The sequence below is a fragment of the Pteropus medius genome, unplaced genomic scaffold (assembly GCF_902729225.1).
Source record: "Pteropus medius unplaced genomic scaffold, Ma_sr-lr_union100, whole genome shotgun sequence".
Lineage (NCBI taxonomy): Eukaryota > Metazoa > Chordata > Mammalia > Chiroptera > Pteropodidae > Pteropus > Pteropus medius.
In genome coordinates this window covers 7960477-8032565 of record NW_024352786.1, presented here as the reverse complement: position 1 = coordinate 8032565, position 72089 = coordinate 7960477, and the positions used below count along the sequence as shown (strand labels likewise).

Below are 72089 nucleotides of genomic sequence, written 5' to 3'. Positions count from 1 at the left end.
TGAACAAGCTGTTTTGCAGTGGCTGACCACCCTGGATCAGAATTCACTTTAGTGGCGCTCTGGTGCCTGCCAAGTCCACCCTTTGGGTATGTCATTTGTGAGTTAATTAGGTGGTGCTCTGATGTGGTCTGAAGCTGGCCACTGGGTGTGTTGGTTCTGCGGCCTCTTGGGAAGTCAAGTTCATCTGCTGCTTGTGCCCAGCCTGGGACCACCTGGTTGGAGCTACAGGTGATTCACAGTTGGTAGCTGCCTGTGCTGGACTTGGAGGTACCTGAGAACAGCTTGATGCAATTGGACGCCAGCTGCCACTAGTGCCAGGCTTGGGGGGCCATTTATCAAGAATTATAGGGCACACTAGAACCAGCTGCTATTTGGGGTTTGTGAATCTTTGAGAGATTTTAAGAAGCTGTGCAGCATGTAGGCTCAAGTTTGATACTTGTAAGGAGCAGCAGCTGAAAGAAGTTTGATCCAGTGTGTGAGCTGGGTGGGGCAAGGTCTTAGGGAATCACCAGGATAAGGTGAGAAGTGTTAGCCAGATTGATGGAGACTGAGACTTGCTGCCCACCTGCACTGAAGTCTGGGTGGGGTTAGGGCTCAGTGAAGGACCAATGTCACCTGCCAGCACTTCTGCCTGCACCTCTCAGCTATGTTGGGGGAGGGTTCAACAAAGAAACAATGGTGCCTGCCACCACTCTATCTGTGAGAGATCTACTTCTCCAGCCCATGCCCTAAAATCAGATAATTCAATTCCTCTCTGTATATTTCTGGCACTTTTGGGGATGCTGTCCCTTTGCTGGAGCTTAGCATGAGTGTTTGTGAGTGGTGAGTCTGTGTGTAGGCCCTTTAAGTGGACATCCAGCTCTACATCAGCCCTCTGCTTTACCTGGATAAAACCCCCACTGACTTTCATAGCCGGTGACACTTTCACAGCTTCCAGACACTGGTGCGCGGAGCTGGAGAGCCCAGTGTGGATCTGGGGCCCCTCGCTCCTCAGGGGAGAACTTCTGCAATCAAGATATCCCTCCTGATTCTTAACCATCACAGTTGGGTGTGTGACCAGCCTGTTTTTCATCACCATCCCTCTTACCAGTCTCAAGGTAGCTTCTCCTTTATATCCTTAGTTATGAATTTCATTCAGCTAGTCTTCAGGTGATTCTTAAGGGTTGTTGCTTTATAATTTAGCTATAATTTTGATGTGGCTATGGGAGGAAATTAGCACAACATTTATCTACTCCACCATTGTGATCAAATTCTCAAAATGTTTTCTTGAATTTAGGAGGTTAGGGAAGGAATTACAGAGATTTTTTTAATGTTTTTTTTTTTTCCTGTTTAGAATTACAGCTCACCTTCATATGTTACAGAGGTTAAAAGATGTTTGTTATTTATTACGTCTAAATTTAATTCCAAAATTATGGCCCTTCAAAATTTACATTAAAATGTAAAATAAGATAAAGAAAGCATTCTAAGACAGTGATGTTGGGAGAACTTAATAGTCATTTGGGGGGAAATGTTAGATCATCCTTAAAACAACAAAAGAAACTCTAAGTGATTAAAAATTTAAGTATTTAAGTATTATTAAAATACATAATACAAGTACTATAATATAATATTTATTAGGTACGTTAATAAATTAAAGTTTTCTCAACATTAAAGAAAAATAAAAGAGTACAAAGGAAAAGATGGTCAGCTATGAATATTTAAATCATGAAAGCTTTCTGTGTGCTTTTCATTTCCTCATTTTAAATAATACAATATATTCATTCGAGGGCCAAGATTTAATAAAATATATAATTGTTACTATTCCAACAAGGACATTTTTAAGTACACCTGGCATTTCTTTTTTATTGTTAGTCACCATTGGGTTTGCAACTGTCAATACAGTGAAAAAAAAGACAAATAACATCTTAGCATTACTATGAAAATATTGTTGACCTCACTGCCCCTCTGGAAGGGTCTTGAGGTCAAAAACCAAGATGATAAGGTATTGTCTCAAGAAAAAGCAAGTTATTCAATGTATGAGCTGAAATAACCATCTTATTCAGGGAACACCATTTTTATTTAAAGAACAACTAACAAGTTACAGTTATTACGATTTGAATATTAAGTAGTCACTGTCTTGCGGGGAAATGAACACTTCGACCCTAATACTCCCAGGAAAACAATTCTTGGCTTTCGTTGCCAATAACAAAATTCAAGCTTTAAAGTAGAAATTAGAATTTTTAAAAACTTGTATTCACGATTCTGAGTTTGGCAGCTTCCTAATGTTTAATCACTGTTTTGAGGAGATGAGTGGTGACATTAATGAATATAATTATTTTTGCAATCGTATAATAAAATTTTAACATTTAAGGTCTTTTTCACATTACACATCCTTCCAAATGATGGGCTGATTCCCAAAACTTTATCTCGTGAATTACATCCCCATATCACCTACCAGGCATTTGCATGTGATGTCTCATAAGCATGCTAAACTCAAAATCGAACTCATCTTCCCCTCAGAATCCAAACCTCCTCCTTTTCCTCTCCTTCGTCTTCTTCTTCCCTTCTTTCTCTCCCTTTCCAACTGTCCACATGATTTGAAGCTTGTGAAATTCCAGCTGATTTATAAACAACAAAACAAAAATTTTTATCACCACCTTCCTTTTTCAACCTAAGTTGAAATTCCCTTTATGTTACTGCATTGAATCAGACTTAACTCACACTTTTAGGTACAAACATATTTATTGAATGCCTACTAGATAGTAAAGACTTGACTCATTATTTCCATAAGCTCAAAATCAAGTGAGATTTATAAAATAGCAATTCATTAGATGGACTTACCAATCTAGTAATTTGAATTAGTAAAAGTATTCTTATCCCCATTTGAAAGTTGATGAATCTGAATCCTAGAAAAGTTCAATGATTACCCAAAATGCAACAGCTGTTAATTTGTAGATTCAATTCAGAAAATATTGCCTTTCTGATCTACCCTCCTCTTAACCCTTGATCTCATATTTTTAAGAAAAAACAATTATTACAAAATTGTACTTCTGGTACCCATGAGAGATGACCAGGTGCTGGACTTTTCTCATGACAACATTAACATAGTTGCAAATTTATATGAAGTAACATGTTCAGGAGATATCAAAGACTTCAAGAGCTGGGGTCCAGGACAGCGGGTGATTTTTAATGGAAAAGACAAAAGCAGCACTGGCCATGCCAGGGAGAATCAGACTTTAAGTCTCAGGAAAGCCCTCTGTGCAGCTCTGAGGCAAGCTGAGCATACTGGAAATCTGAGAATGAGCAGATGAAATAAAAACAAGTGTATCAGGAGTTTAAGGAGTAGAGCATGCCTCAGACAAACTGAAACATTTCACCCTTCCAAGGGATAGCCCCCTAGGGCATTACTTGATGTGGCTTCATACTCCCGACATACATCACAGGAACAATTCCAAAATCTCTGTCACAAGGAATGAATTTATTAAGTAATCTTTAGAATCCTCTGTGTCCTGGGAAATCTCAAAATTCCATAAAAGCGAAGCTCTAAATAGCATATATTTAATTCATTTCCTATTTTGTCAATTTCCTCAAAGCAAAATTCTATATATCGAATGGCCTCTAGATGATATGTGTGCTAGTAAAAAAGAAGTCTATGATTTTGCAAGTATGGTAATCATCCTAAACCATATTTGTGTCGAAGATCTTGTTTTCAAGAATTGGCAAAGCATCTAGTGTTCTCTAAATCAAATAGTGGTCCGGTTCATGAATCTTAAAACTGCCTCTTTACTGCCCGCCATCCATATCTTCTTGTTTAAAACTGACCATATTTCCACACATGATTTGTACTGTTTGCCACATCAGCTAAACAAAACTATTCACTGATCACTACCCATTTTCTTCCAGTTCAGTGTGTCTTTGTAAACTTTTCCTAAGTGATATCCATACATGAATACATGCTAATTTAAAAAAGAAAAAAAAGCTTTTCCAAAATAGTTTTTCATGACTCCTATAACCTCAATTATTCTGAAAGTTTACACATATTTTTGCCATTTTTTCTTCCAAGATTCTTAATGCCTAGGCAAACATCTTTATTATAGTTGTAAATTTTATTCTAAGAATTACGATTAAGAAACTTGAGCTCTGGGGAGACACAGTTTAGGTTCAGGGCCTGGCCCCATCATCTGCCAGCTCTATGAACTTAGCTCCTTAGCCATCCTGCATCTAAATGTCTGTCTGTAAATCAGGGATAATAAATAATACTACCAACCATAGAGCTATTATGACAACGTGCATAAAGCGTTTAGAATATAATTGCACACAATAAACAATGATTAGAGGTGATATTCAGCAGTAGTAGTAGCAGCTATAGTGACTGTCATAGAAAAAAAGGACTTTGGAGCAAGACCTCTAATTAGCTTTATGACCTTCAACAGGTTACTTATTGTATCTGAATCTGGTTTTATTATCTTAAAATTGAGATAATAATACCATAATAAAGTCAACTGAGAGATTAAAATAGCTAATATGTGTCTTAATACAGTGCTTAACACAATGCTTGACGAACTATAAATGTTTTACAAATAATAATAATTATTATTATGGAGTATTTCCAAGGAAAGCTTAAGAGAACTCACTTTAATGAAAAGTAATTCAATTTAACACACACTTACTCTACTATGTGATAGTCTGTTCTCTAAGAATGTGGTCTAATTCCAACGCTTGTGACCCTTCGTACATGCTATTTCATTTCCTAGAAGCTTCTCTCCTTCCTCTTTCTGCCATCTAGTCCATTCGTCCAGCTAACTCTTACTCATTTTTCAAGTATTAGCCTAAAAGTCACTTCTTAAAGTGACTTAGAAGCTTGGAAGAGGTCCTCAAGTTCCAAAAAGGAGAACAGTCTGGCTGAGACCTTGACCGTGCCCCAATCCAGATTAGGCATCTTTACTATACGCCTCCCCACTATGGTACACTGTTTCCATTCACCATTCATTCCATTTGTCATTACTTTCCAATCCATGCCTACTCTGCTAAGCTAAGGGGAGGTAAGGACCTCACCTGAACTGTGGACTGCTATAACCCCAGCTATAACAACAATGCATGGAGTACGACTTCATACTTTTAAGTGAATAAATAAGGGTTAAAGATAAGGGTTAACATAATCTTATTTGAAAAGGTAACAACCAATTACTAAAGAGCTTTGAAAGAAGGAAAGATTATCTACATGGGGCTGTCATGTAGGGAAATTTACAGGAGAAAAGGCATTTAAGAACATTAAATGGGATTTTGACATGTGGATATTGAAGGAGGTGATCTAGGTAGAGGGAAGAGCATTCTTGGAATCGCAGAATCCTAAAAAAACAGCATCCCTCTTCTCCACCAGGTACTGACCAAGTTGAGCAATCAAGCAAAGAATAAGCTAAAATACGGACTTTACTGTTGATAGATGCCATGTTAAAGGATGCAGCTTAGTTCAAGAGCCAAATGCGTCCGCTAATGGAATCCTGGAGTTAAGCATTCTGACCAGCCAGTGGCAGCAGCAATCCCAAACCGGTGCCATAGCACAGCAAGGTCCCAAGTTAGGAATGGCAGAGGTAGGCCAAGCATTCTCAATCATTTTTCCCAAATGTATCCGTCAGAAAAGTGACTTTGTCTTCCCAAAAATAAAGAAATATGGGACTAATATTAGAGATAATAATAATAATAGAGAAAAAAAGACTGATATTGTGCTGAGGGTAAATCTCTCCTCAGGGAAACCAGGAGTAAAGGAATTTTTCTATAATAAGAACAATCAAAAGGTGTGTTGGTGGACATGGTTCCATAGTGTAACAGTTAGTACATCTGCTTTACACACAGAAGGTCCTGGGTTCAAGCCCCAGTGGAGCCACAGACCATGGTCTACGACCATGCCACCCTGAACAAGCCCGATGTCTGATCTTGGAAGCTAAACAGGGTCGGGCCTGGTTAGACTTGGATGAGAGACCACCTAGGAAGACCAGGTGTTGTTGTAGGCATAAATAATAATAAATAATTTTTTTAAAAAATGAGTGTGTTGGGAACTATCATGAAGTCCAAGTTGTTGGAGTGCCAGACATTTGAAAGGACATAGTAGGGGATGAGGCTGAAAGCTACAGGGAGTACAGCAATTGATTCAATGAAATATTTCTACATAATTTCTTAGGCAAGATGAAGCCATTTAAAAATTTCTAGGAAGAGTATTACATGATGCAAGCTCCTCAGAATGACGGTGACAGCATTTTGCAGCATTGAAAAACATGGAACTAGACTGGAGCTAGATTGCCTGGGTGTGTCTGTCTGTCTGTCTGTCTTTCTTTCTCTCTCTCTCTCTCTCTCTCTTTCCCCACCTCCCTTTCACTTATTCATTCTAAAATCTTGGGAAAACTACTTAATCATCTAAGGCTTCGTTTTTTCATCATATCTACACTGCTAGGTTGAGATAAAATGAGATAATGTATGTAAAATGCCTAGCAGTTAGCAGATGCACAGTTATAGGTTACTATTATTTTGTTTTGTTATTGTATAATCTTGTAGACGATATAGCCCCTAAAAATATGTAGTAAATATTTTCATCCTGTGTATAATTGCTTTAAGGCATAGAATAACACCACCCCATAGAAGTGACACAATGAAAACAAATTTGAGATTACAAATGTGAGTCAGTATCTGTTTCTTTAACAGGCTATTGGTTGCTTAGTAGTGTTAATAGCTTCAGAATCTTATATATATTGTTATTTTATCTAGTTACTTTTAAAGTTATTTGTAAACATTTTTTAAAATGTAATACAGGTCAGAGGTCTGAGAACTGATAGTTCTACTGCATTTATGTCTTAAAGATATCAGGTAATCCCACACATCCTGCTGATACATAAATCATTGTTTGCTAAATACAATATTTTTCCTCTCTTTTTAAAAATGTATGTAGACTAGTTAAAGTTTTTAGCAAATGGTATTAAACGGCACATCGAGATGCTTTAAATTGAGTCCATATCATTTCATAATTTGGTATTAAAGCAAGAAGACATTGTGCAAGGGAAGAACATTAGTAAATTGATTCCTCTTTAAACAAAGCTGAAAAACATTGTTTTAGTTGCAGTGAGAAGCACAACAGAACCTGCTATAATTGTATACAGATGATGGGAATTTGTCTAATGTTTTATGGTGAATCATTGATGAGGCCAGCAGAAGGAAAATTTGTAGAAATAAAATCACCTTGACAGTAGAGTACCAGGGTCAAAAAGCAAAGTGAAGTCAATGTTCTAAGCTTTAATAAAAACAGTATGATCTGTCATCAACACAGCATTTTTACACTCTTGGACAATGCACTTTGAGATCGCCTGCTGGGTTTCATTTGATTTTTACCAAAACCAACAAAGGACAACTTATAGCTGGTGATTCATTGTGACAGGAGAAAGCCATAAAGATACGGATGTTTAGACCCTTGTAAATAAACAGTCTCCAGCGAGATTTTTCCAATACGAAGCACATTATCCCAGGCTGTCGAGGAACAACTACTAGATTTTTCTTACCTATGAACTCATGTCTAATGATTAAGAAAAAGTAACTATTTTGCATGTCATTGCCATGCATCTCAGGCTGTTCTCCAACTGGACTAAACGTGGTCTTTAGGTGAGAAATAAAAATGCAAGCTCCCTGATGAAACGGAATAGTGCCATGTAGTCTCCATAACAATACCGCCAGAGAGGAAAGCCAAACAAACAGAATAATTAATTATTAAACACAAAGATTAAAAGAGATTGTCACTGGGGTTCTACCTAGGAAACGATGCAAACTCAATAACAAAAGCTCCCATTCTTCATCTCTACAGAGTTTTCTTTCCTAGTCAAAGGAGGTAAGATGCAAAACTATAAAAAACAGATTTTTTAAAATAATTTTTAATTACCATCTTTGCTATAATTTTTCAAAAAGCAGTTCCAATTAAACCAAATGAATAAAAATATTATTTCTTGGCAACTATTACCTTATTACCTCATCGATTTTGTGTCATCTTGAAATGTTTTTTCTCTTATTTTTGAACTTAGATACTAATTTCTAAATATAATAAATGATTTATAAGATATACAGTTTATAAAATGATACTTGATATCCACTAAATATCCAGAATCTGAGAGATCATATAAGTAAAAATAAATGACCACGAAATATATTTATTGGGGAAATAATATTAAGAAAACATCTCACCTATGATAATTCTGCTTTTTGGTATGCATGTAAAAGTAAAATAATACAAATTACTATCCATTTCAGAAATTAAATCATTATAGTTTAAAAGCTGTGGCCCTGAGTAAAATAATGAAAAGGAGAGATTTGATAAGGCAAAAAAATAAAATAAAATCGATAGTTTTAAGCTGTTCACATTGTTTTATTTCTATGACTTTCATTCCATTATTTTTTATTAGCAACTGAAGGCAGAAATGTTATTTCAACAACCATGTCTGCTGTAGAAATAACTGGACACCATGTGACAAAACAGAATATTCTAGTGCTATTGGCATTAGTAAGAGACCTACACCTTTTAAAAATGAGATGCTGGACTACACAACCACCCAATATGAATAATGTATTTACCCTCTGAGAAAGTGACTTTTTCCTGGTCATGTTTCAAGTGCATCAACTTGAGTAATGTAACACAGATCACCTCTCCTTATCTTTAAAAAGATCTCAATGTTCTATTTTGAGTTATCTTAGTTCTACCTTGGAGATGATTAAAGATATAATTATATTGTCTTAAGTTTTTTTTCTTTTTGGTTTCACTTTTCAGAAAAAAAGGAATGATGAGTTAATAAAAGGAACAATTTCAAAAGCAAACTGATGTTCCGTCATCTAGTTATTATAAAAGGATTTTTTTCTCCTAGCACATCAGAAAGTAATTTACTTAAGAGAGATATAGTTATGATAAAACTCAATTTAAACAATGTGGTTCAAGATTTGATAAGATTTAAAAGGCCTAGTTATTTATTTTACACCTTAAATTCTCAGTTCGGTTAACCTTTCACATCATCACAATTTCTTACAAGAGCTGTAAGAATGTCACTTTAGAGGAATTACTAAAATATTTTGTCATTTAAAAATGTTAGAATGCCTAAAGATTAAAGGAAAAAAACTGGAACCTTCTGGGTTCTTTGACTTTTCCATTTTGACACGTCTCCTGTATTCCACGTCATTTCTTCTTCCCTTGCAGAGTCTTTCAGATTCCTGCTGTCCTCACCTCGCATTCCAATGGCTTCCGCAGTCAGTCGGTGAGATACTCATCAAATCATCTTTAGATTATTACATAAAAGCCTCGAAGTTGGCCTTACCTAGAGCCCCTTCCAAGCCAGATCAAATCTTCCTAAAATACCACTTTCCATGGTCTCCTGTTTTTCTCTAGGAGCCATTAATTAACTCTTCATTCATGCTCCGAAAGCATCGCAAACCTGTCCCTCACGTTCCGACGTGATGGTGACCACCGTTAACACAGGCTGGCCGCCTGCCTGGCGGAGGCTCACCACCCGGGCCAACTTCTGCCGTGGCTTGGTAGAAGACAGACTTAATCCCTCCTCTCTTCCTCTGGCCACACTCTTTCTTCCCTCTCCTTTCTTCTTCACTTCATCTTTAAGCTCTATCTTCTTTTTGAAAGTTTCTTAAAGGCCCCAACCAACGTAGCTATATTATCCCCTTTTATTCCTTTCATGCTAAAGATAACAATAAAAATTACTGTGATGGCCACCACCATTTATTGAATTATTTATATGCATAAGGATCCATGTTAAGCATTTATATATTAAAATAACATGTATTATTTTCTGTAGTTCTCATGAAAACCTTATGGAGGATGAATAACCTGAAGTTCAGTTTATCTTTACCCTTGTCATTGAACAAGAAGGCAAGAGAGTTGGGTTTGAAACCACAAGTGTCTGACTCTAAAACCATTTTTCTTAACAAATATCAAGTGTTATTTTCACATATGTCTCTCATATGCATCACAAGGCTATCCTGCAGGCAAAGATTTTAGAGATCTTCAACAAAAACCTTATTATTGCTCAAAGACTTTATGTAGTGTCATTCAATTAGAATAAACAGTGCATCCGAATCTCTTTTGTTGCTTCATTCTCTTTCATAACATCTATTTATCTTTATTGTTAGCAGTTTACTGGATTAGTGTAATAGAAAATATAAAGGATCCAAAATTTGAAATAAAATTTATTACTATGACTCTGACAAAACAAGTATAAAAGAAGAAGACAAGTGATATTAAAGAGCTAGGGCACAAATATAAACCAGTTCTTTGTAGTTCTCAAAACTATCCTGAGCAGATAAGAAATTAAATGGAATAATTAGAGTTATGTGAGTTTTTTTTAAAAGATTTCATTAGAGGAAAATTTGAGTAGAACATACATATGTGTATTTATATTTCATGGGTATCGTCTAAAAATGTATGTCCAGTTAAATACAGAGTTAAGTCAGCTCAACGAGGATGTAGATGACACCATGCCTAGTGACCCAGATCATATTTAATCATCGCGTGCTTGATGTGCATGGGGCTCAGTGTTAGGTGCCTGACAGACAGCGGTGACAGAGGCAGACATGTACCCCACTCACATACAACTACAATCTAGCTATTAGGCCTCCAAGATCAACTGAAGCCCCACCCTCTGCACAAAACCTTCCTTAGTTACACTAGTTGGAAGTGATTTCTTCTCATTATGAAATCTTCTAAAATTCTCTTAAATCTTACAGCACTTAGCACTATTTAAAAACACAGGCTTTGGAGCCAGATTACAGGGTTTGAACCTACCTGTTGCACTTACTAGCTCATGAGGATAATAATAGTACCTACCTCCTATGGTTGTTACAAGGATTAAATGAATTAAGCACTATAAAGCACTGGGAGCATTCCAGGTACATGGTAAATACTCAAGAACTATTAGCTGTTATTATATAATTATTACCACCTCCCACCACCACCATCATTACTTGACATTGATCATATATATTCTTGTGCGTTTATTATTTTTACATCTGTTCAGGGAAACTCCTTCAGGGATGATACATGATCTTCTTTCTATCTTCATATTGAGACAAGGCATTAATTACAATTAATACTGTTAATTGATAGCCATTGTCTGCAGACACTTCATCTATAGAGTCAAATGCATAAAAAATCATGCCACTCATTTTGTTCGAAGATAGCAAATGGATCTCATTTTTTTCTACCAAGAGAACTCTAATTTCAGTCTCAAGAGACTATTTCTTTCCTATCAAAATCATAGTATGGTGCCCATTAACTCGGCAGGCAGTTTTGCCAATAAACTCTAAAAGATCGTACCCTAAGATGGACTCAGTTTTGAGAAACAGGCAAAGAGGCCAAGAGCTTGATAAATACAATGCTATCAGTAAAAACTCGAGGAATATTTTCTATAAACATTAAGGCAAGATGTGAGAGAAAGGATCTCAGATAAATCATTTCAAATATAGAGTCAATTGCTTTGCTTTCAATCCCCTTGAAAGGAAAAACGATTATGCTTTTTAGCTGTCAGAACAAAACTCCAGGGTAATTCATAAGGCATTATATTAACACATATAAAACAAAATGAAAAACAGCTTCACAGTATGACCTTACACTTGAACAAAATCTGGAGCAAGTGTATTGTAGGCCAGATTAATACCCAGTTTACCAGGCAAATAAATTCCACTGTGAGTCACCCTCCTGCTTCTTTATTCTGCCTATGAGGAAATCACAGCTCTAGTTTTAAATAGAGCGTGATATTTCAAAACAAAATAGAGGTGACAACTCAAAGCAGAGCCACAACTTTTTTCTTTCTTTATTAAGTTTAGTGGGGTGTTTTTTTTTAAGGCCTCAGAAAGTAAATAAATTAAGAAAGATTCACAAACTACAGACGAGGCTAGAACGGCAATTAGTAGAAAGGATATAAAATAGTGTAGTGCCATTTCTGTTACCTGTGCATATTTAAGTACAGTGCATGGAACAATATCGTACACAAAAAGGAAGTATATTTACTACAGAGGAGACAGTCGGCTGGGGCTCTTCAAAAGCAGATATTTCAAAGTTTACTTTCACATGGGTTTTCACTTTTTGACCTGCTCTTGACCTGGATAATTCTTGCAGACCAGTGAGTTTAACAAGGCCTGGGATCTATTAAAAGAGTGGTAGCCTGCCTTTTACTGAGTAGCATGCTGATGGTTTAAAGTAAATGTTATGGTTTGTCACAGGAACCAATTTGGTTACCGTTTGTTCTTCCTGCCCCTGCCTGCTGATATTTTCTCAAGTGTTTTCCATTCTTTAAATTCTATAAAGAAATCTGTGTGCTGTTATTTTAAACTTCAGCATCTCTTTTTTTCGCAATTCATATTTTTAAACTGGTCAGTACAACCCAAAGTTTCCTTTATTACTCCTTGGTAGAACTTGAACTCGTGGTGCACAAATGTGAGCCCCTTATCTTTTGAGCACTAAATAAGTCATTCTCAGATTTAACTAGGTTTTAAAATCCTGTTAATACAAACATGGCCTGTGTTTGGCCAAAAGTATGAGATACACACTGATTACAAAATAAAAGAAATCATTTTAGAATGCTTCCATTAATATGTCATATTAATGAACTAGACGGAGGTAGAGAGGGACCTCATAAGTTTCTTACTAGATAGCCCTGTAAGGCTAATTAAACATACAACTGATTTTTTACTACTTTTTCCTAACCTCAATTAATTCTGGATAAATTTGAGAGATGGAGTTAAAAAAAAATATTGTTAGTGGTAAAAAGAAAATATAAGCAAAAATCAGTTGGCTCAAATTTGCCAAAGAATATAAGCTGGTTTCAACATGAATGCAGAGGGAGATTAACCAGGAGCTGTACTGTCTTTTTGCCTTTGTACAGCATTCAGACCAAGATTCTATGTGTTGTGCAAATTCTCCGCCTTATGTCTTTTGGGATGCTTTCTTTCTATTCCTTGAAATAGTGACATACAGGGCCATATACCAGTGCTTCCAAGTGTTATTACCAGTAAGTGTTAAGAATACTTCTAGTATTAAGAATGCTTCTAAGTACTATAAACCTTAAAGTTTATCATTGCAAAACAGTCCCACTGTTGCAGTAACTAAACCAAAAAAGAGGGATGGGAGGAGAATTGAGTGGCAGTTACCTGTTGCACTATTGTTAGTCATCAAACATAAAAATTATCGACACATATTACATGTAGTTAATAACTAAGGTATATTTTATTCAAAATAAAATCTTAAGTAGTACCGAGGTCATTCTGTTGAAAAAGTGCACCTCTACTAGCATCTAAATTATAGCTAGTACTTGGTGATTTCAAGTGTTTTATATGTTTATTTCATTTACTGCTTACATCAGCCCTTTATAGTGGATATTAGTGCCTTCAATCAAAGGAATATCCTGAGGGTCAGAGAAGTTAAGAAACTTGACCAAGGTCACAGAGCTTGTTAAGTGGCCGTCCAGGATTCCGATAGCTATCTGTGCAAGTACGAGGCCTGAGGCAATTTCTCCCACACAGCACCACTCCCTGAAAGCAAGAGTGAGAGAGATGAGTGAAACAGAAAGCGCAGTTTAGAAATTCAAACTAAAACTAATGTAGGCACTTTTTTTTTTTTACCACTTTTTATCACTTATGCTGATCAGGGATCATTGAAAAAATTCTTTATTAAAGACTAATAAGGAAAATTTATTATTTTATAAAGGATTCAAATTTAAAATCTATTCAAAAGGCATTTTCTAATTAACACTAACTAGAAACTTGGACCTCTTACTGTTATTTATAATAGGAGAAAGAAAAGCATGATATTTTAGGAAAAATGTGATTGATCTGGAAATTGCTCAGCAAACATGCAACGAATAGCTACAATGGGCCAGGCTCTGATGTGCCTTTTGATAATGCAAAACTGAATGGCAGGATCCCTGCATGGAAAATAATATTACATAAACAAATAAATGCAAAATGGCATGAGAGGGAATTAAGGGAGATTTAAAGAAAATACACAAAGTAAGGGATGCTCAACTGTCCTTAAAATGTCAGGGGCATCTAAGAGGGAGAAGAGAGGAAAGGACAGGGCTGTGGTGGATGAGTGAGCTGGTCAAGGGGCAAAAAGGAACCAGCGGTAGAATTAGCACACGTAAAGAGATGGAAGCAAGAATAGCAAGACACACCAGACTATTGCAATTCTCCAAAATCTCTACACATAAGAAACACTCGGAGAATTTTCAGAAATTCTGATGTCCAGGCCTTAACCAGATAAATTAGTTAGAACCCCTGAGAGCAAGAAAGTAGAAAGAGATGCTAAGGTTCTTTGGAAACCAGTAGAGCTGAAGATCTCCTTAAAGAAACGAATCAGGGGCCCCACTCTAAAACAGAAAGGGAACAAAATGTTAACATGGTCCTATGCAAGAATTATAGAAAAATTCTTGAGCATTCTATATTTCTTTTTTAAACATAAGTATACATTCTATATACTCTTTTGTGTGTATGACATATTTTATAATAAAAAAGAACTGAATCACCTTGTTTTATTATCTGCCACTTACAAAGGTGACTCAGTATCAGCTCTTTCTCATTGTATTCATTCATACTGTATTGAATTTTCATCAAGCCAATTTCAGCAGGAGAAAATATTGTTACTATAAAAACAATTAAGATAATAATCTCTCAGAGAATCCTCCCAAAGAATACCCTGGAAAACTATAAAATTATACCCAAAATTCCATCAATGGCCATGGAAAGTAGATTGATATTACTTTTTTTTTGATGATGTCATAAGTATATGCTAACAACATCCAAAATATCTATATAGGAACAAACCCAGAGCTATGTATACCTGAAATAAATTATAGTGAAACACATCTGTTAGAAAAAAAATTAAAAGATACTAAACACTTTATCTTATGTATCACAAGAAATTGCAGTCCTAGAAGTGGTTAAAGCAGTGTGTGACTGCACTTCCTTCCAAGAGGAAGCATAGCTGGGAGATCGTGGTGGTGGGAGCATTGGGGAAATGGTGGGAGGGTGGGGGCAGTTAGGGGAGGAAGGGAAATACATTAATGACTTTGTGTAAGAAATAAAATTATAACAAAAAAACACAAAGTAAGGTTTAAAAAGCTGAGGACTAACAAGTCAACGCTTCTAGCAGCACTGAGATGACAAGTTAAATAATTCTTTAATAAACACTGAGCAGAAAGATCAGAACATCTATACTAAACAAGGGTGCAAATGACGAATGATACATTCTCTGCAGACATAACCAGAGTGATGAGGATAAAATATGTTAGAAAAACCAGCACATGAAGCATATTAATATATTTTCTAATCTGAAGAAAAAAATAATTGCGCCTAATAATTAAAGACCGAATAGAATAGTCAAGGAGTGTAAAATGAAATTCTGTCCTCTATCCACAGTTAGATTTCGAAAAATTCTTATATATATAAAAAACAAAAAAGTGGAGGAAATAATGACAAACAAGTCTATTATTTTTATCCGAAATCAAATTTTTGATGATAGAAAATTTCTACATGATGATTTTTCAAATTTTGGTTAACATGAGTCTGAAGTAAGTAAGCATGCATGTCTGTGGGCAGAGTTCAGCTTGCAGAGAGGAATACATAGTTAGAAAGGACTGAACCACCTCTGTTTGCATATGCAATGTTATAATGATGAATTATAATATAAAGCAATAATGTCTAAGCTTATTTTGAAAATAAAATATTATTCATTGGAACATGTAAAACTGATCTCACATGGTATAACTGAGACTATTAGAGAGACTTGAAATAATAGGGAAAACTTGTTGAAAGAGAAGATAATGTTTTAACCATTTGTACATGAACTGCTGGCGAGAACTAAATGATGAAATTTTATAGTATTAATCGAACATGGTTATGCATCCATAAATTCTAATGTTTTGGTGATTTATTTTATTTATCCAAGGAAAACTGAATGAAAAGATCAAACTGAGACAACTGTGAAAAAGCATTTCACTTTGGCATTTATATCTTTATATATAAAAAAGAATGCCCAGTATTTGCAGGGCCTATTTTTTTTTAAGGTGCTCAAACACATTAGAAGTGACAATCTTAACTTCTCATGAGACATCTAGATTAGAATGAATAATGCCCATTTCATGGGTAGGTTAATGAGACACAGTTGTGTTACATGACCAGTTCGGAATCACATGATAAGAGAAAACTGTATACTGTAAAGTCTTTAAAAATATAGAAATGTGGACTGGTAACCATATATCATTAATGTGGGTACAGGTTCAAACCTAGAGAGAGATTGGAATGAGTGAATATGGTCAGGCTGAGAAAAATGAGAATAAGAAAACAGACAGCATATAAACAGGGTTACAAATACTACATATTACAATCTCGTCATCTATAAAATAAAAAGGTTGAAAGCAAGAATCACCAAGATGCATTTAAAGAAAAAAGTTCTGAATGCATACAGAAGAATAATATCTTTATCAACATATTTCAGATTAAAAATACACACACACACACACACACACACACAACTTGCCTTCTCTCTTCCTAAATAAGTAAGAAATAGCTTTGTCTATTGGTCTCATTTTCTAACATTTGCTAGAGAAACATTACAAGTATCTAATCTTGTCCACTGATCTAATCTAAAACTTTTCAAAGAGTGACTTCCAAGATTCACTCATACTTCCCTGACCACAGCATTTAATAACTTTTTTAGAATACAAGGATTCTGCCAAACAATTTCCCCCAATCAGCTCCTTAACTATTGTTCTTATAAATAGTTATGGACCACAGATTTTGTTTCTCTGTTAGCTAAGATTAACTTAAATATAATGTGTGTTTGTGTGTATGTGTGTGTATTTTATAATGCTGTTATTAAAAGAATGTCTTCTGTCATATAAAAGCATGTTCTGTCAAACATAATTTTATTATATATATTTATTAAGTTTTAGAGGACATGATTTAACTCACAGTGTAGCTCTATAAATAATCTAAGCTGTGAAGTTTAGGGGTAGAGTTGCTGATGTTTTAATAAAGGGAGTTAAATTCTAATTAGAATTAAATAGGGCCACATTGCTCCATTTAATCACAACATCCCCAATTATAAATCCAGATGAAAGATGTTATTTTTATGTACTGACTACTTAGAAAATTACCTAATTGAGTTATAATTGTCATTATATTTTTTAAATGTTATTTTTACTACTACCCTGAAATGCTTTGAAGTGGATTCATATTGTAAACCCATTTTTCTGGTGAGAGAGTTGGCTTACAAAGATGTTGGATAACTCGTCAAGGACTACACATTTGAGAATTAATTTAAATTATTGAGAATAACTTCAAAGTAATAAAAAGTTATATGAGCATTATAACATTAACAGATTAGAAAGAACAGCAGGTAGGAGCATAAACGGAATACTACCTTATCTACTACAATGTTTTATTTAAAAAAAAAAACTCAAAAAACTTTTGAAAGAAATAAAATGCCAAAGTTTCTAGTAAGAAAAAACTACATATATAAATACATATTGGATGATTCTGTGGAAATATAGGACAATGGAAGAGGGAAAGTTTTGTAGAGCAGATTATTGTTGCAATGAGTCTGTTTAAATCTTGCCTGAACCGCCTTGCCCTGGAGAAAAAATAAAACTAAAGATGTTTTCAAGGGTTTATGCAACTCAGGTAAGTATCGATCCTGAAGAGCACTTTTGTATTTTCTAGGCAGAAAGTGTTCAGGATAGTGGCTTTCTCAGAAAATATCATGACAGATATTAACTTCATCAACTAGTCATAATAAGGTATTTCCTTTGGCTATTCTGATTCTTATGTGATTCTTGTCCTGGAGAATTCAATCTCTGCATGGTATACACTCAACATCATAAATATGGTCATCATAAGCACATAACAAATATCTTATAATTATGAATGTATATAAATATAGGTATTTGCAAATATAAAAGGCAGAAAGAGTGAATAAAGCAGGAACTGCCTTACACTGGTGCCCTAACTCCCCTACCCCCTAGTAATTCATGTGCTCAAGCCTCTATCTCAATGGGAAAAACATTCCCTTTAAATATGTTTTCCTTTTGTGCTCTTATTCTTTTAATATCCTTATTAGTATTAAGAAAGTTTATAACAGTACAGTTGGTTTTTCATCCTTTCATTTTCACCTGGCTGCTCTCCATTACATCAAACTTACTAAGGACAGCCTAGCTTATCATCTTTCTTCAAAATCCAGTTCTCCCTCTGTATTTTCGCTTTCCTGCTTTGGATTTTTTCTCTTTATTTTCCCAGTCATCCAGGTTCAGTACTAGGATATTGTCTTTCTTCCGCTGTCTCCTATCAAGTCGTGTGTTTCTTTACTCCCCTTTTTCATTTGTACTGTGCCATGTCTTTGCAAGTATTCATTACTTCACACCTGGACCTTGGTAAGCACTCATTTTATCTTCCTGCCCCAAACATTCTTCCTATGTACATATTACTGTCAGATTAATCTCCCTCAAATACCATTTCGTAAACTTTGATTGTTTCCCATTGTCAGTGGCAGAGCTTTTCAATTGGCGTGGGCTCTGAATGGATTACAGGTGTGCTAGTGTATCAATTTCCTAAGCCATCAGGTCATCCAGCCTGGACTGGGACAACTGAGCCTGAGACAGCTGGAGAGCCACCTCCACCACTCACCACGTTCACACTTGCCACGACCTCCAATGGTTTCAAGTCTTATCTTCTTTAACTCCAAAATACCTTTTAAATATTTTCATATTCTACATGCACCATGTAGTGAAAATTGTTGGCAACTACTGATCTTTATAAGAATGTCTAAATTCCTTGATCTAGGATTATAGGCACCAATATCTATAATAAGCTACACGTCTCAACCAAAACCATTAATACCATGTGCAGTTCCTAACTATGAAACTGCTGACTTCATTCCACAGATTAAATTTAACTCTATTTTCTGATTATAAAAATACACCCCTTCCTCCGAGTTCTAGCTCAAGATACTCTCCTTCAGTGATGTGTACCCAAAGTTGAATGATCATCTACTGCCTGCAGGCTGGGTGCTGGCAGAGAATCAAAAAAATATTGCCCACAATCCCTAACTATCTCACTCTCCTCTGTACTCTGATGACAATTATTAAGCACCTAGTTTGGTTATGTTGTAATGTTTGTCTTTTTGTCATCATACTAAAGCATTTATTAAGCATCTATCAACAGAAAAACATCTCCAATGAACAAATAATGTTGGCATTTCTGTAATGTGTCAGGCATTACACCACATGTTAAGGATAGAAACAATGTAAAAGGAAGCTTAGAATTTAGTAATTAAAGGCAGGAAAAATAGAAATGTTTAAAACAATGTGAAAAGTGCTCTGATAGGGAACTCCAGGAAAAGAATAACTCTGTGTTTCTTCTCTGCAAAATCAACGTCTAAGCAATCAGAATAATATTTGCACAGGTTTGTACACTGGAATACAGCATAGCATTTGTGTTGAACCCTAGGAAGTCATGTGTCGAGCAGAATGAGAAAGCAAATGAGAGAGACAGTGTGTGTGTGTGTGTGTGTGTGTGTGTGTATTATTTGTGTGTGTAATGTGTGTGTGTGTGTGTGTGTGTGTCTTGTAGCGTGTCTAATGTGTGTGTGTGTGTGTGTGTGTGTGTGTGTGTTTGGGTAGAGGGAAAAAGAAATAGATATTGAAGGAATAGATGTCTTATTGAGAATGTTGGGCTTTTTGTAAAGGCCTTGAGAATTTACTAAAATTTTAAGGGAGAATGACATTTAGATATGACTTTTGGAAAAAATAGCACTGTGCGTAGCATGGAAAATAAAGTAGAGGGAGAAAAACTCATAGAATTAAGATAAATTAGGCTATTGCTAAAATCCAGGTGAAAGATAGTGACGGCTTGATCCCAGTGATGACAGTAAAGATAGAGAAAAGTAAAAATATTTGAAAGATGTTAGGTAAAAGCCACAAGATGTGGTATTTGGCATTTCCATTATGTGTCAGGTATTGCATATGTATATACAGATTTGGGATGAAATAAAGGAAAAAGTTAAGGCAATACACAAAGCACGGACACAGAACTGGCCTTATTCAGGAAGATGGCCGGGTGAAAAGAAGAGTGTGGGTCAGATAGCAGTGTGGATGGGGCAACAGAAACTCAAAACTTACCTTTTCCTGTTACAATTGATCATCTGTCGAGAATGAGTGCACAGCTGATACAGGTAGGTGTGAGGATACTGGGAGAAGTTTAGATAGACTACAGCAGAGAATGAGATGGAGACTGCCAGGAAGCCCGAGTATGCGGTTGAGACCGACACTGCAGAGACGGGCTTCCTCAGCAGTGCTCCGCAGACCCGGTGGAAACAGCAGCCGAGAGCCCAGGCCAAGGGTTCCGGTTATGGAGAGGCAGAAAACACCGCCCTTCTTTATAAACTTACCAGCTAGTGCAGAAAGCTGATTATCCATCAAAGAGAACTTTTACAGTAAAGGGGAAAAAAAGTGTACCAACATTGTATGAAATGGGGAAAGATCCAGGAAAATATATTGTGAGGAAAGGTGGGACAGGAAGATTTAAACTATGTTACAAAAAAGAGGAAAATTGACTTAAAAAATAAAAATAAATAAAAAATAAAAAGCCTCCAGGGCTTGGTGAATGTGAAGTTGCTGATAGCTTTAGCAAGATTTTTTTCCGTGAGGGTGATATTGATGCATAACAGATTACATGAGGGGCTGGGAGGGTGAAATGGCCTCTGAAAGTCAAGATCCTGTGAAAGGCAGAATCATATTAGATGAAAGCACAAACTTTGAAGACTGGCTGCTTGGGTTCAAATTCTGACTTTACCCTTTTCAGCTGCTTAACCCTGGACAAGTTGCTTAACACCTCTGTGTATTATGTTAGTACCTACCCCATAACTTTATTGTGAGGATTAAATGAGTGGATATATATAAAGCACCATAGAACCATGACAACCAGGGAGTGAGAATTTACCAATAGCACCCATGTCACAGCCATATGCGAAGCAAGTCAGGAAACACTTTTGAATCACCCATTTCATTTTAGGAAAAAGAAGGAACAAATATGGCACTCTAGCAGTATTTGTAAATTTTACGTCCTTTTTACTTGAACAATATTTTCATATTTGTTTCACAAAACTTCACTGTAGAATACCAAGAAAACTATTCTTCCCAGTTTATTGATTTAAAAAAAAGTTTATTTAGTTTATTTACCCCAGAAACCAAAAGCTTAGAATCTACTTCTGGAATCTTGATGCCGTGTTTTAACTATTAAATAAGGAAAAGATGTTCATGATAATTTATTAAAATCATAATTAATCTCAAAAATAAAATAAATTCAGATTAAATTAAAATATCGGCATTATTTTAATAATGTTGTAGAACTCACAACAAGTTCAAGAAGGAAAGAAAGGGGTTTTTCCCATGTCTCTTCTATTCAGGGTAGAAATTTTTTCCTGGAAAACCTCCACAAACTTTCCCTTACATCTCATTATTGGGAAAGGGACAGCACAATCACCATTTGACCAGCCACTATGAAAAGGAAATGGGGTTATTATGATAATTTAGACCAACTGTGATCTCCCTCACGAGGCCGGGCTCATCTCTGAGTGTCCCATTACCTGACATCTCAACAAAATCAGGGTACCTGTAGCCAGGAAGAAGCTGGGAAAATGATAGTGTTCGACATAATTGATTAGGGATATAAATACTATGCGCCAGACTCCAAGGTAAGTACTGGGGTTCAATAACAAATGCCATCCTCATCCTTAATTTCCAAGATCAGAATAATCTTAGATTTTCTATTCTAATAAAAATAACTGTGACAATCAAATAATCATCAAAGTTAATTTAATAGCTTTTGCAAATAAGACATTATTTAAAAATTGTAAATGGTACATGCCATTCACATAGTTATTTGTGCCTTAACTACTCATTAACTTATTAATTAAAATTATGATGTTTCTCAAAACCTTTCAATTCAACATCCAACAATAAAAAGAAAACAAAATTCTAAACTCTTCGACATTGGATATATGATCTACACAATAAAAATAACTGTCTTTATATTCACAAAACATTTCAGATAGCTTTATAATATTTTATTGTTACTATAGTATAATTTTATCTTTGTCCTCTACAAAACTAAGAAATCCTCAGGGTCAAGGCTTATCTTTTATCATTGATCATCAGAATATAGCATAATGCTCATTCCATAAGCGATTATTGAATAAAAGTATAAATAAATCATATGCTTTCAAATTATCTTTCTATTTACATTTTATTTTATTTTCTGATTTATTTGTAGTAACTCTTTATTTTAAGTCATTTCATATGATTTCACTATTAACCGCTGGTTTCAGATCATAGAATTAGTTTCATTTGGGAGTGATAGAGGTAGAATCAGAGGACACATAGATGCACATAGATACGCATATAAAGAAGACCTGACTTGTCCCTTTTAGAAGTATTCAGTGTTTGCTTTGTTTCCTTTTGTGTTAAGCCAAGTAATAACTCTCATATTTTGATAAAATAATATATCGATAAAATTAAAACATTTGATATTTTGATACAATAAAAATTATCTCTCCTGTCTTTCTCTTCCTATGCCTCCACTCTACTGGCTACAATGTATGACAATCACGTCACTTCCCTAAACTGTATTCTTACAACAAAAAGCACACATCGTCTCAAACTGATTCCATCTGAACTGACTAATTAAGCAGGAGAAACAGCTATAATTTGCCAACAGGTTGACACAGAAAAGTATGGGCTGGGCTGACAATACAGGACCTTTCATCAGTTATAATCTACAACACATGCATATGATAGAGTGCCAGGTGTAGAACAGTGGGTGTCATAGTGAAAAACCAGAAGAGGAAATCTTCCCTGCATCTCAGTACTTGTTAGTGTAAAAAGCACAATGATGCACCACCCTCTGCTTTTTAGTGAAAAGGTTATAAAGGTCATCCCAGACTTGAAAATAAATGTGTTGTTCCCACCAAGTGAGTCACTGTAAACAGGAACATCAATTTATTTAACCACATGTCTCAATCTCAGGCTGAAAAAGTACTACTAAAAAATTTTAAGAATGCATGTCTGTGTATATACTTCATCTACCCTAACATAGTTAGAAATGCATATAATTCCATGAAAATTCCACTTGGCCAATATATTTTTAAGCGCATTTTATTTAGAGCAAATCAATTTCAAAGAAAACCAATAACTACAGGAGAAATAATGGCATATCTTTTCCTTCGGGTTTATATTAATCCCTTACTTTATCTTTTTCATATGCATCTCACAACATGTATAAAGTTTAAAGAGGTCTGGAGACTAGTTGCTTCCTGTAACTAATCTTCTCAAGAAAATGTATTAGCCTTTTTGTTCTTATGCATCAGTCTAAATTTCTAAATTTTATTATTATCATAATGTCTCTCCAGAAGGGGAATTCATTCTGTACCTATCATATGCGTCATCACCTGTCCCACTTCAAATATCCAACAGCCCTCCCTACATCTGTCTTATAGAGGCCTGCTGCTAACCAACCATTCTCTTGTTTATCAAGCTCTGTATCTTTGCCCACCAAATTTACATGCTATGCCCTCCTCTGTCTCTAGACCCTACCTATCCAAACTCTACCAGTTTTTCAAGGCTCATTTCAAAGCCTACTTAATCCACAACACTCTTCTAAATGAATAAGAGACTTGTTACAGAATAACATTCAAAGTATCTTCATTGCTTTGGTTGTTTTCTGATATTCAATTAAAATATTACCTTAACCTAGATCTACATCTGTATTCTAGAATAAGAAGGTGTCAACAAAACTACATCTTGGAATACTGACAAGAGTCATGGAGCACATGGAAAATTCTGTCAATTGGGTTCAAAGTCATTATGATATTGGAGTTAATATGGGTCACTTAAATAATCATCACGAGTCAACAATCAACTGACCTATTTAAAAAGTACATGTTTACAGTTTCTATTTCTCTACTACATAATGGCAAAATCAAAGGCATGGTTATTGGTGTGGTAATTATGCTTGCTTTTAGAGAGTTAAACAATAGTTTACATTTACTGAATATTTAATATGCGTGAGGCAATGTGAGATATTTTACATGAGTGCTTTCATTTAATCTCCAAATCAAACCAATGAGAAACACAATTATCATTTTCATTTTACAGGTGAGAAGATTCACTTCCAAGACCACTCATAAAGGAAGGAGTGAAGCCAAGATTCAGGTCCATATTCTCTGACTAAGCCCTTAACAACTGATTCTGCTCCGGGATCCTATTCCTTCTCACTCTTAATAATTTTTACTGCAATGGTTTGTTCCTGATTCATCCTTTCTAAATTGACAGTTGAGATGTGAAAATCCTAGAATGAATCAGTTTCCTATAAAATGATTATTTCCTGTCATTTTATTTTGAAATTTCAGGGACTAACAAACAAGGTCAGTATTCAAAGAGTAATTATGAAATGGGCTAAGTGCTCTTTCTTGAAACTATCCCCACTCTCTTGTCTGCCCTCAGCAGTATACTTCTGACCATTTGGAGACCCCCCTCCATGGCATACCCCTAAGCAAAGTGCTTGAGATATTTGTATTAGATTTGAATCTATCAAACACCGGGAACAAGTGGTAAATAATAGGAAAACCCTACATTCGTGAGTTGCTTCATAGGTGAGAGGATGTTTAGTCATTACTTTTATCTTTAAAGTAAGAAGTTCTTTCAGAACTTGAGAGAGAGCTGAGCCATGTCCATTTTTAAATTCCCCAGCTTATAAAAGTAAATAAATCCCAAACTAAGGTTATAAAAATTAAGATATATTCTAAACATTCAACTGCACAAATTTTTACTTTTAACATGCATACAAACAACACTAAAATATAATTGTGCTATTTATAAAATAATTCATAGGATTTAAAATATATATATACATAGTGTGATATAGATGGTATAGTTTAGAAATAGGACACATGTTTGAAAATTGTAGGATTAGTAATAGATTCTATGGTAGAGACTACCAATTATTTCCTAAAATCTGTCCTTCTTTGATATATATAACTTATGGAATTGTAGCTGAACAAGGCTTTTGTTATGGTCTGAATATTTGTATCCCTCGAATTCATATATTGAAAACCTAACCTCAGGTGATGGTATTAGGCTGTGGGACCTTTGAGAAGTGATTAGGTCACCAGGGCAGAGCCCTCATGAATAGGATTAGCACCTTTATAAAAGAAATCCCCAGAGAGATCCCTTGCCCCCTCCACCATGTGTGAACACAATAAAAAATCCTGTCTATGAACCAGGAAGCCCTCACCAAACACTCAACCTGCTGGTGCCAAGATCCTGAACTTCTCAGCCTCCAGAACTGTAAGAATGAATTTCTGTTGTTTCTAAGCTTCCCAGGCGATAGTATTTTGTTATAGCAGCCCAAACAGACTAAGACACCTTTCCGTTTCCATATTTCCCATCCTCTCTCCAAATAAATGTGATCACATGACTAAGTTCCCGCACAAGGGAAGTGAGAGGAAATGATGTTTGCCACATCTGGGAGAAGACCTTAAGACCATGCATTTTCTCTTTTCTTTCCACAATTGGAACTCATTATGATCCAGCCTCAAATGGGGAAGATGACAGGGCACTAGGAGATGACAGAGAAACATGATGTGAAAACACAGATTCCTGAATGACCCCATGGGCCAAAGCAGCACACCGCCTTGAGTATGCTCACCTCAGACTGCTGTATCAGAAGGAAAACAAATGTCTCTCTTTTTTTAACCGTAATTATTATTACCTCCCTTTACTACAGATGAAACTTATCTCAACTCATACATGTTCTCTGAATTCTTTCAGTATATCCTTGTGACTGAATGAAAATAATTATTCTAGAGATATTAAAAAGATTAAATGTGAGATATTGTAAGTGAAGTCTGAATTCAATGCGTAAAGGGGGTCAAATATGACAGAAAAAAATCTAACTATGAGAGGTGAACACACAGTGTAAACTTTAACAGTGTACAGCTGAAATTTATTGGATTTCATTAACCGATGTCACATAAAATAAATTATTTTTTTTAAAAAATGAATTCTACATTTCGTTTCAACCAAAATCAAGATTGTCTAATGATCCTCGTGTAAAGACACAATTTTATTATCTAAAGATCTTTAATCACATATTCTATTTTCAAAGGAAAATCAGCAGAAACAAATATTTGATTATTAAAGTAAGGTTTTCTCTAACCTCCATTTAATGGATAAATAACGGCTTAAACATTTAGATATGAAGGGGAGAAAAGTGAGACCAAAGACATTTAATAATTTGAAATTTTAGTCGATCTTAGAATAGATAATTGATGTATATTTTTAATGATTAGGTACATAATTTAAAATACTATTATCGTAAGCCAATTGACAGCATAAAATGACAGCTATCTAAAATAATCTTAGAAGCATTAATAAGGATAACTTTACCAAAGAAATGAAAGGAAGAAAATGCCTTCTTCAAACTTACGTATCCTCCCTCATAAATCACCTTCATGCACAATATAAGAGAAAAGCTTCTGTGTCTCTATATAACAAGAAGCAAAAATGCTGACACATGAGCTGGAAATGGACAGCACAGAGACCTCAGTGGCAGCAGAGAGGAAGTCTTACCTGTTCGCCTGAGAGCAGGGTTGGGACCACTGATAATTTGCCAGAGTGCACTCTATTTCTTTCCCCTCAAAACTGCATATGTTAGAAATTCTAAGTCTTCTTGAAGTTCTAGTAAGAAATACAGATAATATTCAGATATTATACCTTCTACTTACACAGTCAAATACTCCTGACTTTCCTTTGCTTATTTCCTCATCAAAAATATACCTGTCTAATGTCACATCTCCTTTTAGAAACTTGCCCTTTGTTAAAGCATTATAATCAAATTTCTGATAATGCATAATATTACCCCTAAATAATAATGTATTTGACTTTAACGGTAGTTTTCAGTAGACAAAGCCTAAACTTCAATAAGCGCAGAAAATTTCAGAAAATGTGGCAATCTCTTGAAGACATTTTAGCTAGTACATCTTCCAGGTATTTCCTATCATTCCACGTAGCAAATATATATCCTTTCGAATGTAGTAGTAATGCTTGCAATAATATTTCCATGCATCAGTTTAAAGAAAAAAATATTTCATTCTTCTTTACATTCATTTTTATTAGCACTTTAAAGAGTTCCAATTTTTTTCTTTATTTTGTCTTGTTTGCAAAGTCAGTTCAGAATAGTTTTAAATATAAGAAAAGTAGAATCTCTAGATTAATATCTGATTAATAAGAAATAAATGATCAGGACTAGACATTAACATTTACCGAGAGTCTATTTTGTGCCACGCTTCACACATAGAAGACATGCATTATTTCAGGTTGTTATCACAAGAAATTTTATCCCTTCATTTACTTGGTAAATAAGAGTTCAGATTCAAAAAAAGTCTTACTCAAGATTCTCAGATAACAAATGTTAAAGCTGGCTTTAAGTTTAGATCTATTCGATTCCAAAATTTATGCCTTTGACAAACTTTAGGAAAAAATGATTGTGTGTTTTTTTAACCCATAAAAACTTTTTAGTCAGATATCTATCCTATAATTTGAAAACAGGTATTTTTTTTTCTTTTTTTTTTTCTTTTTCTTTTTTTTTAAGTTCAGATAAAAAAGTAGGTAGGAGTCAGAAACAAATATTCTAGAAGGCAACGTGGCCCCAGGAATGGCCCAAGTGCAGAAGAAAATGAAAAGATATTTGGAAAAAATCAATCAAGTTACGAAAGAGTTCTCAGATTTCAAGAGAATATATGTAAAAGCTGGAAATAAGCACAAAAGAGAAGATAAAGGAGGGGAAAGGAGGAGCTTACATCTGTTGGAAGAGTGCAACAAGGTCTTAAACCTGAATGCACTTAGGCTTAGAAGGAATTCTAGTCATCAATAGGATTTTTAAAACTAATAAAAGAGAAACCTCCCAAAAGGAAGTGAAATGGCAGCTGTTTATGAAAGCTATTTTATATTTGCAGAAAACAGACAACGGACTTACGCAGTGCTTACATTTTCTCCATCTTTTTCACTAAGGGAAGGATAGTTTGAAAAACATTGTCTAGAAAAGGAGATACGTTTTATAATCAGTGGTTCTTAGTCTTCCTCCTGTTCTTGAGAAACGCCAATATCCACATGGATGTTAGATACACAATAACCTTCCCACTCCATTTGCTTTTTCATTAATGACCTTCTGTACCTCACTTCAGTAAAACCCACTCTGGGGCTAATTCAAAGTTCCTTCATCTCTGAAAGCATAAACTCCAATAGCCCATTTTGACCATAGATTTTCCTCTTCTAGTTCCTTTTGTCCCCTATCACTTGCATCTTGAACGTACCAGGACCAAAAACCTCTTAACTTTATTCATACTTAATTTATGGCCTCTTATACCAAGACGCCATAGTTCCTCATCTCAACAACTCTCACCTATCTCATAAAATTCTAACCTTGGTCCATCCAACCTATACTTTCTCTATTTCGATAATCAAGTTATTGAGTGCAGCTGGAAAAAAATAAAATCAAAACAACCTGTAGATGGATACTACTACAACTCTATGGTTTTAAATCTTAAAAACAACTTTCAATTTTTAATGGCAATCGTTTTTTTACATGTCTCTGGTCACCTCCTTCTCATTTCTCTAGCATTTTAAAAGTTTATAACTCTCCATAAATGCCCTTTCACACCTTTACTCCCATTATAACCAGGAGATGACAGAGCCCCCACTTCAAAGAGGAAAAAGAATCCATCAGCAGTAAACTCCCTTGACCCAATGCCCTCCTACCTACAAAGTTAACTACCTCAAGAACCATCCTTGCATTATGCTCTTCCTTTTCTCCAAGCCTAGGCCTCTCATGAGACCTACATCTCATCTCTGCTTTAGTAGATAGCTGTAGCAATATCCTCCAACAGTTCCCAGTAACCATACCTTGGCCCTGGGCTTGGCTATGTGACATGCTGGAGCTAAGAGCAAACGCGATGTAAACTGAGCTTTGGAAAGAGCTCACACATTAAAGTTTGTCTTTTCTTGCTGCTCTTGGGAATCCTAGGACCACCACTGTGAGAATAATCCCAGGCTAGCCTATAGGCGGATGAGAGATTCATGGCCTCGTCAGTGCCCCAGCTGACTCTGAGCCAACTGCCCAATCTAAGAGGCCATCCTAAACCTTTTAACCCAGGCAAACCACCTGCTGACCTCAGAGATCATCTCAGCCAGCCCAGACCTAAAGAACTGGTGGGCCAACCCACAGATTTGTAAAAAATAATAAACGATTTAAGCCACAAACTATGGGAGTGATTCGTGATGCAGCAAAAGTTAACTGATACTTGCTTAATCACATGTCTCTTCTGACTCCTATATATTCCTCCTTCCTCACTGCCTCCTTTTCATCAGTATACAAACACACTGACATTGCTGCCATTTTAAACCACCTCCCTCACTCCCATGTGCAGGCTACCTCATCACCAAACTTTTTCAAAGAGTTGACTCTTTTCCTTACTTGCTGTTCAAATCCAACATTGAAATCTGACTTTTGCAGCCACCACTCCAATGAAACTGTTTTTAAAGTTACCAATAAACTTATAAACTCCAAGGAACACTTTTCAGTGTTTATTTCACTTGACCCTTCTCTTTCACATATAGAGATCTGCCTCAACCCTTTGTCTTCCTGAAAACTTCCAGTCATACTTTAGGACTCAATTCAAGTATCATTATTAACTCATTTTAGAAATTTCATGGACTACTTCCTCTGGTGTTACCAGAACACACAAGTGTCCTTCTACTTGTCAAAAATGTTATTAGACCTCTTTATTTGCTTGTCAATCTTATATTACTTTTTTCTGAGTCTTACAGCACAGCATTTAGCATATAGAAGGGAATCAAAATATAGCAGACTTTTTTGTAGCATTTCTTTAACATTCAAAATCAAAATTTCCATAACAGAAATGAGAGAAAAAGAAATTTAACAAAAATAAACATGAGAGCTTCTATTTAGTTTTAAAATATCAATTTCTAAGCATATTCTGCTATATTTTCATTTGGAGATAGTTTATGTGGACAAAGACTATGAAGATCGCTTGACTCTGAGCTCAACTTTATCCAAAATTCTGATGATAGATATTTTTTAAGTAGTGAAACCTTAGACTAACGATAAAAGCATAGTATCATCCTTCAGGATCGGTTATCATACATTGTAAAATCACATCTATTCACTTTCTGAAAACAACTTTTTCAGAGAGATATTAACAGAGAGGTCTGAATGCAAAGCAATATAAGAAAAGATGAAGCAGGTGATGTTTATCTTGGTACAGAGAAGACTAAGGAAAGACATAATGCCAATTTCTAAAATGTGAAGGACTGGTACATAGAGACTGGTGTACCTGTTTCTCCAAAGAACAGAATTAAGAATCATTAAGAAAACACAGAAAGGGAAATTTTCTTCAATAGAAAGAAAAATTATTTACCAAATTAAAAATAATTCAAGAATTCAATTGGCGGCCTCACAATAAAGGGAGCCCTCACTCATCGGATATGTGTCCAGGGGAAGCTAATTAGCCATCTGTCAGCCTCTGTGATCCCTTCCGGAATTGGTTTTATCATATTTGGAAGATTTTGTTGGTTTACAATTCTGTAGTTTAGCTGTGTGATACAATAACTTATTTACCAGAGAGTTTTGTCGTTGGCATTGTCATTTGGTTCATTTTCTATTCTTTCAACTTATTTTACCTCCTGTAGAGCAGCACTAAATCTATTTGTATAGCACTTACTGGAGCTGCACTGCAATATATCTTTAGAACACTATCCTTTGAAATGTTTTGAAGTTGTGCCAGCTGAAGCTGTAGTCATCACTGTCACTTCCTTTTAGTGCTTTCATTCTATCTCTGCTCTTGGAATGATCCCAGCAGAGGCAAAGGCGACTTCTTTTACAAACAAAATCAACATCATGTTCTCTCTTGATCCAACACAACAAAACAAGAGGTAGCTATAACTCCAGAGCTACTGTTTCCAATATTAGTGTGCTGTCAGCAACATTTCCCTCCCAGTGACTGAAAAATCCTAGTTGTCCCACAACTTTAGTAAAACAGTGGTTACGTTCTTTGAACCACAACGCTTCATTTTCTGCTCTGCCTTTCAGTGGAGAAGGGAGGCATAGAAGAAAATATAGTTTGACCCAGGTGGAGTCAGTTAAACTGTAATCTCCATTTCTCCTTCTTCACATAGAAAAGGCTGATGACAAAATTCAGGTAAGGGTGAAAGCACTCATCAGACTGAGGATAAGCAAGCAACCAAATGGTGGATTAACTTTAATTTCACTTCTTTAGTGATCCTACCCACTTCCTATGCGAGGACTGATACTCCATGAAATGAAAAGACACCGTATCATTCTTACAAATGTCTGAAATAAAAGTGTGTGTGTGTGTGTGTGTGTCTGTGTGTGTGGGGGACTAAAGCATGATACATTGGAAGAAGCACTTTTAATGCACAACGAATTGTAATGATGATGTGCTAGTAAAGATGTCATTTGTTCTTCTTCTAGATTTCCTTTTGACCTTTTAGTAAACCTTAGACAAGTTAGTTCTTGAGGTTCTACTGTAAGTGTCCATAATATTTCTTTAGGTGTCCTGTCAAGTGTGCTAAGTGTTTCATGGCTTCTTAAATATCAGCTGTTGTATGACAGCAAAGAGCTACCCAGGAACATTGTGTAAATATAGCAGAAGGTACTTTTACATTTCAGGTTGAAATGTACAGATTGTAATAACCTCACGGTTAAAAATCATATCTACTCATCTTTAGATAGTCCAGAGCATAGACACAGAGCAGGTCCTCAATACTATTTTCTAGAATGTGTGTTTATTCATTTCAAAAAGTTTCGATCTCCGTGACAAAAAGAACAGGGAATTTCAAATTCCTCTAGAGGGAATTCATAGTACCCAGGGATTCTTAAGGGCTCTGCTTTTAAAATCTACAATTCTACCAAATGAGGTTATTGGTGATTCAGAGTAGAAATAAAAGTCATCAAATATGCCAGAAATAATATTTAAACCATATGCAGTTATTTAAAGGATTTTCAAATTGTGGGGCTGTAAAGTCTGGACCGTGCTCTTTAAGAACTGTGAGAGTCTGGGTATTAGAAAGCTATTTGGAGTTATCACTAAGGATAAGGTACAAGCCTTCTTTCTACAAATCACTCACAAGCAAGCATTGGTACAGAACTTGTTGAAACCGTCTTTTAGAAACAATTAAGCAAAGAAGCACATTAATAGAAGCTTCTTTCCAAAGGAAAGAAATCCCCTTCCCTGCTGCGGCTATTGATCCAAGGAATTTAGAAAATAGAGAAACATCGATTTAAGCCTCATTTCAGGTTAGATAACATGAGACATTCTATCATGATACATAATCACACCTGATGCAGCCCATAGCTTTCTGAATATAACACCCTCCTTCTGAAATGTTATACCAGAGATCATCATCACCCTTACCCATCAAGCATCTACAATGTGTGAATGCCAGATACTACTACTATCAGTTTGTTTGATCACTCACTCTTCCTTGTGTACAATAAATATTTATTGAGAGTCTGCCAGAGTAAGGCACTGTACTCAGGGTTGATGCGACAGTGTATCTGAAACAAACAAACAAAAGAATGTTTGTGTCTTTTAAAAGCTATCATTTTATCAGAAGAGATAAGCAATGAACTATATACTAGGCAATTTTGGTATTTAATTTCAGGCAGATGGGTTCTATAAAGGAAAAATGAGAGCTAAAGCCTAAAGTACTGACCAAAGTAAGGGCTTTTCTGATGAAATAATGTTTTGTCTAAGAGCTAAAGTATGACAATAATTTGAAATTTATATTTCTCCTCTTGGGTCTGAGATAAAACAATTGATAACTTGTTCAGAGTCCCTTTTTTAAGATTTGAATTTCCATGTTAGTGAGAAATATTCCTTACTTCTTCCTAATACCTCCTTCTATGATTCTAACTGCTACTTTTTCTCTCTTTTTTCGCAATGGTGAGAAGATAGGAAGGCAGTAGAAGAAATGTGGAGAAAAAATTATTTCAATTCTATTTTTTAAATCTATAAACTAATAACTATATCTTAATATAAACATAATATAACTTAATAATAACTACAGCTAAACATATAAAACACAATAGATTTAGCAAGCAGAGCAGACTATCCATTCAAAGGCTGACAAGTTTCCCTTTGGAGTTGTTATATGTACTAATATGGTGATGATTCCAGAGATAGCCTAAATTGTGATACAGACAAGTTTAGAGCTGTGTGGCCTACAGATAAATTTCCAGAGAGGACATGAGCAGATAGTTCCGGGTTGCACATGAGACCATCTCTGGGGATGACCATAAATAACCAAGTGTGATTTAAGGGAGGAGCATAAGGTCTTTGTGCAGCAGGCAAGGAACACAACAACATATTGTGAGACATTAGCAGTAAGGGCCCATGCATACCCATAGGCAGATGTGGCATAAGGCATCTTGGGTGACAATAATCGAGTGAGGAACTGGCTATAGTACACTGGTCAGGAGTTCATGCTCTGGAATCACATTGCTTGGACTCATGCCTTCAGTAGTTGTGTGACCTAGGACAAGTTCGTTAACGTCTCCAGACCTAAGTTTGCTCATCTGTAAACGGGAATAATAATAATTGTGAGTCACAGGGTTGCTGCAGGGATTAGTGACATTGTATATATTAAAAAACTAAAGCCCAAATACATACGATGTTGTATGTCAATTATATCTCAAATTAAAAAACAAAGCTAAAGCACTATCTGGCACAATAAGATTATTTTAAAAAAAAAAACACACATCTTAAAAAATGGAATTAAACTTGTTATTACTAATAGCATTATTTTTATTACTGTCAACTTAGCCAGAACATATTGAATTTCTTAAAATATAAAATAAAATAAAACCTCCAAGTTTCACACTCAGCATCTCCCACTGCCCTACTATTTTGACAAAACCACCAGTTTCCGTCTAAATTGCAAATATTATGTCACACTCCTGCTCAAAATTCATCAATGTTCCCTATCACTTCCTTCTTTGCATAGCATAGAAAGGTCCTTTTAAATGCCCATTTCAATTTTCTTGCCTATCATTTTCTTTCATACAATCTATATTCCAGCCTTGCCAACTAATTTACAATTTCCCAAATGAACTCTATAATTTCAAGCTTTCATGCTTTGGCATATGCTCTTACTCCTTCCCATAAGGCTTCCTTTTCCTCTGTTTCCCCAACACACTGCAGTTCAGTTTGGGAAATTTCTACTTCTCTGTCAATAAATGGTTTGTTCACCCACTACGCTCTGTGCGTAGCCCTCGCTGACATTTCTCAGCATAGCTAACGTCTCCTCCCTTAACGTTTAAAAATACTAGCACTTACTTACCAATGTGATCATCTTTTCTGCATATGTCCTTCACGCCTACTAGACCGCAAGATTCTGATTTTTAATATATATTTTCTAAAATAAACTAAAAATAAAAGCTCAGATTTTTTTGCATTGATCTTTGATGTCATCTTCTTTGAAATTGCCATGCAAGCCCTACAACCGTACCTACCTTTATATTGTTCAAACAATATAAAACTGTATTGTTTGAACTATTTCTATGTTCAAAGAATATAATTTTCTGTCAGGAATTCAGAGCTTTTCTCTAATTTCAAAGAGTTATAGATTGTGGCAATTTACAAAACTAGGGCAGGCAAAAGAAAACAGGGGTCTCAATTTCAAGAATCAGATCGTAGTACAAATAAAGTTTTTGCTTTATAAACCACAAAGAATTACACAAATGGGCATTGGTCTATCATCATTTCACAGCAGAAGATAAGCATCTCCAGGTAAGCAAAAGTCCAGCACCAGGGCACTTGGGGGTCTATCTCTTTTGGATCAAAAGCAAGAGGCAGAGCCTTAGGCTTTCTTATGCTGGAGGCCACTAATTTTAGGAATTTCCAAATGAAGGGAAGCTCTCCACATCTCCAGTTTGATACAATCAACCCACATTTCTTCATTCTTCAGCAGTTATTTACTGGGTAACCTCCTCTGTTCCAGTCCTTGTTTTTAGGCACTGCAGATCCTGCAGTAAACAGAACAGAATAAGTCTCTGCTTTTCTGAAGTTTATACTCAGGGTATCTTTGTGTGGGGAGGAAACATTAAGACTGGAGGCATAGTTTTCTCCCAAAACAGTGTCTTTACTCACATCAAAAGTAAGCCATTGTATTAAAATAAATGATCCTTCTTACCTTAACTATCTAGTTCCAGAACAATAAGATCATAAAGATCCAGATCCCTAAGAAATCACCACTTTACAAGATGGAAAGTGAAGTGTGCTAAAAGCCTTGGCAGAAACCCTGATTTCGGAACCACCTGGATCCTTCCATATGTTAATGAAGTTTTATACCATGCTCTTCTTTATCGCTCTCCATGATTTATATATACTTGATCTTGAAACAAAAAAACCATTGTAATGCTAGCCATGTGCTTATGTTAAAAAAGGGGTCATTATAGTAAAAAGTTAAAATTTTGACTGGCCTTTAAAAATAGTATGACTCTTTTCATAAACGTATTTTTAATGTAAATATTAGAAAATATTCTTCAGAGTGAACATGTTATAAGTAATAATTTAAGATGGTATTTGCTTTTTTATTACAACTACTTTAAACTTCCTGATTTTCAAATAATATTTTAACATTGAAGTTGTCTTTTTTTAAGGTATACCTATTTTTGAACTTTCACATTTTCCTTAGTTTGTTATCAAAATTCACCTATGACATAAAACATGAACTTTAGAGAAACCATTGACAATGGGGATTAAAGGTGACTTGATGGGGAATTCAATTATAATTGTAAGAAATATGTGAATATATTCAACTATTTTCTACTATAAAAATAAAGTACATAATATTATCAGGATATGAAAACAGTGCTAAAATTTTTTCGGGTGCTACTCATCTTTTCCTATGGAGCTTAACACAGAAATACATAAAATTCCAAGTGCTTCTATCATAGTTTTGTTTTATAATGGCAACATCCGCAAAATGATATCACAAAAATGGTAGCACCTTCAGTTCAAATAATCTTACACATTCAGGAAAACCAATAGAGCAATTTATCAGGCATGTGAAAGAAGCATTTTATTTTTTCCTTATATGAGACCTATTTGGTTTTATCCCAATTTAGATCTTACGTTACCTACAGGAAGTAAAGAAGTTCTGAAAAAATAAAAGGAAACTGAAAGAGCAGTAGAGCAATTGGGTGACATATCGCTCTAAAAAGAACTGTAAAAAACAATTGGATATTTTAGAGGATCCATTTAGAGTCTAAAACACAGAGGGAAAAAAAGGCAGAAATCCAAAATTGTTCAGCTATCTTCAGTAAGTCTCTGTAGGCTCAGTAAGTCTCTGTAGGCTCAAAGCTTTTGTTTCAAATAAGTTTAAGATGTAACCATCTGAAAATAGGATTTCTGATTTATCTGTAGCATTTTCAATGGGATATAAATCACACTAGTACTATGTTGCTTTTAGATCTGTGAAATTATAAAGCAGATTTATTTTTAAAATAAAAATTGACATATATGTTTACGTATATGTATGTTTCTTTATACATTTTTTCTACTTAAAAATATTAGTTTATAACACATTGGTTTCAAAATAACAATGACCTAAAACTCCTTAATTTAATGACGTTCCTTGCCTTGAGATCTTTGTGTTCAGGGTAAATTTCAGATACTATTTGAATAATAAAAATATTAATAGAGATTTTTAAATCATTAACATGGTAATGCTAATAATTACAAGTATCCCCCAAAAAAAATATGAATAACATTTCACAGAGAAAATAATACAAATGTGAAACCTAGAAAATTCATATTTTTCTGGGTTTCTGCTCTTAACATATCAAAACTATTAAGTACAGCAAGAATTCATATTTCTCCTAGATGCTTATTTATTCCTCATTATGTTCATCACTGACTGCTGTACTGTTACATCAGATTAGTTTATCTGAAATATGAAAGGTATTATGTAATTGAAATTTGGATTTATTTAGTTTTTCTTTTTAATTTGCATCTCAAATTCTTTTCATCTCATAAAATTTTAAATTATGTTAATATTTTATATACAATAACTTAATTGAAGTATAAGAAGATAAATTACTAATTATGAGAAAAATATCTATAAGGAAAAGTACAAAACTAAATATCACATCAGAAAAAAAGTGAATATAAAGGTTAGAATTTCCAGGTTTAGCAAATAGAAACGCAGGGCACCCAGTTAAATTTGAATTTCAGATAAAAAATTTATCATTTGTAGCATGATAAAATTTGGGACATACTTATGCTAAAAGATTGCCCATTGCTTATCTAAAATTTAAATTTAGCTGTGTCTTGTATTTATCAGGCAAGTCTAATAAAGGTGAATTTATAAGTATTAATGTATCATTTATTACAATATCATCTGTTATTCATCAAAAGATTTTAGGAAACAAAGTCAAATTTCACACACTCAAGAACTATGACTTTCTTCTAGTCTCAGGGAATATTGCCTCTTCTAAATTCACTCAATGTGTTTTTTTTTTTTTTTTTTTTTTTTTATGAAACAAACCTCTTACAAAGAGCAATTGGTAGCATCTATACTTCCAGGATAGCGGCAAGGAGCAAAAGAGTATTTATTAGCAAACATGTATTAAGGTTTATCATGTATGAGCCAGGCAGTGTACTAAATGCTGTACATTTATTATCTCCTTTAATCCTCATAACGGCCCTCTGAAGTGAGTGCTGTTATTATCATCATTTCACAGATGAGAAAACTGAGATAAGAAAGGTCAAATAATTTGATTAACAGTCAGTGGGGAGGTTGGTTCCTACAGGGCTGTCCTGCCCTTTTCCTCCCAGTTAGGAAAGGGGTAGCCATCTATGCGTCTGTTTTTCTGGAGTGCACCCTTTATACCACCTGCTCCATTCTCACTTTTTTAATGACATGACTATTTAAGGATGGTCAGATCCCCTGTTATCCCAGTTGGGCGTCCCACAACTCTAAGCCCAAAGGCCATAAGAAGGCATTCCAGGATTCCCAGGCACCCCCAAGATGGTGAACATGATATGTAGGCACAGGGAGACGCAGACTAAGGGATTTCTCAAATGGTTCCAAATCAGGCAGTTTGCTTCCAGTATTCTGATTTTGTTTGAGAATATTTATTTCTAGTTGAAATAAATTATACTGACTCATTTTTGCACTTGATACAATTAAAGACTTCATGTTTGAAATGACCTCCCTGTCGTATGTTTATAAGGTTGAGGATAATTTTTCTGAAGGTCTAAAGATCAGGCCTTGAAAGAAAGCTCGCAAAATCACCGTAGACTCCTTGTTCAGTAATCTCCACAACTCATTTTGTGCCAGAAATTCACCAGTGCACAATAAAGGGCCAATAGCCAGTGGCCAGAGTTGGCTCAAATGTCAAAAGGTTGGAGCAAGGACATACCAAGTTTCTGAAGTACTTCACACAAGGCTGCCAAAGGATTAGCTAAGTGTGTCTGTGCCAGGTTCACTTAACAGGAACATGGCAAGTTGTGGACACTAATTGGTTCTCACAAGTATTTTGGGTGATACACAAATACAACTGTAGGAAGTAGGATTTCCCCTTAGAATGTGACCTGCTCCTGTAAATACAATACGCTTTACAGATTTTAATGCATAAAAAATATCTCTTTTATTACTGACATGAAATTTTGAAATGTATATTGCTCTCTCTGTGCTACAAGGCTTCTGCACCTACAATTGAAATTAAATATAGAGTAATAGCATAGTGTTACACCCTCATTTCCTTTTCCTCATCTTATAAATTAATGGTTTTGCCCCATGATCACCTGCTTGAACAATGGTTCGTTTTCATCTCAACATCTCTTCCACATCTTGTATGTAAGTATATATGTATATATGTATATGCATATGTGTGCCAATGTGTATATATACATACATGCGTGTATGCATGTATGTCAAAGTGATTTAATTCTCATTTTCAGTCTATGCTTTAATTCCTGGATTGATTATATATCTATTCAAAATTATAAGATTTTTATAAAATCTTGTAATTTGTGTCCCTAAAACTCAGAAAAATATATCATTGGACTACTATGTAATAGCTCTCAAATGCACACAGACTCCACTACCTAGGATCTATGGGCATCAAGTCACAGGTCTGAGAGCAGTTGGGGAATTAAAAGAAGGGCAAAGAGAAATGGGAGTCTAAAAGGAAAGAAGGGTGCATATTCACCAACCCCACCCTATCTTCAAATACCTTTTCTAACCAACTGATAATAAAGGTAGCAAAAAAATTATGATAATTATGTAACTAACTCTTCGAGTGCACTTACTGTCTGCCAGGCACTATGCAAAACCTTTAGAAATACTAATATTTTATCCTCATGAACAACCTTATGACAAATTATAATTCCCCCGTTTTATCTACCTTAACCTTAATCTTTCTTTCTGACAAAGATTCTCAGTTAATCTAAAAAAAAAAAAAAGTCTTCATTTTCTTTTAATTATTTCCAAAACAAGTATTTCAGAAATACTCTTCTCCTCCCCACAACTTTGTGGACCGTGGACCACTAAGAAGATAGCTAACCTGTGTCCCTTTAATTTCTTCCATCAAAGAGGTCTTTGGGGGGCAACTGAAGTCACAGAATCTGCCTATGGGTTGTGGATTGTGGTCCTAGGTGCTGATATCACCTCGCAAATGGGAAAGTCAGGTGCCAACCTAGCATCAGGAGAGAACTAGGGGGATCTCTAGAGCAGCCAGGCAAATAATCCATGTGTATGTAGATAGCAGTATTTAGGGAGTTGAGAGTGACAAGCATTCAGAAAATGAAAATTATAAAATCTTTCAAAAAAGGAAATATTTTATCTGAAAACCAGGAATCTGTAAATTACAATAGTGCTGACCAAAGCACTAGTCTATTGGCATGTTTGATAGTGTGATTTAATATTGACAAATATCAGAGTCATTTGGAGAATAATGTTATGTATATATTATAAATAACATGCATTTAATAATTAGTTTGATTTGTGTCATAGTGTAGTAAGCACTAAGGACTGAAAGGAATTACAGTATCTGACTCACTAATACCATGTTGCCAGAATAATTGTAACTGTCAATATGTCTTTTAGATTTACCTTCACATGACCATTAACACTTTGTCTCTGTTTTCAAGCTTTCTTTGTTAACTACTAGTTAGACTTAGAGACCTTTCAACACAAGTAATTATTACGATTTGCAAGTGATGATAGAATAGGTCACTGATTTCCTCAGTTACCCAAAGCAGCTTTACTAAAGAAGGGAGGTGCATTTTTATAAACTACCCATTTTCATGGTACATAAGAGGTTAGTAAAAGCCTATGTTATATTACATTACATTATACTATATATGCTAACTTCAAGGTTTTTTTTCTTTGATACATGATTACAAAATTTTTATTTAGATCCTGCCCATTGCTCTGAATTTTATTTTTCTGTGATTACATTTCAAGAATATAAGCACCTGGTTGCAAATGGCACTAAATTTAAAAAATATTATGTTAATAGCAATCTAATGGTATAATTCCTAACCTGAAAGATTTTCTAGGAATTATGTAATCAAATAAAATAATAAGAGAATTATGGATAAGTACATTCTAAGCACTCTTCACAACGTATTACATATAGTAAATTATTTAATCTTCACAAGAACACAATGAGGTCGGTACTATTATTTTTGCTATGTTATAAATGAAGAAATCAAGGCTAAAAGATAGTAAGTAGCAAGAAGAAGATGCAAATCCCCAGGTCTATGCTTCTGATCTTTACACTACTGCTTCTTGTCTCTGAACTCATTCAATGACACTAGTGTACATCTAGGAATATGAGACTTCTGGAAAAATACTACAGTAGCCAAGAATGAGTTCTACTTTCAGATTATATGGTTAATCTAGAAAGACTTTTAAAAAGACCAGATGTGGAATATAATGAGTTATATAAATTCTTGGGTACTTGGGCAATAGAAACTTTTTTAAGAATACAGAGCTATTCTAAGGGGAAGCCAATAAAAGTTAAGTAGAACAGAAAGGTTAAACTGCTACATGTAAGCATGGATGGAACTGAGGCACAAGGTCTTTGAAGGTCGGAGCAAGAATCTTGGATTGCTCCAGGGATAATGGGAAGTTATGTGTTAAGCTGGGTCAAAACAGTAAAAAGGAGCAGCAGGGAGAGTTAACAGTAGCAGTCAGATTAAATAGGGTGCTGGCAAATTTAACAGAATGCTGGAAAATTAATAATAACAATTCTTTACCAGATTTCTTTTAATCTTTAATTGAATAAATTTTGCATGTAGCATGGTTTAAATTTAAGGTGCACAGACTGTTACTTTGATATATTTATGTACTGTCATATGACTGCCATGGTAGCGATACTTATCACATTACGTAATTATCATACAATGTTATTCTCTATGTTCATTATATTGTGCATTAGACCTCTATTTACTGGATTTCTTGTCTTCTTTTCACTGCAGTAATTGATAGAAGAATTAGAGCCATGCATTGGGTTAAAGAAAAAAAATTTAGAAGAAACATACTTTATTTAGCAAGACAACAGTAGTGTAATTATTAAACTAATTTATTTAGCAATATATGCAAGAAATAGTTTATGCAATTGTTTCTTTATAAGTGCCAAAATTTTTGAATTTTAAAAAAATACAATTTGGCAACCACTGAGTAGATCAACCAATGATCAACCAGTGATCTATAATATAATATGTATCATAATCACCTAGATGGTTTCTTAAAACAGATTACTGGGTCCCATGCCCAAAGTTTCTTAGTTGGTAGGTCTAGGGCAGGGCCTGATAATCTGCAAGTATAAAAGTTCTCTGGTGATGCCACTGATTCTGGTCTGGGGACCACACTTTGAGAACCACTGGTGTAATAACAAGGGATTAAGCATTTTAAAGTATCTTACATGGTCCACTTAAAAAATTATATTGGTGCACTATATTTATTAATAAGAATATAATACAAACAAGTGAAGTAATTTAAGGACAAAATTTTAATCTAATTAATCAGTTTATTAAAGCATGTGGAAGGAAAATAACAGTTCAAAGACACAATAGGGATGTAATCGGCAACATTCAAACTCTATAGTAAATATACATAGTTTCTTTTTTTTTTAAGGCAAGGAAACCCTTGGTTGACCTCACAGATTGCAAGGACCTGTTGGCTTACAATCCCTTATTTTTTTTTTGTTTTTTACACCTGCAGTACTTGGTCTTCCTAGGTGGTCTCCCATCCAAGTACTAACCAGGCCCAACCCTACTTAGCTTCTGAGATCAGATGGGATCGGGCTTGTTCAGGGTAGCATGGCCATAGACTATGTAGTTTCTTAAACAAACAAACTATAGAGAGGAAAAAGAATAAGATGAAAGAGAAAGACAATTAGTTAAAGAGTCTTAAAGAAAATATTAACCAATTTCAAAAATAAACTTAAAAATTATGATTTTTTAATGAAACTATTGGAAATTTAAATAATGCCTAAGTATTTAACAATATTAAGGAACTATTGCTAGTATTTTAAGTGTGACAATGATATTGTGGTTATATTTTTAAAAGATATTTATCTCTTAAGGATAATTGGTAAGATATTTACAGATAAAATATAAAGATGTCTGGAATTTGCTTCAAAGTAATATGTGGGTAAAAGAAAGGGTAATAAATGACAGAAGAAGATTAGCCATAAGCTGAAAATCCTTTGGAGCTCAGTGATGTGTACATGACAACTCATTATACTAGTCTGTCTACGTATATGTGTTTGAAATTTTTCACAATGGAAAACTTAGTGATAAACAAACCCAAAATATAAGTGTGTAGAGGGTCTACCAGACACTGGCTGACTGGACTGACAGAAGCTTACAGTTTAAAAATAACAAGTGTATACATGGAACAAACTTTTCTAAATTATTTTTGAGGCTCAATTATGGTTTATTCTTTCACTCTTTCTGCAATAGACTTAAATTGTTATCTGAAGTAACTGCATTTGGGGTTACTTTAGAGGACTCTAACTGCAAATTGTCCCTGATTTTATAGAGTTGTCTCTATTCTCACTGTTATAGGTAACTTGCTTTTCCTTTAGGACTACAAACAAAAAGCTATGTTTAAGTCATCTAAAACAAGAGTTTGGAGCATAACTAACAATTTTTAAATCTCATTCAAAACAAACATTAATTTTAAGTATTTTTATTCTAAGATGTACTGTTAGGGATCAGTCTACTATATAATAACTCTAATCATCAAACACTAGTAGATATTGTGAATGATTTAGAACATGGAATTAATACTGAATTTTGCCCACTGAAGTTTTGTTCTTTGATCTGAATTTACTCTAAAGGCCACAAATTTGTCTCCTTTTCTCAAGCATGCCAAGTACTTGTACTTTCCCAAAGATAAGCACAGACTTCTCAGAAAACATGCAGCATCTCAACATGAATACCAGTCGGATAACGATCACAGTTATAAGTTAAGATTTGAGATTAGTCTCAGAGTCTGTTAATCATAAAGTTCAAGAGTATAACATGTTACTGTGAAAAGTAGTTCTAACATGCTTTCCACAGTGGAGACGTCCAAACATTGGTTCAACTCTGAGATACTCAAAATGAGGGAAGTTACAGTTTCCCCCTTGCCCTACTGAAAACATTGTCCAAATTACACCTTGGTCTTATCTGCAATGAATAGGTTTAAAAAATTCTGAACACAACACACACAAAATAAATAAATAAATAAATAAATAAATAAATAAATAGATAGATAAATAGATAGATAGATGAATGAATGAATGAATGAATGAATGAATAAATAAAAATATTTCTTGACTACCAACTATAAGTAGAGCAGTCCCTATCTTAACACATCTGTTTGGATCTCAGAGGTCAAAAACAGACAGGGTGATACGGATGAGTATAGTCCAGTGTCTATGTCCCAGCATGCACTGCTTCGGCATGCTTAGGGCGTCCTGTACAAAATCAGTCTGTAAACACACTGCAATTATGAAAGCTGTATTTCTGGCAAATACCTTAAGTGCAAACTGTTGTTGCTTGATTGTATTGAAAAAAAATGAAATTGCTCAACAATTATAAGAGGCTATAAAATTGTCTGGGCTACTGTTTCGGAAAACATGATATAGGTCAGATATTCATTTCTTCCATGCATTCAAAGGTATAATTTATTTCAGTACTCATGTCGTGCTCAAGATTTTTCACTGCATATCACGGGCATTATCCACTATCCATCAAAAGAACAGTAGCTAGTGTTATATTAACTCCACCTCTTTAGTAGTTTTCCTCTTTTTTGCATGGCCGTTCTCCTTTTAAATATCTCTCATTTTAGCATAGTCAAATCTCATAAAAGTAAGAATATTTTTCTTGAAGACTTGATAAATCTACTCAAAGCCTTTTACTGAAGTGGGAATTCTCCATTTCTGAGAAATTGAAAGATTTAATGAATATATTCTTGTTATATTATGACATCTCATTTTCTCTCTCATAAATACTTGGGTTTATGATTTCCCACCCATTGGCCAGGAATGGCACTGCACTCTCCGCGTTCGTGGGTGCTCTGACTGAGTTTAATTTCTCTCACAAGGAGAGTTGACAAAAGATCACAGCCACTAAGCCCTGGAATTACCCTAGATATTGCCCTCTGTGCTCTGCAAATGAAATCCTACAGAAGACCCTTTGGAAAAGAAGAACATGATGGTTAACACTCAGAAATCCATTTTGCACAGGGCAGCATTCGTACACACAGAAGTGCGGGATAACAGGCAAAGCTGCCTTTCCTCGATGAGAAAAATCAGATGCTTAGCACTACACACACTCACGCACACACACGTGCGCGCACACGCACACGCACGCATGCACGCACTCTCGCAGACACAGGCATCCCAACCCCTGCAGCTTTAGCCTAACTCCCTTCTCCTACCCATCTATCTCTCCCTCATTCTCTTTCTCCCATGCCCTTGATTCACTACCAGGTCAGATAAGAAATTAAGACCAGTGAAATCAGAACCAGACGGCACCTGTCCCTTCTGCAGCCAGAAGAGAACTGAAATAAAGCACTTATGAAACTGCTGTGATCATAACCTTCAAAACACTGAACTCCTCCCAGCTGTTGGCTGTCCCAACCAAAGGTTCCACAATAGAGACGCTGGCACCAGGGCTCAAACAATCTATTTGTAACAGAATGCTGTCATTTTGGGACAGGGCTAAGTGTTGCAAACTGTAAAGATCCCTTTATAGCTACAAAGATTCCGAAAATAGATGTTGCCTTACTGATTTAGACTTGTTAATGGGAGGATCAGTTTGCTTCTATTTAAAATGATTCATTTGCTCTGAGAAAAATGATAGTAAATAATGATAAAAACTTGGAAATGTGAATAACGCTATCAGTCTTCATTCAGCAGACATTGGCACTTTTTTTATTTCTTACAACCTAACTATTGACATTTGTAAACAGCTAATGAATCTTCTGCAATAAAGTTGAGCTCTTAGAGGGAACTGTCAGTTACTCATTTCCAGCAGCAAAAGAATTAAGGAAGAGAACTAATCGTGTGTGTAATGATTCATCATATATGCCTGCATGTGTATTGCTAACTAATTTTAGCGAGAAAAAATTCAGTGATATTTTTCAGTACTTCCATAGATAACAAGATTTTATTTTTTAAACTAAGCTATTTCTACTTAGTCTAAATTATAACATAAAGTAACAAGCAACTAATTCATATAGAGAAAGATCTCTACTCTGGGAAATCCAAACTGATCGTTTTAATGACATGAAAAGATTTCTAACTGAATTATTTAGTATAAACTTTATCATTATTCTCAAAAAGCTATTTTATTTCCAAGCAATACTGAAAACATTTAATAGAAAGTAACTGAGATTTTGTATAATTAAAAGTAAGGAGCCCTGCAAATAATACATATTTCTGCATTTGTCATGCTTGCCTGTATTTTAGTTTAGAAAAAAATATTCTATGTCATCACATTGCCATAATAATTGCATATGGAAATTAGTCCTTTGTTAAAATCACACAAGAGACTAAAGGTAAAAATATTCAAAAGCTGTTTTAGCCAAATGTTAAATAATCTCAAATTTGCATGTGATGTTACAAATATACATATATGCAAGAGTGGAGCCAAGAAATAGGAAAAGTTTGTAAATATTTATACACAGATAATACACTATGTTCATATACGTACTACTTCTAATCTCCTTCTAATGATTTATTTTACACTGTCTCAATAGACGCAAATTTTCAACTGTGCTGTTTTTCTTTTGAAATAGTAGATTATTTATACTAGTGCTTCAAAGATATTTATGTAATTAGGGTTCTATTTCTACATTGGCTTTTAAATCCAAGTTCTTCTTGTTTTGGAATGTTATGTGCCCACAGATAAGCAGAACAGTGCCACACTGAGAGCTGATTCTTCCCCGCAAGGCAGAGACAGAAGTGGTTAAGCACACAAACACTTGAATCGAACTACATGGTTTTGAATTATGGTATCTTCGCCTATCAGCCTCTCCCTTCCTCAGTTTACTCATCTTGAAATAAAGAAGATAATATCACCTACTTCACAGAGTTGTTGTGAAGATAAGTTAATATTTGCAAAGTGGTTAGAATAGTGCTTGGCACATAGTAAAAGCTATATAAATGTTCATTTAAAACAAAATGAGCATCCTCAACTCTTATTATTCTGATAGATATCTAATAAGATGGCTTTCAAATATATATCTGTACGGGTCATTTATTTTTTGCTTTAATATAATTGCAAACTGATATTATAACAATAATTTAAAACATCAACAATATACATTAAATGTTTACTATAGCTAGACACAGTTCTAAGCATCATCTCATATAATCTTCCCCACCACTTTAATGAGAGAGATACTATCATTATTCCTACTTTACAGATGAAGAAACAAATTCAGCAGAAATTATGTAATTTACTCAGGTCCCAAAACTCTTAAGTAGCAAATCAGGACTTACAATGAAACCTACCTGATTCCAAGACCAGTACCAAGAACAACTGAGCTATTCTTTCTCCTTCAATACAAGCTGATTAAAAATCTACTTTTTCTTGGGCTATCGTTTCTCTGTACTTTGGTGACTGAACTAGTTATCGCAAGCCCTTTTTGTGTATAGTCATTGACTCATATTGGTTAAATCACATTATTGAAAAATAAAGTAGTTGGTGCCAGGCCTCTGGGGATGGTTTCTAAGCTTTTAGCTACACTTGAGCTTATTTCAAGCTGGGATGGAAAGAATGCCAAACTGAGGATAACAAAATTAGGATCCCAAGTCCTGATTTCAACACTATTTGTCTGACCTCAGACAAGAAACTGAATGAATCTGGCCTGAAGTTTTATTGTTTTACCACTTTGATATTATTTATTAAATAAATTTAAATGAAAATGTTTTTGTTGTTATTTAAGATCAATATTTCCTTGAACCTAAAAACATGAAACTAAAATTACTGTCTTATTTCTCCATATATTAAAATCATTTTAGAAGTTGATTTTTTAACACAAGTGTAAACCCCGTACCCTTTATAACTCAATAAAATTCGTAGCACTTGGCTTCTCATAATTTAAGAAACAACTGGTCAACATCCAAAATGTATTATTAAGAGAGTATCTTTTCCTAGTTTGTTTTCAAGGATGTAAAATAGTCTGGCATTTCTTACTTACCATTACAAGAAGTTTGGTGGCATTCAACAAGGTTAAATTGACCAAAGGAATGTCTGTGTGAGTGTGTTTGTATGTACTGCTTTATCTCCATAGCAATTTTTCAGGTCAACTTGCCCAAGAGCTTACCTGATGTTGAGAAAAATTTTAAAAAATACTGTTGGAAAATGACTTGGAAGATCATAGTAGGCTTTACATATTATTTTTATATTCAAGAAACAAAAATTTTTATTTGTTATATAGCACCTAGAGTCACTGTTATTAATATATTAAATACCCTGATTTAAAAAAATGTCATATATGCTTATCTAAATATTTATCATTCAGGAGATAAGATTGCTGTCCCCCCAAAGACTCTGGAAATATTTCTATACTACAAAATACAAATTCTTTTAAAATTTGAAAGTATTAATACTATAAATGTCATTTGTTTTTGCAAAGTCTTCAATTAGAAACCACAGTTTTAACTTAGAAACCAAGCGTCGGCAGTTGGTGTCTTGTGGTTTTGGGCCTCCAAGACTTATAAGAAATATTTGGATCACAGTCAGAATAAAATGGTATTCAATAATAATTTCACACACTTGTAAATTTATTTGTAGGTTTTGAAACTATCAAAAAAATACTTGGCTACTCTGAATGTCAGCGGACTACATAATTCCTAAATCTCTCTATTAAATGGTGACTTTAAAGTAGATGTTTTCCTTTTCTCTACAAACAAATATAACAACAAAAATTTACTGTAAAACATAGTGATAATGGGTTTATAAACCACTTCTCCATAGGGCAGCCACATCAAAAAAATGTTAAATACACTAAAGTCTATATTAACATCATTTTTCTCATAGATAATTTTTATTATAAATAATACAATTTAGGTAAAAAATATAAATTGCAATGCTTAATATAACTTTTATTTTAGTTTTTCATGTAATTCTAGAAATATTGAGGTAAAAATATCTCTGATTTCACAAGTAAGTAAACTTTACTGATATGACTACTATAATAAAATCCACTTAGAGATCTTATCCTATTCTTTCATTTATACAAATGAAGATAAATAAATCTGCTGTCCTTTATGTTAGAAAGTGTACTCGCTTTTCTTTGCTAAATATCTACTGTCTGTAGGACTTATAAACAAATAAATGTGTATTTAAACATGTAATAGGTTGTATCCTGATAAATATATTCTTTATAACAATCGATATTAGAGCCCTAAAATTGATTATATGAAAAGATAACCATTTCTATCTTTGCAGCCTAAAGTACCTCCCATCCCCTGTGAGCTGCCTCACAGGTAAGTCAATAGGAGCTTCACATGGGACCTGAGAGGAGAATTTTGCCTGGTAAGTGTAATCCATTTATTGGTTTATGGACCAAAAAACCTCTCGGGAGTGTTACAAACTCATATGCTTTCCTTGAGTGATGGGTTTTGCACTTGGATTTCTTATTTAATTGAAAGATGTGTAAAAACTTGTGTATAAATAGAGATCCCTATTGGTTACACATTTCAAGAGTATCTCAAGAGTATAAATTATTCCATCAAGGGGTTGGAATAAATTATACTCAATAATTGGAATCAATTTTCCCTAGAGTAAGCACAAAAAAAATTCCCATTAACATGGATAGAGGTTGCATATAAAGCATGAGATGAAAATATAACATCACTTACAAATTAGCTTTGTGTTTTTGTATAGACAGAGAAATAGCACAGTGAAATAAGCCCACTCATATTGAACTATATCCTTTCTGAGTAAAGTTCCCACTGCATTTTAGATATGGTATAATGTCAGTGGATCAATAGCAGAAAAAAAGATATACAAGCCTACATGCAAATCATATTTTTGAGCTATGGTCTATTAAATGGCAGTAGCATTGTCTCGTTCATAGCTACATAGCTACCTTATAGTAATTCTGTAAAGACTGAAGAGTTATATGAAAAATAGGTCCCAATCCTTTGAAGAAAGAAAAGGTTAAGCTAGCCAATTTGAGCATCAGTAACAGCAATTATGTACTGGGAACTTATATCCCAGCTGCTGTGCTGGGCATTTTACTTATACCATTCTGTTCAAGAGGTAACATAGCAAAATGGTTAGGCATGCACCCTCTGGACCCAGACTCCACAGGGCTCCAATATCAGTGGTATTATTACCTTCTGGCTGAATAACCTCGAGCAGCTTATTTAACTTCTCTATGACTCAATTGCCTCATCTGTAAAATGGTGATAATTATAGCTCCTGCCCTCTTAGGACTGTTGTGAAGCTTAAATATGTTAGTTCATGTAGAACACTTAGAACAGTGCATGGCACATAACAAACATTTGCTATTCAAATTGTTGTTATTATTAATTAAAAGGGAAACAGGACATAGTTATATACATCCCATGTAATTAAAAGTGTGTTTATGGCAAGAGTCCCCAAAAGAACCTATTCTGCTCATTGACCGTGGGAGCTAGCATAGGTCAAGTTGGAAGCCAAAAGTGAGCAACTGAGGGCTATTCATGTATAAAAGTCTTTGTAGGGAGCCCAGAAAGAAGACAGATTGGAGCTGATGGCTAGTTACCTGGGCTGGGTTTCTTTACCAAGTAATGAAGGAGATTAAAAAAGAGAAAAACAATGGCCATCCTTTAGCCAGAGTTGTAGAATGCAACTTCACCAATACCTAGCTTCTCTCCCAGCAGGAGGACTTTAATCCCCTATCATATTGAAGTTAAATTTGGCCACTTGACTTGCTTTGGCCAGTGAAATGTGGACAGAAGCAATATAGTGTGACTTCTAGGTAGAAGTTTTAATAGACTATATACAGCACTGTTGTTTTTTCTTCTTCCATTATCCTGGCTTATGTTCTAAGCTGGTGTTTTGGAGAGGGCAGTGATGCTATGGGGCAGAGACCTTAGGTGACCCATGGTGGACCTATAATGTGTGCAAGACATGCACCATTTTGTTGTAAGCTTCTGGCATTTGGGAGTTATTTGATGCTTTAACAAACCCTAGCCTATCATGACTGACACAAAGCTAAGACAGTGTCCCAAATGAGGGAGGAAATGCACTCCAAGGTATAGAGAGCCAGAATGCATTAATGAGAATTATGTACTACATGGGGAGTGACCTGGTCAGCATTCCCAGCCTTAGGAATGGCCAGGTTAACATCACGCATGACAAGAATAATAATTTCAAAATGTGGTCACAAACCTCAACAATTAAAGAATAAGTAGGCAATAATGAGGACCTCACATTCACGTGAGGAGTCAGAGAAGGCAGAGATCCTAGCTAGGGCAGAGAGACTGGACGTCCATTCAGAGGAAACTATGTACCTCTCATTGCGTCTTCCAGTTGGAAGGAATTTGACGGGCAGGCATTCCACAGACTCCTCTTGTGGAAGCTCAGTCTATTTTTATTTTTACTTCTAATGTAATTCAAGCCCTTTTCTTTGCACTACCCTCCTGATCCCTGATTAGCCAAACTAGAATGGCTTGAGAAGTGAAGTTACATATGAAAACAAACATATGAAAAGATATCAACAAAATAAATAGCCAACAAATGTGAATCAAGGACCTGAGAGTGCAGGGTACTCTGGGAGATATCACAGATACACAAGGTGCTGCTAAGATCCATTTCTTCCAAAGAACACTAATAATGACTGAGTGCTTCCTATGCACTAAGCATTTTGCTAGGTACTTTACATGATTTATCATCCAAATTCTCAGAACAACAGAAGAGGGTTCTACTATTATCCCCATTTTAGAGATGAGAAAGTTTGGCTTGGTACTGGGTAGGATTACTTGCCCGAGGTCTTACAACAAGAGAGTCAAGACAAGATTTGAATTCGAGAATTTTGACTCCAGAAGCTGAGATCATAACTATTAGCTGATACCCCTACAAAGAATGTTTATTTTGGTTGGGGAACAAAAGCATCAAGAAATATTAGAAAACAGAAAAGATTTGGAGAAAATCATTTTTTCTCAGATTTCATGAATTTTATCTTTGATCTGGGGTTCTACCAACAGAAGTTGGATCAAATGAAATAATTAAATGTAGAACGAGTTTATCATATGTAGAATAAACTCTATAAATAAAAAGCATTCGCAGTTTATAATCCATGATGCCCTACTAGACTATTCTAATCACCATGAAACATTAATTATAATAATTGTGGAAGTATTAAAGCATAAAGTCTCTTCATTAAAAAAGTGTTAAGAATATCCAACGACCATAGGAAACTTCATATTTCTGTCCTGGTTATAAATAGTGTGGCCCTGTCTCAGAGATATAGCATGATTCAAAACACTTTAAAAACTTTTTTATGGCACAGTTAACCATAAAATCTATCTTAAACTTGAAGTTAAAAAAATGATATGAATCCTATGTTTTTCTTTGTATTTTAAAAATTTTATTGCATCAGTCAAAAAATGTGACTGGGGTAGTAAAATGTAACTGTTGCTCAGTATAATGGTATGTGTTTGAAATACAACCCATTTGCTCTTCATTCATTTTGCCTTAGAAGTTGGCAACATTACAAAATTTTTTCTGTAAAATACTCTTTGTTGTGCTGTTATCATATTCATATAATTTCTTTATTTTATCTTTCTTGATAAAATATTTTCCACCCATGTCTGCTTTTTATCACTTTACAACTTACTGCCACATGCCCTTTTCTCTTGTCAAAGTTTATGAAGTGTCTTGGCTAAGAAAATGCTAGAACTGACTTATCAACGGACAATTGTCACCTAGAACTGGAGTGACCACAAGATATTATCTAAGGGTCACTACTAGACTGTCTTCCTCTCTCTCTAGCATCATGTTTTATGATCCCGTCAAGAAAACAAACCACATTTTTTTCATAACTTATCACAGAAAGAGACTATTTCATTGGTGTTCTCTGTCTGCCCCCAACATGTAGATTTTCCATAAATCACAAATAAGTAGGGCATTTCTTGGTTCTCTCTGTGCCAGCGCATTGGTGTGCAGAGAGGACACTGTGGCAGCTGAGCAAGTTGAGCATTTAAATACCCCACTCATCCCTGGTTTTGGCTTCCTTACATTCATCTAGCTGTTTATGGACACCCAAAAGCTCCAAAAGCTGTTTTCCTTGGCTGTGAATTGTACTCTGTAAAGCGTGTCTTAGTAAGAGTATTGTATTCCTGTCCTTTAAAACCTAGCCAGGTACTTTTCAGCTTTGGCAGCTTTTCTGATGCCTACACCAGCAGGGCTTTATTCCTTTACAATTACTGACAACACAGCTCCTACCACTCTGCTTGACAAAGTTATTGCACTTTGTAGAATGACTAAAGAAAGACCACTATCCTCTCCAAAATGTTTAGCATTGGAACACATTTAACTGTATCTCCTATTCATAAGGGAAATACTAAGACATGGGTCAATTCATGCATTTAGAAAAACAAAAGGCCTTGGTTAGATTTTCATAAAGACGGATGACTCTGAGCTTATGATAGACACTACTCTAGGCAGTTTGTGGAACACACACACACAAAGAAATTATAGGACCCCTGTCATTTAAAGAACATTGTTAGAAAACTCCAAACACATGCCTGTAAATAAGTGGAGAATATTTACAAAGCAGTTAATGAGAGTGAGCGACACACTATCAACTGAATATATAATCATAAAAGAAGAAATTAATTTCAGTTTAGAGAAAGGGTATGTCTCTTAAACTGAGAGAATACTCAACAGAGGAAAAATTTGGTAAACATCTAATGACAATGAGAGAAATTCCATGGCTCAGAAGATACACGTAGGAACTTGAGTCTTATTTTTGTTTCCAAATGGATTTCTCAGACCAGAGTAGTCCTCTAATATTAATATTCAGAACAAATAAATGGCTGTTCATGTAAATTAGGAGCCTTAACAGAAGAGATCTTAAATTGAAAGAGTTTTAAAAGAGAGGATCTGGGAGTAGGACAGAATATAAGAAACCATTTAGTTTATACAATTCAAGCTGGAATTCTTCACACTGCTCAGTCAGTACATAAGGGGAGATATATTGGTGCTCACTTAGTATTTACCATTGTGGACTTATTAGTTAGCATTAGTGACAAGGATTTTTCTAGGTTTCATACATTGGTAGTTCATGTATGAATGCACATGTCACTATAATACAGAAAGTTAATTTGTTAGAGGGAGAGAACATGTTTTACTAGTGTGGCATCTTTAGGAATCTGTGACCACGATGAATAATATCACCTCCAAGATGCCATTAAAATTTCCTATTGGGCATAAATTTTATCTAGGTATATAGCATTAAATAAGGACACCCTTTGTTATTAGAGATTGTATATTGTCTCCCAAAAGTGATCATAGAGTTTGTAAAGTGAAAATTATCTAGTTAAACATAATTTTACCTTTACCTATTTTCATTGGCATCAGTAATTACTGATATATTAGTCTTAGCTTAGAATAATCATAATCACATTTAGCACTTATTTTGAGCCAGCCATACATTCTGTCTTAGACTGCCTCCAGAAGGCAAAGCCTGAGGCAAAAGTTTGTGGGCTGCTGTTTTACTGAGGACTTGCAGTCCTAGGGAGGAACGGCGAGGGGCAAAGGCAAGGAGGCAGGAAGGGAAAGAAAGCCATGAAGAAGCATTTCCAGGCTGGTCACCTCTGAGCATAACTGACTGCTTAACCTCACTGCGTCATCCTCCCAAAAGCTTCATAACTGTATCTCGGGCAGTCTTTTCAGAAGGAGAAAAGAGAAAGATATTATCTTAGCCCCCATTTTTCAACTGTCAAAGGTTGCCACAGAGCTCATTAATTCCCCACTGGGCTGAGCATGGGTGGGCCCTGAGCAGTGTCCCAATGCTCCCACCTCCTCAGCATCACAAGAAAAGACTCAAGACAGACAGTAAGAGCACCTGGCACAACCACAGGGTGGGGTGCAGGCAGGTTTTGCCTGTGTGAATTTGACCTCCCTCCAGTGGCTGCACCTGCATGGGACTGATCACAGTGGAATGCTGAGCCAGGAGTGGGGATCTAGAGTGGCATTTTGAGATGTCTGATCACATGCATCACTTTATTTAATCCTCCCAGCAATAATATGAAATGCACTTATATCCTATGTTACACATGAAGAAACAGAGGTTCCATGAGTCTAAGAATTTCACCTAAAAGCACGTAATTAGCAACCTGTAATTAAGAAAGTTTAAGCTCATTCTATTATCCATTGGCTAATTCACCTAGGACAATATATTGTGTTTTCCATAAACATAAGCATAAAAATATAAACATACAATCTCATTTAGCGAAAAAAGAAATTTTTAGCCTGATCCTCTCAATTATCTCACACCTAAAAGTAACTGATATTGAGCAGACGCTAGCCTCTTAGTTCCCCACCCTAATCTCAATTCCAGTAATTTAGGACAGATATAAATCTGAAAGAGATGTGTGTCTCTCTAAGAATGATGAGACAAAGAACTTTACCATGGATAATACTTTGTGCTTGGGGCATCCTAAACTCATAGAAATAATTAAGTGAAGCTTGGCAGGGCAACTTCAAGACGGAAGCATGCTGGGCTATTTGCCCAATGCTAAAATCATGATTGAAATTGTAGTAAATGTTTCTGTTTCTACTTTTCAAAATGTAAAAGGATGGTGCGACACTTGGAGAAAAGCACTAATCAAAATCATAACAAAATAAAACACTTTTCTGTCAAAATAAGGACCTTAAAGGCAAAAGTGACTTGATGTGGCACAGAGATAAGAGAACTGGAGGACAGAAAGAGAAGAAATACAAGTTGAGGGAATATGGACCTGACATAAAGCATCTTCCATCTACCCAATAAAAAGTCAAGATCATATGCTGCAAGTTAAGCTGTCAGTTCTTGGAGAGCAGGAGGCATGTCTCTTTCATCCTCATAGCCCCATTTCCCTGTTGGTGCTCATTCATTTACTCTTTCCATCAATAATATCCATTGAGAATCTCATATATGCCAGGCACTACTCCATGGGCTAAAATACAGCATTGGACAGAGCTGACAAATTTCTTGCCTTCATGGAGTTTATATTTAAATGAGATTAGATGTTCAAACTACTAAATATACAAGCAAATTTTATAGGGTGATAAGTGTTAATAAAAATATATAGCAAATATTTGATGGGCTAAATGGAACTTCAAGAGTTAAGGTAAAAGGGAGCGTAGAATTGTTATGTGGATGAGAGATAAAGTCTTAAAATAATAAATGGTGTAAACATTTTAATACAGCAATAAAAAAGGGAAGGTTCTCTGAACTGCTGTTTCATTATCTGTAAAATGAGGATAAAATAAACTTCACAAGATTATTAAAGAGGAAAATAAAAAAACACTCAATAAATATTGGCTATTATTATAGTGTTAGTATCTGGTATCCATCTTCTACTCTTAAAATATGAATCCATCACTTTTTAGATTTGTAAGAGCTGTGACAGCACACATACACTCACATACACACACATATACACACACATTTTTTTCCAGAAGAATATTCCCTCATTTCACAAACAAATTAACTGCTTTCTCATCACTTATCCATTTGACAAATTTAAAAAAGAGAGGGAGAATGTAAATACATATTTCTGCAAGTGAATATAACCAGCAGCCAAACAAAGCTTTGTTGATTAAGAAAGTTATTTCAGTGTTTTTTTTTTCAGTCAACCTATCCCACTTAAGCATCTTAATTATTTGAAAGATGAAATTTAATGTCACATAAGTGACAAGGCCTTTGAGAGCCTAGAACTTGATGAAAACTTACAATTGTCTTGCAATTCTAGTTATATCTGTTTTCTTATGAGTCTCAATGAAACAAAGAGATAAATAACATGCATAAATAACAAGTATTTTTATCTTTTAGATTTATTAAAAGTTTATACATTTTCTAAGAGAGAAAAGAATATACTAAGAAGTCAAAAGTAGTTTCACAGGCTTTTAACAGCATCTGTTTAGAAAACAAAAGAAATTTTGTGTCAAAATTTGGGATTTGCAAAACAATATTCTGCTTTATGTAGTGCATTTAATAGGTAAATCACTGCATTAACATTCAAAATGCAGCAACCTCTGCAATCAATACAATTTCTCCTGTTTTATAGCTCAACTTTCTTGGGAGAAGTGGAATACATTCTAGGTATGGTTTAGCAGTGTGAAAACTTGCTAATAATGGGCTGTTCTTAATCCGGGGCCCTTGATCCTACTTAAAGTGTTTTTATTATGAGAAGTGATTAAGTACAGAGCACTCATTACATTCACAACATAGTTATTAATTGAATTCAAGTCACCAAAACTGAAAAATGTATGTTGAAGGATGGCACAAATGCAATCACCTGAGTTTACAACTTAAAATGCCATACAGATTTGCCATGGTACACACTTAGTAATTCAACGAATTATTACCTTCTTTATTTTCCAAACGTGAAAAGGAAACTTGAATTGCTTTTATTATTATTTTTTTTACCTGCTTTTAATGACCAAGTCTGTTAACAATTTTGTTGTGATACTTGCATCCTAGTTCAACCCAAATGGAATACCTGACCAGCACCAGATGCTGCCTTAGTTTCATTCACATGAAAAGGTATGTTTGGCAGTTGTTAACAGAGGCTGTTCAAATAACTGTATTTTTGTAGTTTAAAAATAAATTATCTTATTCCATAAAAGATTTGGGGCAGACCAAAAATTCAACCTATGTGAAAAGTACTTCATTCCCTAATATGGTCAGTCTGAGACGATTTATACTAACAGCGTTTGCTAAGAGAAACTACAATTAGATGGCATTATTCAATTCTCTTTTCTTTCATTTCTTGTGTGATTTGTTCATTTGATCTCATACGAGCTTATGCACCTAATTTAACATTGAATTATATTTGAAGCACTTTAATACATTTGTCAAAGTTGTCTATGGATAATAGAAAAGAGTTAACAATGAGGTCACTACTACCAACACCACCACACCCACTCCACTCCAAAAACTTGGAAACAAGTTTGCATTCTGGGAGAGAGAATACATAATAAACATAAAATAAATTGGAGAGGACATGGCCAAAAGGATTTGATTGCGACCTTGTTGACGTATTAAATCTAAATGGAGAAAAAATGTCAGTCAAATAAGGGTTAGGTTACTCGCTAAAGCCTAGGATAAAAAGAGGCACAGATGTAGAGATGTCTATTGTAAGATTATAAAACTAACTTCCTCCCATGCCTTCTTTCCCTCAGACAACATGACCAGAAGAATACAAGAGAATGAGTAGTTTATTCAGTAAAACCAGTTCACCTGAGCTTTAGTCACTGTAAAATAACACCCTGGCATTCTGCTTTTGTGTGTTAGTCTTTTGCAAGCTTTGTTAGCATGAATCAAGATCGCTGAACTTGTCCTGCTCTAGGTCAATGAAGTTTCTGAGTCAGCCAGGCAGAGAACAGACCAAGACCACACCAAACGTTCCTGGGAAACAATCAAATGTTCTTTCTTGATGAAAATCTAACGTTACTCTAATTTTTCATTCAAACTTCGACAATGCTTTTATGAAGAAGAGCTTCAATAAAGCGATTTCTTATACTTCTTACTTATTAACTCCAGATTATTTTCTGTAAAGTTGACTCTTTCACAAACTGAGGTTCCTAACATTTTGAAAGAGGTGACCTGGCAAGGAGGGTTATTGAAATAATGACAAGTGTCTAGTCATCAGACCCAGAGTCCTCCAGTATGACACTGTGGCTGTACATCAGAGGAGAAATGAGATTTTATATTCATCTAAAATCAAACTCCCCCCAAAGTTGCTTTTCCTACATCATGTCATTGTGTGCAGCTGTAAGGACAAAACAATAACAGCAACAGTGACCACAATAGCCAATATCTGTGAGTCTCTAACATGTGCCAATCATCAAGAACCTTGATAAGCTTCATATATATTGAATATATATTTAACATGTATATGTATTTGTATTCATTTAATTCTTTAAATACTACTATGACATAGGTATTATAATCTTTCCTATTTTGTAAGTAAGAAAATTAAAATTTGAATGCTTAAGTAATTTACTCAATATTACACAGCTAATAAATGATGAAGCTGGAATTTTAGCCCAAGTCTTTTCAAATCCATGATCATATTGTTAACTCTTTTCTATCATTCATAGACAAATCCATGCACTTGACCACTAACATATGTCTTGCCACCAACAAGTGCATCTAAATCATTTCTAAACCTATTGATAATTCTCCTTCTTAGAAGATTCTTGGCACACCCCACAGACCCACACCCACATCACTGCCCTCACCTCTGCGTGCATAAGCGAGCATACACATAATCCAGGCACCCTCACAGACCCCAATCCACATCCACATGCCTCCCACCGCGGGACACACCCCAAACTGACCTCTATAAACACCCACTTACACCCAAGCCCACTCACTCCCAGTCTCCTCCCACACCCACGTAAAATAATTTTTAAAAAGAAGGTTCTTACCACAATTTTTGCAATCATTGTATAAATAGTATTCCTGTTGATTTATCTTAAAATTTTCTTATTCAGAAACAGCTCCTATTTTTAAAGCTTTGGAAATATGAACTGTATCTACCTGCATGTGAGAATAATATTTACTCTTATCTCCTATTTTTTTTTCAAACTGAAGAACTTCACCTGTTTAGCTGTGCTACAGGCAGCCTCCTCTGAATGATTTCTGGATCCTTGCTAGCTTTCTTAGTCTGTTCTCACAGGTACAAAGTGACAGTAACAAATAGCGCTGCATGTGCAAACAAATCTGATTTTGACAATATGTTTTTTCTAATATAGAAAATATGAGAATGAGAAACTTGCAAGTGTATGGATACTTTCTTTAAACATGTATAAGGGCTCATCAATGTAGGAGACGGATTAGACTTGCTTTGTAGACCACAGAGTTTTCTGTTAGCTAGAGAAAGAGGTATTTCCACCAAAATCAGGATTTTTTTTTGTAATACAGTGTTCTAAGAGTGCAACGGAATTGGCACCAAGGAACTGAATGCTAGAGGCCTCCGAGGAGAGTTGGAAGACCTCTTGATACTAATATTAAAATCATCAAGGCACAGTGTCTTCAAGACCTGTTCAGCTCCAGTATCCCATAATTCCTTCTGATGATACTCAGTTTTTTTTTTTAAGTTTAAAAGCCCAATAGTCAATGACTTCTAATATATTTAGAATAATTGCTGCACCTTATTGAATAAATTTGGTTTAGAAAAAGGAATGATTATTCTTGAACTATTAATTGCCCACAACTTAAATAATAGAGTTAACTTTAGTAATGCAGAACAATTATTCTGGTTGGGTCTATCCTGAGTAGCCTTGTGGATAAGAACCATGTTTTCTTTCATCTGATCTGTCATTTATTAGATTATCGTGATATTGTTTTATATTAGCTAATATTAGTATCTTGGGATAAAAGAATCCAAAAACAAACAAATAAAAAAAACAGGTTTCTTGTCTTAAGGAGCTCAAGTAACTTGATAAGGAAAATATATAAATAATTATACCAAAGGTGACAGATGTAAGAATAAGGGTCTACATAAATTTCTAAGAGAACCCAGAAGATGAAAATACATCCTCAGATCTACTTAACATGTTGCTATCTTATATGTAAAATGATTAATAGGAAAATTAAGCCAACTATTACTTCTTTTCTTATTTTGACATCTTGCCTTTACTTCCTTCTTCTCAACATTTATTTCTTTTATTATAGGTCCTGACTCCATTATATAATCTTATGTTGCCCCATAGAATAACAATCATAGTTTGAAGATGACTTTTACTTTTTTAATTTTTTTCTTTCCCTTTAAGCAATCAATTTTTAGATTTTTTATTTTGAACTTAGAAATAGTGCCAGTTTTATAATATAAATTTATGAGCTCTCTACTCCTGGGGCTTGAAGTTCTATTCTTAAATGTGCCATTGTCATGGATGACAGCAACGATGACTCTGAGAAGTGAGATGGCACAAGCTTTGAGTTAAAGTTATTTTGCATTTCTATACTTTAGTGAGGTTTTCTCTCCACATTCTTATTGATTAGGTCTTTCATTCCCTCCTTCTTATCTTTTCCACATCGGTGGAAGATGACAAATCAAGGTTAGGTATATAATCTACAACCTAAAGTAGGAACTGACTGGCCCTCAACCACATAACCAACATGCTATAACCAACAAAGTTGACCAAATTCGAGAGTGGCTCAGAACAGATTTTATCATAATGAGCATTTCCAGTTTCAGACCAAATATCAAAGTTCTCTGAGAAACATAGGTTAATACCACGTTTATCAAACACGCCCGATCAGAAGAATCACCCGATGGCATTTGATTTCTAGACTTCTCCCATAAAGAGTCAGATTAAGTCGATAAAGTATGGGATCTGAGAATTTTTTTCTTTTAACAAAAATCTAAAATGATTCAAACAACCAGGCAAATTTAAGACAGCTTTAACATATCACCATAAGTCATTGTCATCTACCACATACTTAATTAACTTGCAGACTTTATGATATGATTCACTAATGATTTAATCCAATCCATGCCTCTTTCTGACAGCAAAAACTCAGTGTACTAAAGACATTTCAAAATAAATGATGTGTACCTTTCTATACGTTCCCTTTTAAGAAAAATTGTTATTGGATAACATAAACAAGGCAGAGTTATTTACACCAGTATATACAAATCTGAGTAAAGGAATGGAAACATTATACAAAAAAATGAAAAGAAATAACAAATATGCATTAACCACAACTTTAAACCCAGCCCTAATTAGATATACTCAAAGAGTTACACTTGCCTTCCCTGACCAGCACTCACGGTTGTTTGTAGCTAGAGCAATTCAGACCCTTGTAGCTGCTGAGCACATAAACATTCCAAAAAAACTTTTCCAGTACATTTCCATGTATCTAGAGTGTCTGGTCCTCAAATTCTTCAATTTGTTTCTAAATCAAAACATCCAGGTCTTTAGTCCTCTTATTTTTAGAGAACTAACTCCAAATTATATCAAACATATTAACATAATGCTTAAATCACATTAAATATAATTTTTCTATAAATATTTTTTAATTGTCATAATCTACCTTTTAATATTGTTTAGCTACCAAAAAAAAAAAAACAACTCATTTAAGTCACAACAGGCTATAATTTCTCAGCAATTACCATGTATATTTCAGGAATCCTCCAAAGGGTGGAAAAAAGTCACCTACAAATTTTTTCAAATGTAAGAACTTTTATAAATAATAAAATTAAAAATTAATGAGGGACAAAGATTTTATTGAATATTAATCTCAATTTTGCAATTTCTTCTCCTATTTAGGATCAAATGAAGTTTTGTTTTGTTTGGTTTTGTTTTTTTAAAATATCAAAAAATTAATAGGGCTTTGTAAAGATTGGAGGCCTGTTCACTGTCCCTATAGAGTCTCATGGCCCTGCCCCATTTACAGTTTGAAATAAATCAGCTCATGTTAATGCTCCCCTTTCACTGTTCCATGCATATTTCAGAGATTCTTCACCTTTGGAGTAAACAAAATAATGCTCCTGGGGAGATTAGATTTGATCATCTAAGAACTGGTTTGAGAGAGGATTTTGAGAGCATCATATATGTCCAGAAATGGTTCATAGTTTTATTTAGGGGTCTGCCACTCTTTTCCAAACCTTACAAAATCATTCTAGATAGTTAAGCCTCCTTGCTCTTGGTCAGTCATGATGTGTCATTTGCATTGCAAAGTACAACACTTGGAAGGTGACAAGGGCAAGCCAGTATAAATATAATCAGAGTCATCTAAATTAACTTGCTAACTTAACTTCTCAAGTGATAGGTACATATACTCATGAACCTGTTAGGACTCTGCTCCTTTGTGTTTTTATGCACAATTAACTTTTAAAACACTGAAGATTTCTCAAGCACATATCTAAGTGCAACAATTCATTGTCAATATGAATTAAGTCAATTATCATCTTGAGGGGCTCGGAAGAAACTAACCATCAAATCCTCAACTGGATAAGGAATTTGATTTTTCTCATTGCAAATTTGACAATAAAAGATCTATAAATAACATAGCACACCAGCAAAAGTCTTTCTCAATACTTGTGTCTGAATTGGCAGCATAAATGCTGACAATCTCACATGTAATCCTGCTCTGCTAAGATCTGCAGACTTAACTGTGTTTAGGTAGTTCAGATAAGCTTTAAATAAGCATCTGAATTTCTGGGTACTTATGGAAAATGAACCAAATTCCTCTCCTTTTGAGATTCATTTATCTCTGATGCTAATGCATTCATGTAGGAATAATAGAAGGTCTTGCTTTACATACCTAAGCTTACCATTAATATTAAACAATGAATTTAATGTTGTCAGCCACATGGTACTTCATTCATTCTAGTGAGCAGGAATCTTTTGTTTATTTTATTTCCAGTCAGTAAAATGTTATGTTATTTGCTTTTTTACAACTGCTGTCTTTCTCCAGGGAATTAAGGCATTTCGTGGAAAAGTGTAGTCACAATTCCAAAAGACTGCATGATATAAAAACCATAAAATTGTTCATAGTGCCAAGATGCAGTAGCATAACAGCCGAGGAGACTCCTGGTGGCTGGCTTTGTTTTCCTGGTCTTGTTAAAATCCAGTACTGCTTCCATTTGTTTATATTTTGGATTCCTGTTAACCTTGAATATATGCTATTACTGTCCTTTTCAAAATTAAATTTGCAAGTTGAAAAGTTGAACACCACTAAGAACATTTACATCCTCGTAACTGCTTTGCTTGCAGTTAGAGCAACTGACACCTACCTGGTGAGCATATATGGTTTGTGGGCCCAGAAGACAAATTTCTAAAGATGTTTTCCGGATCCCCGGAAAAACTTACAAATATATGGTCTCCTTTCTAAAAATCAAAAAAATAAGGCTGCTGATACAGTTAAGTGTAGCAACTGTATATAATAGTTTAAAACAAATTTTAGAACCAGATTTTTTTAACCATAAGTACAAATTTATCACTAAAAACAAATAAACAAAAAGAAGCGGAACATTGAACGATATGTTTTAACTTTATGTGTTTTAACTTAAATATATTATAACTGTTTCACGTCCTTCTCACAACAGCTCTTCGAAGGAACTAGTATACCCACTTCCTTTTTTATAAGTAACGAAATTCAAGTACAGGGTAGTTAGGTAACCTGCCTAAGATCACACAGGTATTAAACAACTGACTAGGATTTAAATCTGGTCACTATACTTGAAAAGACATTGCTTATTTACTAATTATGATCTCAACATAAGACTGTACACACACTTACTTACTTGTTCATCATAAACTCACTTTCCAATTTCTTCAGCTCCACCTGGTATCAAAGTTCACAGTTTTTTCTCCTAACAATCAGTGAGTTTAGCCCCTTTAACCTCTTTGCTTCTCAATGTCCTCATCTATAAAATGGGGACATGTATACACACTTCAGTGGGCTGTTGCACGGATTATGTAGATGGCATATGCAGAGTACCTAGTGGACTGTCTGACATATGTCCAGAACTGACTTCCTTCAGGTGCAGCAGATAACAAGTCCCACTAAGGTTCTAAAATCATATATGCCTCTCAGTGTCCTGAGATCTACTCCACGAGCCATCATGAGCAAGTGCAAGTCTCTCTTAGCCTGTAGATAGGTTGCATAGATAGATAGATGATTAGATAGATAAATGATAGATAGATAGATAGATAGATAGATAGATAGATAGATAGATCGATCTCACTTGAGTCTCAATCCCCTTCAAGGTGAAGTAAAACACATTTCTCCTCATCTTTGCAACTTCACTTTTAAGAATAACTGTACTATTAAAGGTTCAGTCTCCAGTCCCCATATCCAATTCACTTCTCAGTCCGCCAAAAGCTGCTCTCTATCCCCACTTAAATCTTACTCTAAAAAAATCTCCAATAATTTTTTTAGTTGCCATTTCAATGGATACTTTTTAGTTCATTGCTTACCAACACTGTCCATTATTCTCTACTTGGGAAAAGTGAGCTTCTGTGATTTCTAAACTTTTGAGTAACCTCTTATTTTCCTCTCTCATTTTTGTACTCCTTTGCCTCTGCTCATTACTAAAACATTTGTTTTCTCAGGGTTCTGTCATCAGTTCATTGGGTTACTAATTTTAAATGCTTTCCCTGATTGACCTCATTCATTCTGGTGCTTTTAAATATTGCTGATGACTCCCAAACATATATTTGTGCTCACAAAGATATACATGTATGCATAGTGTGCATGCAAATGTTTCTAAGTGTATGTATTTGTGTGTGTGAATGGGTGTGTAAGTACACACATACCCCAAACCACACAAATATCTGTAGGTATCCCCAGCCAGCCCAGTGTCTTCTCCAAGCTTCAGAATCACATATTTAACTGACAGCTGGAGATGTGCCTACATATTCTATGCAAGTATAAACTCAATCCTTTTAAAATCAGATGTACTTTTTTCTCCTCGATCATTGCTACAGTCATTAAGACACCTAAATTAGAAACTTCAGACTTATCTTTGATTCTTTCCACTACACCCTCCTAATCAAACATGAAGTCTTGCTAATTTCCTTCAATTAATATTATTTCCTTCATTGCCCTTGTCTAGGAACACATCCTGACTCAGTGGGACTGAGAAGAATCTCCTGTCTAATCACTGTATCTAAATGGTCCATCATTTGGAATATACCCAAGTCACTTCTCTGAATAAAACCCATGTGGCTCCGACAGGCTCCAAAGAATCTAGGCTGGTTCTCTGCAACTTCTCTAAGCTCATCTCTCTGAGACGTATTTGACTCAAGGGCAGACCTAGTTTTGATGGCACCTAAGGCACCTACAATTTGGGAAGGGAACCATCTTTAAGTAAAGGATACAAAAGTAGCTACAAAAGTAAACATTTATTTCAAATGAAAAAAGAAGTCACAACGAACTTTGAAACCTGAAAAATACAAGTCCTTTCTTTTGAAATCTTACAGAATTAAACAGGGTTTTTTAAAAAAGAAATCATTTTAAATTGCAACCTAGCCTCCATGTTTCACTTAAAGCTTTTACCACTCCCAGCAACCCCCAGAACTCATCAGGGACTGACTCTTCAAAGGAGAGAACCCAAAGGCTAAACTCACTAACTTTCCAGTAAATTCTGCTCTACGGGTTCTCGAAGTCCTAACAAGCCAAATTATATCCCAAACACCTTCCATGAAGTTTGCTGCCTCCTTGCCTTTGCTCAGGCATCGGATTTCCCTTCTATGCCTTGCCTTGCATTGCCCTGCCTTCCCCTCTCAGCCTCTCTTCATTCATCTTGTTTAAATAATTTCTAGTTATTGTTCAACATCCAGCTCGAGTGTTAACTGATTCACCCATGCTGTGTGACTCCTTTTCTCAGAGTTCTCTCAAGTCCAAGTGCACTTCTCCCCTAACATTTGCAGGGCCCAGGGCAACAGTACAAGCAGATGTCCACTTGTTATATACCCAAATATTTAAAAGTTATCGATCAAACTGACAAACTGTGAAATAAAATATATTCTCTCCTCCTGCCTGAGAAATATATCTTTCAGATGGTTGGGTTCAAGGTTAGAAGTCTTGAACTCCTTGTAGTTTTCAGCCAGAACTTGCTGCACTGGGAGAGCTGGCCCCGACCTCAGGACCATCGACGTCTCTTCTTAACCAACTCCTTCCTCAAACTTTCTTTCTTTGAAGTTATTGCAATAACTTCACATGTGCACATGTGGACACCCCAGTCCTGCCTAAGCTACATCTATTATCCTTGCAAATAACTACCCAAAGACCATCTTTTGGGCTGAGGTGTGTACACAACAGTGAGACGGCCCAGGGAATGGACTCAGGAAAGAGGGCAGTGCAGAGAACGCCAGGTCCAATGCATGGTCTGGAAGGGGAGGCAAGCTCTGTATTATCTCTTTGGCTCTCCATACTCCCTGCTCCATGAGAAGAGACAAAGAATAATAGAGACCAGAGAGAGACTTTCTAAAGCACAAAGGCCAGAGCAGGAGCCCCTCTTGCCAGGGCCTAAGGGCAATGCTGTTTACATGAATGTAAGTATATTTTCCCATAGATCATGAGCTCTTCCGAGCAAAGGCTGCTTCTTAACCCGTTGTTGCCCACAAACCATAAATTCCTGAAAATAAACAAAAAAACAAATAAACAAATAAAGACAGAAAAGAAAGAAGATGAGCATAAATCTGGGCCTGAAAAGCCTACAAAATTACGATTCTTAAGATGCTCCGTCAGGCTCCTTATTGATCTCTAGATTCTGTCCAGAAAGAAGTCTTTCCCATCAAGAGGTAAGGCTTCTTTACATGTAGGTCACTGGGATGCTAATTTAAAATGCAGCGATTTAAAATATCTATACTTATTTAATTATGATGTATTTCTTATTAAGTCTTACTTTGATAGTCTATAAAACCCTGAATCTCTCACATAAAATTGGATACATTTACCAGAGGTTCATAGGTCAGATTGCTTCAATTGATTGACATGAATTATTACATTTAATTGTACTTACCAGAAGTAATAAATAAATGCTTTTTAAATTGGACTTAATTTGGGTTTTACTTTGATTTGCTTTTGCTTTAACTTTGATTTATTCACAATTTTAACATTGTTTACTGGGCTCCTATTAGATATAAAATGAATCTATTATTCTGAATTTAGATTTTGTTTGAAAAATATTAGTTTGAATAAAAATCCAGTAATTAAATTGTCCTCTGTTCTCTTAAAAAAATTCTCACACCAAAAACTAAAATGTCAGACACGAGAAACTTCATATATGGTACTTTCAAAAATTGCCTGAAAGTTTCTGACAGTTGTCCTCACACATAAAAACAATGTTTATAATGTGATTGTCAACATAAAAGATAATGGGTATTAGTGGCCTCAATGAATTTAGCATCAAGACTCTTGATTGACTTTTTAAATTTTTATTCTTATCTTTATTAACATTCTATGTAATGTATTCTCATTTTTTCAGACTTTATACCTGAAAATGCCTTCTTTTTTGTGTGTGTCATATTAAAGTAATAATAATTTACATTTGTAAAACAATATTTTGCATTTTATAGCACTTTAATAATTAACATCTAATTCAGCAAAAAAAAAAAAAATGAATAAAGCGATGTCTGTCCATGTTTCAAGAAACACTAATATTAATGGGTAGTAACAACAGGCCTTTCCTTACTGGGCACTCAGGCTTTGATTTATGCCTCAAACAATTGGCCTTCTGCCCCATTTCTTAGATTCCTGGATGGTTAAATCTTTACTTTAATTAGAAAAGCCTATTCTGTAGGCTTTCACCTCCAGAGTGGCCAGGCTACTGCTGTTATTTCTTAGAAGAGTTGTTTCAGATTGTTGGAAACCATTCAATTAAATGATGCTTAAGTACTTTCAAATAATTTAGGCATTTGGTATAAATATGAGACATTGTCAATTTTTATCCTCTTAAGGCATCCCCTATCGACAAAAATAAGATGGAAAATATTTTCTACTACAATCTCCTCAAAAATTAAAGCCTCAATGCAGCTGGAAATGTCCCATAACTCCCTCCACTTTTAGTAACACAAATGTGTCAAGAGCAAATACTAAGGCGGCTCCTGAGTCGTGCATGACTCTGTGTTTGTTAAAGAGCTGCACTGTGTGCTTTCTCAATTAATGATTTATTTTTTTCTTTTTTGTGTTGCTAAAGGTATCTAATATAAAATATAATAATTCTTACACCAGAAATCTAAATGTCGGATATGGGAAACTTCATACAATGATTCTTTCAAAAATTGCCTGAAAATTTCTGACAGTTGTCCTAACACATAAAAAAACAGTTTTTAAAATGCCAGTGTCACCGTCAAATATATATATATATATATATATTTCTTTTTTTTTTACTTTATTTTTTTTTATTTATTTTTTTAGGTGAGGCAACCCTTGGTTGATCTCACTGATTGCAAGGACCTTGTCAGCTTACAATCTCTCTCTTTTTTTTTTTTTTTTTTTTTTGCTTTTTCACAGTAACTTGGAATTTCTCCTAGGTGGTTCCCATCCAAGTACGAACCAGGCTCCAACCTTGCTTGAAGGGGCTTCCTGAGATCTAGATTATTATGGGACTCACTGACTTTGTCTAGGTGGCAGCATGGCTGTAGACTTTATTTTTTTATTTTTTTAATTAAGTTTATTTGGGTAACATTGGTTAATACAATTATATAATTTTCAGATATACATTATAATTTGACATCTGTATATTCTATTGTGTGTTTACCACCCAAAGTCCAGTTTCCGTCAGCTACCATATATTTGATAACCTTTACCCACTTCACTCTACCCCTACCCCCTATATTTAATCCCCTTTATCCCATCTACCTCCCCTTATACATATATGCATATTTCTGTAAGCAACAGAAAGTGTAGCATTTCTGTGTAATGAATCAGGAATTCTTGACTACAGGTTCTAGGAAATGTTGGGTTAAATTATCTTGATCCATTAGTAACCACGCTATATAGTAAAAGCAACATTGCTCTCGAATCCTGTTATCCCACTTACTATTATGTGACCTTTATTGCAGTATTTCCTCACCTCCCACTTCCATTTCTTCATCCATAAAATGAGCAGACTGGACTGCAACTTTAACATTCAATGACGATTCTTTCTGGAAAACAGAATAATAAACTGATACCTGGGTTTCACTAGCTATATTGGTTAGCCCCATTTGCTTGAAATCCCAGCTTACAACACGTTCTCTCTGGTTTCAAGTTTCACAAGATGTATGGTATATTTAATGTCAGCCACCCAACTTAAACTTGTACATTAATCTAGCATTTCTCTGAACAGGTGAGAAATCAAACTGATATTCAAGTAATGTAGAAATTAACTATTTTTGTCTGGATTATGATGCTATGCTTGTGAGACAAGAATCTAAAAGAATTTTTGTAGCACGTAAAAATAATTTACAAAGAGAGGATAAAAATCACATTTAAAGAATTCTTAACTTTTATTTTACCAAGTGTATATTATTGATATAGAGTTCTCATTTATATAGTACTGATTTTTTAAATACTGCATATTTCAAAGTACTGAATTATAATTTACTTATAAATTTTAAGCCTAATTCTCCCATTATCTGTTAGCAAATAACAAGTCAGATGCAAGTAGTTTTGTGTAGCAAATATGTCATGATGGAGATTCAAGAAAAATGGTAGCTTTGCCTCTATGCAGTTCTTTAAACAAAACAACAAGTTGCAATAATTGATTTGGATGATAATTGTGTTCTCTCCCCTTTAATATAAATTATCTTTAAAAATAGACAAGAGAACAACCGATTTGAAAAGAACAACTGATTTGAAAAGAAGCTATCCATGTTGAAATGATAGCACTGTAACATGAAGCTATAGACATAGAACTTATACATTTTTATGTACTTCAATATAATACTGTATTAATTATATAGATGAAAACAAATAGACTTCATATGTTTTGTTTTGTTTAGAATAGTAATTTTTTTAAGTTCTAAAATAAAATGTCAAAGCTATTGTTTCTATTTTGTTCCCATTCATTTATGGTTTTTGTTGTTGTTTTTCTGGGTTTTTTTTTTTCTTTTTTTTAAGATTGGATAATGTGAAGCTCGTCATAGCCTTTCATTTAAAGTTTTCAAAAACTCTGGATTCTTTCTTTATCAGCAAATAAAGATAAGAGTAGCATGCTAAAAATGCCAATTTTGCTTCTTGTCTTGAAAGGTGATAATGTGCTTTCCAAAGCAAATTTTCTTTTCTCAATCCAAAGACTCTGTAATATCACCTTAATAATCTTTTCATCTTGAATAGCACGATTCTTTGAAAATATTAATTACTGAACCATTCATGATATCATTTTGAAATTATGTTATACCACTTGTAACACTTTAGCAAATGCAAAATGTTGTACAAAGAGAAGTCAATATTATTAGAGGGCTATTGACCAAGAAAGATTTTTCAGAAACACTATTCAAAAATGCTATTCTAAGTATAAGTGCGAACAAGCTCGAATACTAATTAGGTACCGAAAACAACAAGTTTTATTTGGGTGGAGAAACATGGCATTAGTTATAGGTCCTATGAGTGGAAAAATTTTAAGATACTTGAATCATGGTATTTAAAAATAAATGCAGCTATATATAATAAGTTCTTCATTCTAATCAGGTTTTGGTACACTTAATTGATGCAATCTTGTAGCAAATAACTATGTAATGGAAAGAAGTGTTTAAAAATGAGTAATATGCTTATTTTAAAACCAAACCATTTCTGTCATGTAAGAGGAACCACAAAACTTAAATCATAAAAATACTATATTGTAAATAATATAAGGTTTTTGACTTTTTATTTATGCTTCAGAACCCTAACCACATTGTCTCACTTATTTGTAATCCATCAACCCAGGTGACAAATAGTCTTCTATATTTACCCCCTCGGAATATACAAGAAGCATACTGTATTAGCAGCTGAAACTACAAACGCTACTGTCAATCAAACAATCTGGCAGAGTACCATATTTCTTGTCACCAAGAGGCTTAAAGCAAAGAATCTGTGCCTAATTCTTTTAAACCTTATAGGTCAAAAGGTTTTAAAATTATTTTTGACACCATTTCTTTGCTTTGTCAACAGGCCTGAGTACTTTTTAGCTTGTAAAGGATATCAAAAATGATTCATTCTAACCTCACAAATTTATGGATTTTAGGACATAACTTTTCACAGTAACACAATTCTGCAGGCAGATTAGATGATTGCTATGCCTCAGAAAAATGTTGGTATGATTTTGAAAACTGTGTCCTAAAAGCATGGCTGCACAATACCTAGAACTGGGCCAAACGGCCAGTGGGCCCTCAGATGGGTTTTAGCTGTGACAATGGCTATGGCCCTGGGGTAGGTCATTCTTACTTAGTTAAGAGAATTACAGCCTCCGGAGGCATTATCAATTCTCCATGGCCTATACTGAATCACAAGGGAAACATTTTAACAGTTTTTTAAAATTAGCTCCTCAAAGCTCAAATCATATCTGTTTATGCACATTCTGATGAAAAATAGAATTATCCACTCTTTGCATAAGGAGCATTTGAATGTGCATCTTTTGCTCTTGAGCTTTTTCTCTTCCCTTACTTGTTTGGTATTCAGCCCACTATAGTGCACCTTCTGGTCTTTTCTAAAACCTTTCCCATATTTCTCCACTTTTCATATCTCTCCTCCTTTCAATCCTATGAGCTAGACTGTATCAATAGACTC

The 72089-nt window shown here is 34.8% G+C and overlaps 1 pseudogene; it reads right to left on the bottom strand.

Annotated features, from left to right (window-relative positions):
• Window positions 1-42383: 42383 nt before the first annotated feature.
• LOC120591288 (uncharacterized) lies at window positions 42384-42502 on the bottom strand (annotated as a pseudogene).
• Window positions 42503-72089: the final 29587 nt, after the last annotated feature.